The 57,253-nt window shown below is 45.7% G+C and overlaps 2 protein-coding genes across 2 annotated transcripts; both read right to left on the bottom strand.

Moving 5' to 3' along the window:
- Positions 1-9,992: 9,992 nt before the first annotated feature.
- On the bottom strand, positions 9,993-17,957 carry GPRC5D (G protein-coupled receptor class C group 5 member D). The gene is made up of 5 exons (XM_037033863.1): positions 17,817-17,957; positions 15,911-16,850; positions 11,288-11,413; positions 11,087-11,184; positions 9,993-10,243 (listed from the first exon to the last, which is right to left on the bottom strand). Exons 2-5 carry the CDS (start codon positions 16,806-16,808, stop codon positions 10,172-10,174), a joined length of 1,194 nt encoding a protein of 397 aa, XP_036889758.1. The 5' UTR covers positions 16,809-16,850; positions 17,817-17,957; the 3' UTR covers positions 9,993-10,171.
- An 18,294-nt stretch (positions 17,958-36,251) lies between these two features.
- Positions 36,252-55,314, bottom strand: HEBP1 (heme binding protein 1). Its single transcript, XM_037033883.1, has 4 exons — positions 55,110-55,314; positions 47,400-47,538; positions 45,443-45,623; positions 36,252-36,826 (listed from the first exon to the last, which is right to left on the bottom strand). Exons 1-4 carry the CDS (start codon positions 55,185-55,187, stop codon positions 36,655-36,657), a joined length of 570 nt encoding a protein of 189 aa, XP_036889778.1. The 5' UTR covers positions 55,188-55,314; the 3' UTR covers positions 36,252-36,654.
- Positions 55,315-57,253: the final 1,939 nt, after the last annotated feature.

Raw genomic sequence — 57,253 nt, 5'->3', positions numbered from 1 at the left:
TCTTAGTATGTTCTTTTGGTTCATTCATTCATGGCTTGAGTGTGGTTCTGCAAACAGTACTCAGGTTCCCTCTTTGGAGGGATCCTGGTGGAGACGCGACAGTATTAAAGGTAGATGGGGAGGCAAAGGTATCGGGGTGAATCCCTTCGAGGGGGAGAGCAGCCTCCACCACCACGCATGCTGGAGGCTTCTCTTTATGTTCCTGGTACATTCACATCTCCTTCCACAAGCTCCTCCTCCACCTCTAAGCTCACTCCTGAACCTCTCTGTCTCCTGGAACTTCGCAGCCTTCTCTTCATCTGTGCGTTTCCACTTCAAACTCAACTGCCCTGACACTGCGCTCATTTGCCGTCCTCCCCAACCCCTGCTGGGCTGCCTCTTCTACAGGTGGAATCACCAGCCCCGTAGTTATCCAGCCCAGGATCCTCCCATCTCTGTCTTCTTCATTTCTCACATCAAACCCTAACTATCAGCTTAGGGCAGTGGTTTGCAACCCAGGCTACAAAACAGAATCATCTGGGAAGGTTTTAAGATGCACTCGTGCCTGGGCTCCACTCCCAGACATTCAGCTTTAACTGGTCGGTGGTGAGGTCGGACCATGGGGAGCTTCCAGAACTTCTCAGGTGATTCTGCTGCACAGCCAGGCTGCCCTTCCTCCCACAGGAGCCAAGTCTTTGGCTCAGGGTCTGGGTGAGGGGCGAGGCGCTCACCTTGGGCACAACATTCAGGTGCGTGTCCAGACCTTCAGGGATCAAGATCAATAATGTTCTATACAAATTTTTAACAATATAATTACTGCCAAAGAGTCCAAAATAAACAGCACATCAAAATTTTATAGAAACAGGCTGTTTTGCCGTGTTTGCTTTACAACCCGGTGTGATTTCCCAGCAGAAGCCATTGTGTCCAATCAGGCTGTGGTTCCCAGGCAGGCGTGGCTGGCCCAGTCCTCCCATGGGTTTGTGGGGGCTGACAAAGGTGTGCAAACAGACCGGGCAATGAAGGGCTCGGGATTTTTCGAGAGTTTGTGTTAGCTTTTTCTACGTGGCTCAAAACATGGCATAGTATTGACATACGTGGACACAGGGCGCACATTTTGCCTTTTGCCTCCGGTTCCAGCACAGCTTGGCGCAGCAGTGATGAAGGGCCGCGGCTTTCAGGGTTCTTCACACCTACGCTTCGGTTCCTTCCTTCGGGATACAAGCCCTGTGTGAGCAACAAAGCCCAGATCTCCAGCCTCATCGCCCATCGTCCGCCCCTGCCGTTTGTCATTTATGCTGTAGCAGTAATAAACGCCTGGCAGTTCTTCCAGTGTGCCTTGGTTTTCCTTGCTTACAGCTACACCTTCACACAGGCATCTTTTTTGTGCTTTGCGGGTTGGGGTTATTGCAGTCAGCTGTATAGTTTTTGTTTGTTTGTTTGGGTTTTTATTTGCTGTCGTTGATTTTTGCATTGTACAAAGAGATCTGGTCAAGATGGTGAGTGGGGTTGGAGTTCAGCCTTGCTCCACTTACCAAACCCTGTACCAGGGGAAGGAGGCTGTGTCCTTGGGGCAGGGTTGGGGGCACATTTCTTAATTCATTTGCCCAGAGTGGGGCACATTTTTCCAACTTTCATGAAGACTCCCAGTTAGTGGCTGTTTTGAGTATCATTCCTTCCATCCTGTGCCCCATGGGTTCCTATCCACCTTATAAGACAGAACTCAAGTTTTTGACCTCCATTGTGAAGTCTGTCTTGACCTTGGTCTCCCAGACAGGGTGACTCTGTGTTCAAGGTCACTACCTCACCCTCTGCATGCTTTTATGATGGCAACCATCTCAGTGAGTTGTAGCCATGTAAACAACCGCAGAGCCACACAGCTGGCGTGTCAGTCTGGTGTGTGTCAGTTGAGAATGGGGTGGTTCTTCATTAAGCGTGTCTTTGAAGAACATCAGAACAACAAGTGGTGAAGTAAAACAGTCCAACAAGCAGCTCCTTGTTCTACTTGAGGCTATCAAACAACTCGTTCAGTACTACGTCAGTCAGGCTGGGCTATCACAGGCAACATATAACCTGAATCATGGTGACTTTAAATAACACAGTTTTCTTTCTTGCTCACGCTGCACGTTGATGGAACAGCCACTATTTGAACCACTGCTTGCCACTGTGGAGAAACCAAAGCCTCTTGAGGGTCTTGCACCAACAATTAATTGCTTGTGCCTGGAACTGACCTAATAAGGGCCATAACTTCTTTTGTCAATCATTTTTATTTTTCAGTTACAGTTGACATACATTATTATATTGGTTGCAGGTGTACACCCCAGTCATTAGACATTAAATAACTTACTAAGTGATCATTCCAATAGATCTCTTGCCCATCTGACACCATACATGGTTATAGAATATTATTGACCACATTCCCTATGCTGTATTTTACATCCCCATGACTACTCTGTAACTACCAACTTGTACTTCTCAATCCCTTCACCCAGTCCCCCATTCATCCGACAACTATGAAAATGTTCTTTGTATCTATGAGTCTGTTTCTCTTCTGCTTGTCCATTTATATTCTTTAGATTCAAGTATTGATAGCTATGTAGTATTTATTGTAATTTATTATTCATATTTTTATCTTTTTTTTTCTTCTCAAAAAGAACCCTTTAACATTTCATGTAATTCTGGTTTGGTAGTGATGAACTCATTTAGCTTTCTCTTGTCTGGGAAGGTCTTTATCTGCCCTTCAATTCTAAATGTTAGCTTTGCTGGATAGAGCGATCTAGGTCTTTGGTTTTCATCACTTTGAATGCTTCTTGGCACTATCTTGTGGTCTGCAAAACTTCTGTTGAGGAATCAGTTGATAGTCTTACGGGAGCTCCCTTGAGGGTGACTAACTGCTTTTCTTTTGCTGTTTTTAAGATTCTTTCTTTGTCTTTAAACTTTTGCATTTTAATTATGACGTGCCTTGGTAAGGGCCTCTTTGAGATGTTTGGTGCTCTCTGTGCTTCTTAGAATTGTGTGTCTCTTTCACCAGGTTATGAAAGTTTTTTGTCATTACTTTTTCAAATAGGTTTTCAATTTCCTAATCTTTCTCTTCTCCCTACAGCATCCCCATAATGTGAATGTAGGTACATTTGAAGTTGTCCCAGAGGCTCCTTACATTATCTTCATTTTTTAGATTCATTTTTATTTTTGCTGTTTTTATTGGGTGTTTTTTGCTTCCTATATTCCAAACTGTTCTTCATTCTTGGCTTCATCTACTCTACTATTGGTTCTCTATAAATTATTCTTCATTTTAGTTAGTGTATCTTCCATTTGTGACTGTTTTTTGTGTATGTGTGGTTTTCATATCCTTTTTAATGCTATTAAAGTTCTCCCTAAGTTTATTGAATATCCTTATAACCAGTGTTTTGAACTCTGGATCTAGTAAACAGCTTGTCTCCATTTTGTTTAGTTCTTTCTTTGGAGTTTTGTTCTATTCTTTCATTTGGGGCAGGTTTCTTTGCCTTCTCATTTTCTTAGTCTCCTTGTGTTTCTCCCTATGTACTAGAGAGAGCTGCTATGTACTAGATAGAGCTGCTATGTCTCCTGGACTTGGTAGAGTGGTTTGTGTGGTAGGTGTTCTTAGGTCCAGTTGCCCAGCCTCCCCAGTCACACAAACTGGGCACTCCAGCTGTGTCCCCCACAAGTGTGCTGTCTACACCTTCCTATTGTGGTTGAACCTTGATTGCTGTTGGCACATCAATGGGAGGTACTTACCTCCAGGCCAACTGGCTGCAAGGACTGGCTGCAACCACCAACCACTGTGGAGAATCAGCTAGCTGTGCAGGACCCATCCTACAGAGCAGGGCTTACTTTGGTGGGACTCTGGTGCCCACTGAGCCCACCCTTGAGTGTGTCATTTGTAGAGGTGGTTAGGTTGTGCTTCTATGTGGTCTGAAGCTGTGCACTAAGTGGACTGGCTCTGGGGACTTCCAGGAGGTACAGGCCAGGGTCAGTCACCTGTGTTCTGTCTGCAGCTACCTGGCACGAGCTACAAAGCAATCTGCAGATGGCTGCTACTTGTGCTGGGCTTGGAGGTGCCCAGGTGAGGGCAGGCTGCAAACTAAGACTGGCTGGCTGCTGCTAGTTCTGGGCCTGAGCCACTTAGCAAGAGGTATAGGGCACATTGCTTGTTTGAGAAATTTTAGGAAAGTTTGAAGCAAAAGCCAATATAGGCCATTCTATGGAAAAGGCCTTGAAAGCAAATTGGGTGGGACCAAAATTTGGGTGGGGTGGGTCCTCAAGGAATCTCAAGTACTGAGCACACATTTCAAGCCAGGTTGATGGAGACTCAGATATGGCACCCACCTGCTGGCTCTGTTGAGGAGAGGGTCTCAGAAAAGGAACAATGGCCTCTATCAGCACTTTTGTCTGGCAGAAAGCTGCCCCTCTGGCTCTCACCCTAATGCTAGACAATTCAGTTCTTCCCGGTATGTTCCTGGTGCCTTTCAAGCTGCTGCCCCAGTGCTGGAGCTCAGAGGGAGTGAGTCTGAGTAAGTCCAGGTGTGGCCCTTTAATAGGAACTTCCTGGGACTCTTGAAGCCCTCTTCCCCACTCAGCCACAATCTCTGCCAATTTTTAGAGCCAGAAGCTATGAGGACTATTCCTCTTGGCACTGGAAACTGTGGCTGGGGGGCCTAATGTGGAACTGGGACCCCTCATTTCTCAGGGGGACCTTTGCAGCTGAGATATCCCTCCTAATTTTTATCTGCCACACTTGGGTGTGGGACCAGCTCATTCTTTGTCTCCGTCACTCCCACCAGCCTCGATGTAGCTTCTTCTTTAAATCCCTAGTTGCAAAACTTCCATTCAGCTAGATTTCAGGCCGCTCTGAATGATGATTGCTTTGTAGTTTAGCTGTAATTTTGATGTGGTAGTGGGAGGATTTGAGTATCGCATTTACCTATGCCACCATCTTGACCGGAAGTCTCAGAAGTGTCATCATTTTTGCTCCAGCTTGTTAACCAGAGTTAGTGTCATTGGCCCATTCAGCCTCAAAAGGGATGAAAAGTGCAACCCTACCATGTGCTAGGAAGGCAGGAGAGTTTGCAAACATTTGGCAAACAGCCCTTAGGACTACCACCTGAGTTCTGTGATGCTTTCCCTAAAATGCACTGACTTTTAAAATTTCCTAAATTGCTACTTCAACGGGTTGTTTTGGCATTTAGGAAAAAATGAGTTATCAACAGCAGGACACGGCAATACAACTATAGCTAAAACCCCAAAGCACATTCTTTTGGGGAAAATTTTCAGCTGTATCTGAACCCATAAGAAAGGATTCTCAGGAGGTAAAATAAAGTATGAGTAAATCTCATGTGAAAAGTCAAACTTTTACATGTAAATGGTTTTCTCCAAGAATAGAAGTCAATAGCATTCTTTTAATTTTCACATTAAAAAAAAGTCTGCCTGGAGGATTCAACCACTGGCAGTCTGGTGCACAGTTTTCAAACACTGATTTGATTTAACCACATACTAAATATGGATCAAGGTCTGATAGTTCCACTATCTTTGGAAAAATCCAGAACAATGTCCAATGGCATTTCCAAAGTGCAGTTAGTGGTTCTCTGAGTGATGGATAAGATCAATATTAGAAATTCATCATTAAACTCACTTTTTCAATCTAACAATTTAATCCCCATAGTAATCCAACTCCACTGATTTTCTTGAGACTCCTTCCTTCTTTCCTTCTTCTTTCCTCCCTCCCTCCCTCCCTCCCTCCCTCCCTCCCTCCCTTCCTTCCTTCCTCTTTCTTTCTTTTCCACTTGAGGGTATTTTTTTCATTGCTTTTAGGGAGAGAGGAAAGGAGCCAGGAAGGGGGAGAGAGAAACATCAGTGTGAGAGAGAAGCATTGATTGGTTGCCTCCCATACATTCCCCAACTGGCGATCAAACCTGCAACCTTTTGGCTATGGGACAACACTCAGCCAACTGTGCTACACCTGCCAGAGTGAGACATTCTTGAAGGCTGTCCAGGAAAGGCGTTTTAATAATATTTTAAGCAATGGTACATCTCTGTGCCTCCTGAGGTAACCACTTTGAAGTTCTTCAAGTGAGTTATGCTATATGTTAAAATGCAAACTGAATCCTAACTAATCCGTCTTTGAAGAGCAGGAAACATGATCTCTCACAAGAGACCAATAGCTTAAGACTGGCCTGACCCATTAAGACATGTTTAATAATTCCAAGAAAAGTCTTTCTTTACTCATATGTCAAGTATTACTTCTCAAAAGTCAAAGTCATTGCGATCACTCCCATTTAATGTTAATTGAGAAGCACCTCCCTCAAGTACAAAACACAGGGGCTTCTGTACCAAGGAAACAAAAGAGATTTTCTCACTTATTTCTCATTAACTATGTGCTTCAAAAATTGATATGTAGGCTTATTCTTAGAAAGATGCTACAGAAATACTTGTTTACCATCTAAGTTTGAAGAAAAAAAGAACCTTGTTCTGCTGTAAGTTAGGTTGGTGTTGTTGTATGCAACCTTGGGTCCCCCCGTCACCAGAGGAAGTTTCTGAGAAAAGGTAGGTTTGGAACTGACTGTGGCATGATGAAAAGAAGGATGAAAAGGCATAAATCTGACCAATATGAAGTAGAAATAATCCTAGGAAAAGGGAGCATTTATTTAAAAGAAGAACAAAGAAATAATGAGGAAAAGTTAGCTTGACTACACCACAGGTTGAAATAAGGTCTGATAAGTAGAGGCCCTTTAAGTTTATGGGGTGATCATAAGATTTTATGTGGAAGGACATAAATGTTTGATGCTCTTTGAATCAGGAAAAAAAGTATCAAGATGAAAGACATAATAAAAACACCTACCAGGCAGTTATTTTATTAGCAATACGTTCTAACTGAGCTAACCAGCCATGTAAACACCAGACAGGTATTTTGTAGTGAAGTTTTTCATTGATACTTTTGGGTAAATATGTAAAATCAGTATATAAATGAAATCAGAAGAGGACTATCTAAAATACTTAGGAGAACCAGTGTCTTTCCAACTATGTAACCCATTGCATATAAGTCAGTGAGTTTAGGTCTTCAAGTAATACTTATTGAATTGAGGAATTGAGTACAATAGGCTAATCATAGTTTTATTTATTCTTTTAAGTGGTTTCTCATAATCTCAACTTAGAAGAGCATTGGAGTTTTTAGCTTTATCTGAATTGCTCCATAAACTCAAAAGAAATAAACTTGTATTTTCATTAAAATATTCTATGATTTCAAAAAATTTTACTTTTCTGATTAACCTCTCCTGATTTGGTCACTCACATTGCATGAGTGCTGCCAGAGCACACTTGTCACTGAGGGAGCAGACATCTGTGGCCGAGTCTGCACCACATGAACAAGCCAGCCACAGCTGAATGGGCCAAAGGTGGGTACCGGACCCACGGGCAGCCAGTCCTCAGGCCAATTGTAAATCAAGAGAAGGGTCGATGCAAGAAAGCTCCCAATTAGAGACAGTGACGAATAGCTGGACCAATTGGACCCCTTCTCAGGAATCTGAATTAGCATGTACAGGAAGAGTATCAATCAGCTGGTAGTGGGGAAAGTGTCAAAGTGGTGAAGGGGGACTGCTGCACCAGGGCAGGGGACAACAAGCTCCTCCAAAGCCAGACAGTATTCTACCTCCATAAAGCCGGACGAGTGACGGTACCGGGCTCCCAGAGAGACTGTGTCTCCCTGCTGCCAGGTGCAACCTTGTGGTACAGCTTCATTTCTGAGATGGCCCGAATGAAAGACTTGCAACTGTACAACCCCCAAACCTAACTAGTTTATAATATAGCCCCAAATTGGGTAAAACTGTGCTGTACACCTCTGAGGCAGTCTGGTACAAAGAGGTTCAATTTTACCTCTACTAATTTTAGGAAAAATTTCGGGAAACAACATCAGCCATTGTATATGGCTTCAGCATGTTTAAAGTTTGTCAGCTGACTCAATAGAGACATTTCCTGCCTGCAAAACAAAACAAAACAAAACAAAACAAAATTATGTTGAAGGTGTCATTGTCATCATTTTTAGGATTAAAAGCTAGGAGACTAAGTGATGATGGTTTTCTTCCAGAGATGTAAGTTGCAGGCCTTGCTGTTATTCCCTCTCAAATCAGGTTCTTTATGTGGGGGATTAAATACTATGCCTCCTAATCTACAGGTCTGTCTTTTAAAAAAAGATTTTATGTACTTATTTTTAGAGAGAGGGGAAGGCCGGGAGAAAGAGAGGGAGAGATACGTTGATGTGCAGAGAAGCATTGATTGGTTGCCTCTTGCACTCCCTCAACAGGGGATCTGGCCCACAGCCCAGGCACATGCCCCAATCAGGAATCTAACCAGCGACCTTTCGGTTTGCAGGACAACTCCCAACCCACTGAGCCACACCAGTCAGGGCGATAGATCCAAGTCTTAATGTTTAAACATTTTCTCTCAACTTTTTATTACCAGTAAAGGCAGAAGGTCAAACTCCGGTCATTTACTAGGTACTGGTTTGTGCTAAGAAAATTGCTTAGGCCCTGGCTGGTGTAGCTCAGTGGATTGAGCACAGGCCTGTGAACCAAAGGATTGCGGTTTGATTCCCAGTTAGGGCACACAGCAGGGGACCCACGAGAAGCAACCATACATTGATATTTCTCTCCCTCTCTCCTTCCCTTCCCCTCTAAAGCAAAATAAATAAATAAAAGAACATTGCTCAGGGCACAGATTTCAAAGAGGAGCAGTTAATTTGAATGTGGCAGAAAAATATATGAAAATGGAACATTGTTGAGAGGGTGAACACTTGAGCGGCCCCTGAATTCTAGCTGGTTGTCACTAACGAGCCATGTTATCCCAGGCAAGTCCCTTTCCTTTCTCTAAAGAAGGGAGCTGTATTCCTGAAGTTCTTTGCATTGTATTATCTCCCACACAAAAAAAATGTAAGATCTACCAAAGCAGCCTTGTCCGCCTTGTCTGCCTAGGCCAGAGTCTGAGAACAGTTCCTGGTACCTTGCCCGTTCTCAGGAGATACTCGTTGATATTCGAAAACCCATGCTGTCCACTGGTCATTAGAAAGGTTTTTTTTTCATGTGTGGAGTCTCAGCTATTTTTCAACGATCTTTCACACAGCAGGCCCTCAACACTCCATGGTTCGAAATGCACATTTGGTTCTCAGGGGAGGGGCACGCCTTACTTGATAACACAACAACACGGGCATGGAGAAGCCTCCCGGAGTGGGAGAAAGAGTCATCTCTGTGTTGGAAAACCTGGCCCACCTCTAACTGCTGTGTGGTTTGGGGCAAGTCATTCCATCCATTTCTTTAGGGCTCTGTTTCCTTCCCTAACAGGTCGGAGGGCTGAATTGAACCTTTGAACCCTTCTGGCAGCATACCTCTGACTCTGGTTTACATGTAACGAATGCGTCCTAAGGACAGATGAATCCATGTGGGGCTGCATGAGACGTGAAGGCAAAGTAATTAGTGCAGAAGCATCGGTTCATTAGAAACATCAAGACAGGCAGACTCTGCTTTTTATGTGCACCACCTAAATTCCTTTATGAGCATCAGCTGGGATGGCTCTTCCTTTGCTGTTATTGGTTCATCAAAGCAGGTCATTGACCCCAGCCACATCTGCCGTCATACTCGCTGTCTCGGGGTGCAGACACCATGGGAGGAAGCCTGCCGGCCTGCCAAGTCCATGGAATGTTTGTGTTATTTAAAATGCCCAATTGTGGGGATCCTGAGGATTCTGCTCTGACTTTTATTGCAAATACTGGGTCACTCATACCTAGGGATCTTTTATAAAAAATGACTAGAAGAGTATTTCTGTAATGAGTTGCTTTTAAACTTTATCATATTGGCATGACAACTTCTTGCCAGACCAAGATCTTCAGACCAAGGTCTTTTGGTTCCATTAGTAAAAGGAACTAATTTGTTGTAGCATTGCTAAAGAAGGGAATTTTTCAGTTATGTGAATGAAGAAAGAGACACATAGTCAGGTAGGGTGGCCAGCAAGATTGTAATTATGCTTGAAAAGGCAGTCTTCTGATGCAGGGTCCAGATGGAAGCAGGAGGCAGAGAAGGAAGGATGACTTGTTATTTTGATGGCAGCATGACTCTGTGGGCTCCCCAGTGGCCCAGCAGGGCTGCATTAGGATGGTCTTCTGGGTCTTCGCTACTCCTGTATCCTGTGGACTTTATAATGCAGCATCTTGCTGGAGGCCTAGTTTAGCCCGTGGGATGAAATACTCTTGTGTGGAGTCAACAGTCTAGAAAGAAAGAAAAGCCATCATGAACTTTCTGAGCCAGCATAGGGGATGGTATCTCTAGAACTGTTTGAAATATTATCATTTGAGCATCAGTTAATACTTTGTTCATTAAAAAAGGGAAAAAAATTGAGCCTACCCATATCAGAACTTCTTTACCATTGTCCCCCTTAGTCATTAACAAGAATCTCTCTGCAAGACTCTTGAATGGCTGATCACTGGAAATGGAAAGTAATCTAAAAAATTCTCTCAGGGGATAATAAAGATGTTCCTGTCATGTAAATGCCCTGCAGAGGGTAAATTATAGCAAATGATACTGCTATGTCCTGAACTGCGTGTCATTCCAAGAAAAGGCAAAGTCTCAGAGAACTGACCAGAGGGATCTGCCTAGAGCTGCCTAGTAGAGTTCATGACTTTCACTCTTGGATTTTAGTTCCTTCTGGTCCCCACAATACAAGAACTGTGTCCCAGTGCGGTCTTTTTGGTTGTCCAGACTGTGTGTCTTCAAACCATCGTGGCACAAATGCAAGTTACCTCCAGTTCTACTCTGTAGTGCTCTCTTGGTTTTTGACCAACATAATGAGCACATCCCTCTGGACATCCAGATGATGAGGACAGACCTAGCCCAGCTCCTGGGGCCGCCTGGGCAGCTAGAGCCAGGCAGTGACTCAGAGAGGCAGCCGGTGTGGCTCAGGGGATCCATTTCAATGACTGATACTAAGAACAGATCCGACAGTCAGCGTATTTTCGATTCCCCACTGTGCCCAGGGCAAACAGCAGTGAGCTTGCTTCTCTTTACCCTCAAACAAACCCTTCAAGCTGCCCTTTCTCTCTGGGGACACTCACCTGCATCAGAACACATATATTGTTGATGGCAGTGGCAATGGGGATAGGGAGGGGCTTTGGCAGAGGCAAAAGGCCTGCCTTGCCTTTACTGAGCCGGCCTGGTGTGGTTTAATCTAGACGGCTCCAGCTTCACATGCCTGTAGGGATGGCCCTGCCCTACCGCTCCTCTCTCAGGTCAATAAAAGCCATTGGAGCTGAAACCTGTCTGCTCTCCTAAGGCAGGAGAGCTTGCTCTGGCCCTCCGTGGTGTACGCAGACGAGCACATTTACCTGCAGCTGAATATGAAGTTAATGCTACATCCTCCTGAGCTCCATCACTGTCTCGGGCTGAAAGCCAAAGGAGGGAAGGGCTGTGTTAGTGTCAGAGGTTCACCCGGAAACAGCACCTGAAGACTAGGAGAGGACTGAATGGCTTGCAAAGGGGTTCGGGGCCCTTTAAAAAGAAATTCTCTGTTGTGGCTGTCCTAAGAACAGTCACAACAAAATAATTTTTTAAAAGTAAAACCTTCTGAGGAAGACTGGACATGAAGAAGAAGCTCATCTGTGTTTAGTAACTAAAAAGGCTGAAGATTCATCAACACTTTCTAGAGAAAGAACAGGGGCCTTGGGTCAGAGCCTTCTCTCCAGTGTTACCACATGACCACGGGCGTCTCGCTGTCTCCAAGAGCCAAATAAAAAGCTTTAACTAGATCATTTCTAAAGGCTCTATAAGCCCCATACTCTACAGAATTGATTCCATACAAAACATCATTAAAGATAATTTTGTATTGTGCCACAGTATCACGCACGTGGTTATTTGCTTCATGTCTGTCTCCTCAACAGGACTGCAGCTTTAGGAAGAGAGTAGCTGTGCTTGTGTCTAAGGCGAGGCCCCTGTGGGTGCATATTTGTTGTTCGGTGGTCACAGACATCGCTGGGCCACCAGTTATTCACACTTGCTGGCTGTAACATTGGAGCCGTGCGCTCTGCTCTCTCATTGGTTAGCTGTGTTACCTAGGGCTGATTGCTTGACCTTCTGTTGCCTTTGCTTCCTGATGGAAGTAAAAGAGGGATCATGATGGTCATAATAGTCAGTCTATTTCATAGGGTTGTTTTGAAGATTAAATCAACTAACATTCGGGTGGACGAGGCCCTTGGAGTCAGACATGATACACAGAACACATCACTGTGCTACCCTTTGTATATTGGTACTGGTGCTGGTGGTGTGATTACAGTAGATGCTCTGACGTCCTCCTCTTGCTGGGCGGCATGTTTTAGAGGGCCTGGACCTTGTGAAGTACAAAATGCTCTCTTTTCCTTCACAGTAGAATGTACTGAATTTTTGGTGTAACTTTGTTCCTTGTGGGAAAACAAGACTCCTTCCTGCTCAGTCTCATGGTAACCAGTGTTCATCCAACATTCTTATCAGACCAGATCATAAACTAGAGAAGCTTAATGCTTCAGCTCACTGTCTTCCTCCACATTTTTTGCCAGTTCTATCTTTGAGACCTGTAGCTCTTCAGGGCGAAAAAAGCATGGTTTTGCTACTTGTCCCCATGAAAGAACAAACAATAATCATACCTCCTGGGACCGTTCAAATTGGAATCTCATAGTAAGGTGGGGCCTTGAAGAACAAAATGTTGACAATTGTCAGAAAGGGCCATGTTCAGAAAAAGTTGGTATTTGCTATAAGGAAAACAACTCAAAGGGCTTATGTTTGCAAAAACTTCCTTCTCTTGGTTTATATCCTTGTATAGTCATGGGTCCATTTTTATATTACATAGACTCGTTGTTGTTTTTTTTTGGTCAAAATATACTAGGTTTGTACACATTCAAACACTGGGCAGAAAAATACCCACAATGATGTGATACTTTCAGATATATATGGGTCTTACTTTTAGCAACCTTGATACAATAATATTCTAATTAGTCTAAAAGAGATGAAGTCAGCAATTATTAGAACAGGAGATTTCCTAGCCTAAAAAAACATTCACGGCTGATATTCTACTATATTTATGGTATCCACAAATTTGCTTACATTAAAAATTCTCAGTTAAAAGAAAAACTAATTTTAAAAGGTCAATCAATATACTACTTTTTAGGAGCACAATTTATAATAGGGCAAAGACTAAGCCCGATTGTTCGGTGTCCTATAGTAACACGCCTGGTTGCATTTTCCTTCTCCATCCAAATGTTTGTGTATCTTGGAATTAAGCCCACAAGCCACTTCAGAGAGATAAAGCCTAATCTTCTTTTGAAAGACTCCCAGGGAAATGGAGTCTTTAATCCCTGTTACTGATCTGTTTTAGTGTTTACCAACTCTTATTTTCATATGTCATCAAAATCCCTTGTGCTTGGGTTTGAATCCATTTCTACCCACAGCCTTCAGCGGGAGACAGCAAACAGGACAACAGTCTCTTGGAGAGGTCGTTGTACCCATGCAATGCCCTGCTAATCCCCTCTCTTCCTACTCTTTTTTCAGGTGAATAATTTGGTTCCACAACCCAGAGGTAAATCAGATAATTATGTGACTGGAGTCACAGCTAGAAACGGTATTAATCAGAAGAGTCACAGGGCAAATGCATGCCTCATGGATTCAAACAAGATATCATGTTTTGTATAGAATTTAGAGAGAGAATTTAAATAGTTTATGACAAAGGCACTTGAAGAACTGCCATTGAAGTTCTTAACACTTCCACACAGGTCTGATGTTATAACCCTTTTAGTCATCTTTGTGGTTTCCCACGGAAAGCTCTCCAAGTTCCCCACACTTCTCGTGAGTGGATCCCAGAGCTGGAAGGGGAATTCTCGTAAGCAATCCACCTGTGCTCAGCACAATAGCCTGACTGTTCTTGCTGACCACATGTCTGTTTATATAGTACGCTGATTGTTTCTTGAGAAAACAAAAACAAAGACAGTGCTAAGCTGCTTTCCCATTGCAGCTCCTGACCTACGACACACTTAGATTTTTTCAAGTAATTGTTTTTACACTATACTTAGTAGACTATACTTGCCTACTTCTTATCTATTTTGTGTCTATTTGTATGTTTTCTCCAGCTAGGTGCAATCCTTTACTTTTTATTGAGATTTCATCATTCTTCAAATGTTTGGTTTTTGTGATTTTTCCAGGTGACCTAAATTCTGATTACATTCTCTAAAGCTTAAGTTTCTGGTTCTTCTGCCCAGTTTTGGAGTGAGGTCTCTGAGCTCTCTACCACTACTGATCTGCCCCCCTTCCCGCCCCCACCCCCAGTATTGAACTACATTGACAATGGCTACCACTGGCAGGCTGTTTCCTGCTCCGAAGTGGATTTTCTAGCCATGCTTGAGCAGTAAGTGTAGTACCAGGAACACCGCACGTTTGCCAGCCCTTTCTGTTCCACCAGGATGTTCCTTAAAACACTTTAAACGCTTGTCCCACATTTTTGGGGGGCATGGAATATTGGTGATTACAAATCCCAGTGTGTGTAAGGTTTTATGAAATTTAAAGAATTCTCTCTCTATCTCCCCCTCTCTCTGACTTTTGTTTCCTGGAGACATGAAACAACAATAAAACAAACACAGGAAGTTTTATCCTGTCTTCTGGTGAGAACTATGACGAGTAGTTTCCAGAAAGACTGACTCTGCAATTCTGCCCAAACCTCAGTGGTCTGATTGCACATCATCAACAAGCCAGGAAAAGCTGCTACAGCGAGGACACACACTGCCAGTTTCTGACCCTCGGTCAGCTGGGCTGAAAAGAATGAATGGATGCATCCCTCTGAACAGGATATAATTTGAATATGTAATTAGCAATAGATTACAGCTCAAAAAAGTGTATGCACTTAAAAGGAAAGCTTTTATTAATTTTTTGAGCCTAGTGAACATGATGTGTGCTATACAATGTATATAATAACATCATCTTTGCACATTAGAAATAAGTTGTGAGAAATCAGATGCCTATTAAGACACAAGAATTGATGTAAAAGTCTGATATTTGGTTATGAATAATGGGCCAGATGTGTTAGAAAGGAAATAATGAGTTTTGACTTATTTCCAGATGACTGAAATTAGTCACTATTTCCCCCAGGGTGTTGGTGTTCAAGCCTCCTCATTGTCATGGGTAATACATTTTATTCTTTAAGGAAGGAGTGTCAGATGGCTTGGTCTTACATTAGGAACCCAGAAATTAATAGGAACATGTCACATAAGCAAGTTGCTTTATTTTTATTAATAATTGTACATCTGCACTTTTACTCAGGATTCTGATTGAATGGCTCTTCCTGTCACTTTTTGTAAACCTTGAAGGGCTTTAAGCAGTGAATAGTTTGAAAAGTAGTGATCCAGAAGTTATTGGGCTTTGTAACTTTAACGAGGTAATGAGTCCTGCATATCAATTTATTACAATGTTTGGGCAAGTTAGTTTTGAGACTTGACTTTTAAAATATCAATCACTGTTGCCAGGATTGACTTCTCTACTTGACAGCCCAAACATCTGGGCTTAGCATTATATGTCACGCAATTGCATGCCCCAAGCCTAATTTGGGGCTGATTGACTCATTTTATATGAGTAGGTGTCTTTCTTTCCCCAGCATGAGCACCAAGCCACACCCTCTTTACCTAGGGCCTTTGGTTCATTCTGTCTTGGTCTCCTTCCCTTGGTCTCTGTATTTTGGAAGAGCTCATTTTTCATAAAAGTTTAACCCTGATTCTGGCGGTCTGCATCTCCACGCTTGAAGTATTTAGTTGTCCACTACATTTTTACCATTGCCTCTTTGTCCCCTCCTGATTCATTTGGTTGCACAATTTCTCTCCTGTTTCTCCCACAGAAGAACCACCCTGCTTCCCGAACCCCTGGGAAAGTACCTTTTGAGAGTTCCTGGTTCTCCGCTCTGAAGCCGCATTTGTAGGCTGGCGCCGAGCAGGTGTTGTTGCCTGGTACAGTGCAATCTTGTTTCCATGCTCTGTAGAGAATGCAGATCTCAGGGATGATGTACAGCAGCAGGAAAACCCAGGCATTGGTGACCAGGGCAATGCAGATGACAGGGTCATCCCACTGGGGCTGCCGCTGGAGCTGTGGGTTGCCCCTCATGAGCATGGAGATCCACACCACCCAGATGATGATGGAGATGAGCATAGTGACGAAGATGAACCTTCCATGCTGCTTCCAGTTCTCACAGGGGCCACATAAGGTGGCTTTGGAGATGAAGAACGTGAGGGCCATCAGGAGAAGGACGTAGACCAGGAGCACAACAAAGTCCACATTGAGCTGGCAGGGCGTCATATGCACAAACATCATACCTCTGGTCATTATGAGAGTCACATATTCAATGGCAATGATTGTCTGCAACAGGCTAAAACCAACAGCAATGCACAGAATTGTGGTCCAAGAGAAGGAGACGCCACCCCGGACCAACCTCACCAGGTTGGAGGCATGAGCCAAGAGGCATGCAAAACAGAGAGCAAAGAGAACCCCAAAGAAGAAGTAGCGTACAGGAGCAGTCTGCTGATTGAATTGCATGATGAAGGCAAAAGCAAGGCCAAAGAGCCCCAGCACACCCAGGAGGAAGAGAATCTGGGTGGGAAGGACATTCCACTGGCCGCAGTCCTGAACCTTACACACGAGGAAGAGAAGGGCCAAGAGCAGAATAACTGTAACCACAATGCCAATTATTGCCAGGCACTCCAGGACAATGCGCCATGGCCCCTCGGTGTCACAGAGGAAATAATAGTCCTCAGTGGACTTGATGAAGTCCTCACACATAGTGACGATAGGTGGACTTCACGAAAACGGACTTCTGTTTCCCTGCAGAAGAAAGAGGAGACAAACTTGTGACTTTCCATCTATCCACAAGGATGCCTGTTGGGTGTATGCAGGTCACTACGAGGTCTCTCAGTTCCAAATAAAGACACCTGGATGTACTGAGTGAAATAACCCCAAACTAGCAAACCCTCAAAACTATCCTATCTCGCCCTGGCTGGTGTAGCTCAGTGGATTGAGCGCGGGCCTGTGAACCACACGATCGCGGTTCGATTCCCAGTCAGGGCACATGCCTGGGTTGCAGGCCAGTTCCCAGCAGGGGACTCACGAGAGGCAACCATACATTGATATTTCTCTCCTTCTCTCCTTCCCTTCCCCTCTAAAGATAAATAAATAAAATATTTAAAAAAATAACAAACAAACAAAAAAACGATCCTATCTCTATCCTGCTGGAAAAAACAGAGCAATCTTTGCTTGGGAGCTCCAGATAATTCATCCACTTGCACATAACGATTTCCACCAACTGTCCGAAGTGGATGGAGAATCTTTTTCATAAAGAGGGGTATGTGACAAGGTTTGCCCGACTGATGGAATTCCAGCCATCTCAGACTCCAGGACCAGGGCTATTGGATCACTGGTTCACTCAAGACACTAATGCACTGGTTGAAGGAGACAGACAGGTGATTTTTCCTAGTAATATTAATTAATGACCGTTCCTTCTTTAAATTCAAGTCAATTCAGTGCAACATGTTCTTGTTCAATGCTTACTATTTGTTCATCAAAGAATTATACTAAATGGTTCCTGACTTCAAATAACTTTTTGGATAATTTAGTACCAAAATACATGTCTTAACAGAGGTTGCTTGGAAAAAAATTCCATATATTTATTTAGAAAAATGTACCTTGCCATCGAATACTCCTAGCTCTCCTCCTCTTCAGTTATTCCCAAGCCAGATGGCCGGAGTGACCCAGGTTTATAGCTGAGGGCATGGCCCCTTCCTTTCGACTTACCTTCTCTGTGTCCGCGCTGGAAGCTGAGGTTGTGGTGGCTGCCAGGCTGTAACTGCCAATGAGTAAGAGGGAGACAACCTCAGCTTCTTTATTCTCTCCCCAAATGGGCGGAAGGACTGGAGGCCCGCACTCAGATTCCTGCAGTGCCTATAAAAAGAACCAGAAGGTCAGAAAGACACACCTATTCCAGTTTCACAGCAACTTTTCCAGGAGATTTCTTTGGTGAGGACAATTATTTTCCATTCTGCTGCTCGCTAGAGGACCTTGGTCTTAGGGAGATCCTGCAGGGGTGTGCATTTAGGAAAGACTGCTTGCCCCCCACATACTGCACTGTGTTTGGGAAGCTGCGAGGGACCCCCAGTTGGCCCAAGAGAGGATCCTTCATTCTTCTTTTGACCTGCTCCCTGAAAAGCCGCCTTCAGGCTCTTTCCACGCCTTGATTTTGATCATAAGATTCAAAAGAGCATCCATTGCACAAAGGAATAAGAGTTTTACTGGGCCAAAAAGAAGGGTATGTGCATTTAGAGGGCCAGTGATTGGCGAAATTGTGAATTGGGGGAAATTTGTCTTCTCTGCTGTTCTCTTTTCCTCTCTCTCAGAAGTCCTCCCCCGGACCTTGGATGTCCATCAAGTGTGGGCTTTGGTGTCATTTCCCTCTATCCCTCCCCTCCTCACCCTGTGTCAGATATGTGTATACTGGTCTCATTCCACCTGGGCATTCTGAGGACCCAAGACAGAACTCAGAAAGGGAAGTTTACCCATGGATATTGGTACATGGTATTCCTTTCCTCCTGCGGTGACATGCAACAGGGCACACCGTGCCATGTCCTGCGGACACCGGCTGCAGGCCCCTCCCCATTCTCTGCCCCTGCTCGCAGTTTACTCCGTGGTTCTTTTCCTGGATATTTGCCTTTTGACACGGGACTTCTAAAGACCCCAAATTAGTGCTGTTACTGTGGTTTCAAGTCACTCTTTGACCTGGCCCTGCCTTTCTCATCCACTCATATTCCCTTCAGGTCTCCGGGCCCTGTGGTTTATCCAGGTTGGTTTTCCTACTGCCTCCCAAAGAAACAAGCTCCCATCTGCTTGCCTTCTCTTAGGTGTTGTCTCTGACCTGAACTGCCTTTGCTGTCCTCCTTTTTACCATCCGTGCTTTATTGCCATTGACCCCGTTTCCTCCCCAAATCCGTGTCCTACCTTTCAGATCTAGTGTAGGGTATCTCTTCTACAAATTCGCCCACCCTCCCTGATCACTGTAGCTCTCACTCACCTCCTCCCGCTGTGAGCGCAACGCCACGTAGGGTCCGGTCCATGCTCTTCAAACTGACAGAGGCCAGATTTTTCTCCCTATTTCATGTACATTGATTAATTGAAAACATAATGAATGCATCTTTAAAAATAAATACATTTCTTTGTTTTAGTTGTATGAGTCTCATCCTCTTGATTCGATTTATAGCTGGGGGGGGGTCAGGGGGGTCAAGTTCTACACTTTATGACCCCATGGCACCTGACCCAGAGCAGAGCGCCTCCTAGGTGGCGGATGGACTGTTTCGTTGAAGGACCCCAACGGTAGAATTCCAGGCCTTGTGAAGGTACTTTTGGGCAGTGTGTTTTCCAACAGGCGCTTTTTAGTGAAAGCCACCTGCAAATAAGTCGGGACCGTCGGGACCCAAGACAAAGTCATTCTGAAGTGGAGTTCTGTTTTAGAGATGGCTTAACTTTAAAAAGCCATTTTTTTGCCTTTGAGGGAAGAATATTCTAGGGAGGCAAGTCCTCCCCTTTACTTGCTTTAGGTGTAATTCTGGTCAGACCGAAGCTGTAAAGGCAATCTAAAGTAACCATGAAAGGATAAAGGGATTTTCTAGATGACGAACTTTGACATTCACAAGAATTTGCTCGAAAAGCCTAGTGAGTGGTTAAATCACTGTCAGTAGAACAACAGAGGATTTCCCATTTCATTCCTCCAAGAGAATTATTGGGGTGACCTCTTCTCTCCTCCCAGCCCCTTCCAGCCAGTTAGTCACAGTCATTCCTCACTGTTGTGGTGTTCTGGCCAGCTTGCCTTCTAAGGAGAGTCCTCCTGACCTGCTGGCTTGAGGCAGGTGAATTAATGGGTTAATTACCACATAAAAGAACTTGTCTTAGGTGCTAATTATTGTTATTTAAAAATCTGGAGTTATGGAATTAACCCACGTGCTGCTAGGCCTTAAGGAAACGAGGCCCCCTTCAGCTACATACCTCCACATCACTCACACCTCATTTCTTCTGGCTTTTGTGTGGCAACAGCATCACACCAAAGCGTTTGGCTATGGCTTTGATGACTCAAAGACTATTGATTGCCGCAAATCCATTAAAAATGAAGATAAAACAGTCCAGAGGCCAAATGCCTCTTGTCAAATCCCTGTTTGTGTCGTTTCCTTCTCCCAGAAACAGAGCTGGAGGAGACGTTAGAGTTCACCTGTTTTGATCCTGCCATGAATAATAATAAGGAAGCCACCTTGATTACAGGAGGAAATAAATAATAAGGAAGCAGAGGCCCAGAGAAATAAAGGAATGCCCCAAACATATGGGGTGGTAGAGGAGGCGGCCAGGGTTGCCTGACTCCTGCTCACATTCTTTTTTTCTTTTTTCTTTACATTTGTTTCCTGGTCACATTCTTGCTGCCCTACCAGGCTGCCTTTCCTGACCCTTCCTACCTCAGGGCAGGCCCTGAAATAGACAAGGCGTTAGACACGACATGTGGGTCACGATGAGAAAGAAAAAAAGAGAATAGATTATGACCCCTGTAGTATATATACACTTGAAACTAATACAAAATAATAGTGAATGCACACTTTAACAGAAAAAAAATTAAATAAAAATACTCATGAGATGTAAACTTCAAAATAAGGAATATAGTTAATAATATTTCAATAACTATGTACAGTGTCAGATGGGCACTAGACTTATCAGGGTCATCACGTTGTAAGTTATGTAAATGTGTAATCATTATGTCATGCACCTGAAACTAATATAATACATGAAAACTATAATAGGAAAGTAAAAAAGATGGAGTTCAATACCAAAAAAAGAGAGTATATTATGAGAGAGAGTGCATCAGACACTCTCCATCCCGCAACAAAGTCTGCAGCTGTCAGGACTGGCCGTGGGAGACAGGGTGCGCTGGCCAGGATGGGTCATTTGCTCTTTAGCTCGCTGTCACCTCCCAGGCTGGCTTTGTGGGGGTGCAATCAGCCCAGCTGTTCAGGACCCCCCAGTCAGAAGGGTCCCATGCTTGAATTTTAATGCTCTGTGGTCACCGTCTTGAAATTCTTAATAACTTTAGCTCTGAATTTGGGAGTTTGTAAGTGAAGTACAAAGAAGTACGTGGCGGGGCTTAGAGCCTTGGCTCATGTGCGCGCCTGCCTCTGTTGCCTCCCAGCCTTCCGAGACAGGCTCTCGGCTGTCTGCTCCACGCCCCTACCCTGGTTACCAGGCTTCCCCCTTTCTGCCCCGGCCTTATGACTGCTGCCACACTCCACCTGGGGTCACCTGTCCATCATGGGGTGGGCAGTCGGCCCTTGGAAAAATAAATTCACAGACCCATGTCCAGGCAGGGGGCCACATTTTCATTTGCACTGGGCCCTGAAAATTAGGTAGCTGGCCCCAGGCACTTCGTTTATTTTCCGGTATATTATGGTTAACTTGATCAGTATTTTATTAAGATGCAACCGTTGTGCAGTTGAATTGTATATTAATACAATGTGTAGTTAGTTGTGAATCAGTAAATTTTATGTGGATTAGTAAATTTTCAAGCCTGAGTTCATTTATAAATGTTCAGGGTATATTTTGGAAAGAAATATTTTTTTATATTTTTTCCAGCTTGTGAATAAGTTTTCATCCATTGTTAATAAAAAAATCTCATGATACTCTATTTAGAAGTATATTAGGTGGCAAAACAAGAAATGAGTCACATAGCCCTGGCTGCTGTGGTTCAGTGGATTAAGTGCTGGCCTGCAAACCAAGGGGTCACCAGTTTGATTCCCATTCAGGACACATGCCTGGGTTGCGAGCTGAGTGAGGGGCGCATGAAAGGCAACCACACATTAATGTTTCTCTCTTTTTCTCCCTCCATTCCCCTCTCTCTATAAATAAATAAAATCTTAAAAAAAAATAAATGAGTCACACAAATGTTAAAAATTATTCTTCCAGGATGTATGGGTAGTACATATGATTTTGATGATAAAATAATGAATCAGCTGACACACTTAAAATTACACCTCTTAATACATTCTAATATCTCATCAAATCTATACTGTTGCCGACCATAGAAAAGCAATTTTTTAAATTAATGTATGGTTGACAGGCAACATTACATAGTGACTGTACATTTATATTTCTTATGATGTGATCGCCACAAGAAGTCTAGTAACCATCTGCCACCACACAAATTTGTGACCCACCACACACCATTATTGTGATGTTATTGCCTGTGTGTCCTCTGCTTCACCTTGCATCCCTGCAATTTATTTGGGAAGAAGTGTTTTAACACCATGATAGTCTGACACAGATTTTATGATTCAACTTGACAAAAGCACTGGTATTGTAAGTTGTCAACACCTGTAGTTAGATCAGATATGATATAGTTTTTATAGATCAGATATGATATAGTTTTTATAGAAGATTGTTTTGTATTGTTTAAATTTAATTTTACTCACAACTGGATTAGATACAATTTCCAAGTTGGAAGAGTGTATTGTTGATTTAATATTCTTTAAACTGGGAAAATCATAAAGGGATTACAAGCTTAGGCAACAAATATGGCCAGAAAATATAGCAGTTATTGAAATTTGTTCAAAATGACTAACAGCCATGGCTTATTCGTCATGAAACTTTGGCAACTAAGCGAATTTTACTTGAATCTTATGGACTTATTGAAATCAAATGAGATGTCAATGAGCAAAACTTTTAGAAACATTTTGTTCAGAGGTGGGAGCTGACCATACCCATTTAGTGTACAAGGGGGAATTCCTGGTTGTGGAAGGTAAAATACTAAGTCAAGCACGATACATAAACTCAGAAATAAGTTTTAGATTTCTTGAATTGGAAGACTACCTCATTTGTCAAATCCTTTTGCACAGGGCATGTAGACAGTAAAAGTGCGTGTCTAGATATTTGGGGGCACTCTTAACTACAATTTTGGGAGAAAACTAATCTATTTTAGCATGTCAAACACACTCAAGGATTCCAAAAGACACGGCAGTTTTTAACAATGGCTGTAATTATCTGATATTCCTCCCCGCAGGAGATGGGGTTGAATCCTCTCCACTTGAATCTCGGCTGGCCTTAGTGACTCTCTGGGAACCCATAAAACATGGTGGAAGTGATGATGCATGAGTTCTGAGACCAGGTCCAACAGGCCTTGCAGCTTCTGCTTTGGTCTCTTGGAATACTTAGTCTCCAGAAGCTTTCGTCTGAGACACGGCTGCCATGCTCGGAGAGTCCCACGCTACGTAAGAGCCAACGTGCAGGTACTTCTGTCGACAGCAGCATCTGCGCCCAGACTTCAGCCATCCTCGCCGAAACACCTGTCATAGGAATGGAAAGCCCTCTGGGAAATGGACCCTCTTGTTCCAGCTGTTGGACTGAGTCTTCATGGAACAGAATTTATATACATGTTTACATGTAAGAATTATCTGCATCGCTGTGAGTTTTCTACAAGTTAACATTTATTGCTACCGGGTTCTAAAAAGCCTAGTCAAAGACAAAGCCATACATCCATATAGGATCAGATAATCCCAGAGGCACCAGCTTCCACTGGAAGGACTTTCATTCCCAAGTCTTTAAATCTTTCTCATAAATGTAATACTTTTTGCTCCCAATATCATTATAACACATAGAAGGGAACATTATAAAACCAGTGTGAATACAATAAAATTAGAGATATTGTTACACCTCACATTTTTCTCAAACTCACAATCATTACTCTTTAGAGGAAAATCTGAAGCTTGAAAGAAAAACATTTGAATAGAAGATCTATTTGCCTTTAAAAACTCTGAATCAAATATTGTTTTAAACTTGGTGAGCAAAGAAGGGACTAAATGCACTCAATGTTTGACCTGAAGAATGATCACAAGACTTTACAGTTATTATTTGGATTAAGAGTAGGAAGAATTCTTAGTGCTAGTAGAATTTCTGTATTACCAATCACAACAGCCTGTTTGGGCTAAGTTTTCAACTTTGATTGGATTCTAAAAGAATAAGAATGAGGCTCGACACGGCACCAGAGGCACAGATTGCCCTGTTCTCAGGTATTCTGCTGGAACGGCTTTATAAGCAGGCAAGCGCATCTGTTCACTAAATAAACACCATGTCTAAAAATGTTGTTTCTGTATTGTTTATTTTGGATTTTATATGCTATATAACTATTCATAAAACACTATGCCACGTTCACTCTGCTATGCTTTTATTGTATCATTGATAATAATGGGAAATATTCTTTCACAAAACATGATTCCTGTGTGTGTGTGTGTGTGTGCACGCTTGTACTGGGTTGAAAAGTAAAATGTATTTTTGATTGAAGGTTGGGGTTAAAAAAAGAAATTGAAAAAATACTAGTTCATGAAATGAGCTCAGGCCTGGACTCTGCCCTGGGGAGCTCTCTGATCTTGGACGAGTCTCTCCATCTGTCTGACCTCAGATGCCCCTGTCCCCAGGGGGTATACCTACACAAAGGACAGACATCATCAGTGACTTTTGTAGTAAGTTGGTCTGAGCTGAGTTACAGTTTTGAAATCAAAATGATTGCATGATCATACCGAAGCTTAAATAAGACTGTTCAACCTTAGGAACATTACTGATTTTAAAGGACTTTTAATTATCAAATTAAGTGAACTATTATGTTAAATTCACGTGTGAGGTCTATACACTAAAGTAGCCATTTATTTACTTCAAGGGCCTCTTTCTAGCAGTACAGTATCAGCATTAACTCATTTGTTTGCTCGTTTATTCTTTTAATGACTTTTCTGCGCGTGTATTTTTGTGCCAGCTGCTGTGCTCGTGCCGAGGAGCCACACTACTCAGACTCAGGGCCCATTATCCGCAGAGTCAGAGCTGCTTGCAGACGGGGGTGGTGCTGGGCTAGCGATTCTCACTGCCTCTCTGACCTCATTCTTTGCTCGCCCTGTGTCAGCCTCTCTGACCTGTTGTTCCTCAAGCCCACAGGCTCACCTCGTTTCGGGGCCTTTGCACGGACTATTTCCTCTGCCTGGAAGACACTCCCCCCCAGGTATCGACATGGTTAACTTGCTCACTGCCTTTGAATNAAATTCACGTGTGAGGTCTATACACTAAAGCAGCCATTTATTTACTTCAAGGGCCTCTTTCTAGCAGTACAGTATCAGCATTAACTCATTTGTTTGCTCGTTTATTCTTTTAATGACTTTTCTGCGGGTGTATTTTTGTGCCAGCTGCTGTGCTCGTGCCGAGGAGCCACACTACTCAGACTCAGGGCCCATTATCCGCAGAGTCAGAGCTGCTTGCAGACGGGGGTGGTGCTGGGCTAGCGATTCTCACTGCCTCTCTGACCTCATTCTTTGCTTGCCCTGTGTCAGCCTCTCTGACCTGTTGTTCCTCAAGCCCACAGGCTCACCTCGTTTCGGGGCCTTTGCACGGACTATTTCCTTTGCCTGGAAGACACTCCCCCCCAGGTATCGACATGGCTAGCTTGCTCACTGCCTTCGAATCTTTGTTCTCTATGAGGCCTTCCCTGACCTTACTAGTGAAGATTTCACACTAGCCTCTTTATCCCATGCTCTCTAGCACTGTCCATTTTCTTACCCTGCTCTACTTTTTAATTCTGCCATAACACTTTTTTACTCTCTAAAACATAATGCAACGAAGAATTTATTATGTCTATTGTTCACTATCTATACCCCCTGCTCTGCAAGGTCAGGGGCTTTGTTTTGTTCACTGGTAAATATAAATCCAAGAACAACACCTGGAATATAGTGTGGGCTCAGTAAATATTTGTGAAATGAATGAACGGTGAGAAGGAATCAAGACCGTGTTAAGCCAGAGAGTGGAGCCAAACACCATGAACAAGCACAGGTTAAAGCAGGGTTAACGGGGACAGCAGATAACAGAGGCTCAGCAGAACGCACGTGGTCGTCTTCCACACTCTCCTTCCCGGCTCCCCTCGGCTAGGCATGGATGGGGGCACTGCGGACTTGCGTTCCTGGAGGGTCCCACTCTGCCTCACCCTCCCCTCCCTTTTCAGTAAGAGAAATGGGGAGGAGACAGAAAACAACTGGCCAGCTAATCACATTAATACGAGGGCTGTTCAAGGTGGGGGGAATGACGTTGTTGGCAAGAAAAACTTTCTGAGCTCCAGTGATAGCTGCCCCGGGGGGTGGGGGGTGGGGAGAGGACCCCTGGCAAACAAGGAAACTCTTTGTTTCCGCTTAACGTGATTTCCAGTTTTTTGACTTGAGCAAGCAGGTGAATGGTGCTACTTAGAGAGACGAGGAAGACTGAGGGAGGAAAAGATGTGGGGGATGGGAGAGTCTGAACCGAGAGTTTAGTGTTGGACACGTCAAGTCTGAGATTTCTGTGAGTTACTGGTGGGCCTATGTCAAGTGGGTCGTAGGATGGATATATGCGCCTGGAGCCGATGGACTAATTTCTGCCTTTTTCTATTTATCTTTACCTTTTTTAATTTTTATTTTTAATTTCTTCATTTTTTTTATTGCTGAGAAAGGAAGGGAGAGAGAGAGAAACATCAGTGTGAGAGAAGCATTGACTGGTTGCCTCCTGTATGTGCCCTGACTGGAGACTGAACCTGCAACACAGGAATCGAACCTGCGACCCTTTGGGTTATGGGATGATGCTCCAATTGACTGAGTCACACCATCCAGGGCTTTTTCTACTTTCCTTCATATGCCAGGTTCCTGTTGGCATCCTAGACATGTACCAAAGTGGGCAGCATACAGGTGGACAGGCTAGCCCTCACCACCTCATTTCCCAATGTTCTTTGAGTAGTTGCCTAAATTGGGAAACATATTCATTCATTTATTCCTCCCACACTCATATGGTAAGCTTTTGTGCTGGTGTTCTGCTGGGAACTGAGAGTGGAAAAATAAATAATACCATCAGCACTTAAGAAAATCAAATCCCATCTAATGGGGGAGATGCTGACACATTGTTGAGATTTATGTACACTGACTCATATGTGAGTTGAATAATAAATGAATACTTCCATCTCCCTTCCTACACTCCCCTCAAAGAGAATGAATCTTATCAATTCCTTATAAGCCCTTACAGGTTACAATTTCAAAGCCGGGTTAAGTCTTTGTGTCAATAAGAGAGACTATTCAGTGTATGTCTCAGCAATGGATCCATTTCTTTTTTCCACATGCCCGAGGGTCACACTTTGAAAGGAGATAGGGTATAGAATAAAGTGAAGTCAGGAAGAGAAATGGGCTGGAAATGAATCCTTGGGAGGCACCAGAACTTGGATGTCACAGAACCTATGGGTGTGGGCTGCATCATCATTGATGGGCTCATCTCGGGAGGGTGACGGGATGTCGTAATGGAGGATAGTGTCGCCCAGAGAACACCAGCGCTGAAGGGCTGGGCAGGGGGAGAGAAGACCATGAAGAATGGAGGGGGGTGGTCTGAAGTAGGTGCACCCGGAGAATGACAGGTCACAGGTGCCAAACGAGGAACACAAGGGAGAAAGAAGAAGCGGTGTCAGTGTCCGGTGGTATGAAGGAGCCAGAGGAGCCACCTAACCTGGTAAGGACTAGCTTAGGTGCCTGCGAATTTTGTGAATGAGTCAGGGGACGTAAATGGGGATGAACAGAGTGAATGGAATAAAAGGGAAGAAAACACTTTGGTGTAATTTGTAAGGCACCTGGTGAAAGAAATGAGAGAACTGAGGTGGTACCTAGAGAGCAAGACAGGATTGAGGGAAGTATTTTTGGCTTTAACTGGAGAGCACAAGCATGACTAGACCAAGTATGTTGAGAGGAGAGAGCCAGGGAGGAGGGAGAGACTGAAATCACAAGGACAGAGATAGAATGGAATGCCTAAGGAAGGGAGAGAGCTGGCCCCCAGCACAGGTGACGAGACTAACCTCGAATGGAAGGTGGGACGCCTCCTCCTCCGAAAGAGGGAAAGAGTCAAGGATGGTGTTTGGCAAAGGCCACCGAGCCTCTTCTAGGCATGAAATGGACTCCTTTGACTCGACTTCCTTCATGAAGCCCTTAATGAGACATCCAAGAGCGGAAGGTTCCTCTGGATTCCCAGAATGGTTGAGCCCTCACTGGGCCCTTCTTCTAGGTCAGGGCCCCCCACTCATAATGCAAACACCCACAGCCCATAAGGAGGGACTCTAGAGTGAGAGCAGGGGCAACATGATTACAAACGTACATTTATATTTACAAGTTTTTCATAAACACTATTTCATTCAAGGGGGGAAATGGTCCTGTGTTTTTATTGGTGGCATAAGAACTTCTTTTTTTAAAAAAGATTTTATTTATTTATCTTTAGAGGGGAAGGGAAGGAGAGAGGGAGAGAAATATCAATGTATGGTTGCCTTTGGTGTGTCCCCTGCCGGGAACTGGCCTGCAACCCAGGCATGTGCCCTGACTCGGAATCGAACCGCGATCGTGTGGTTCGCAGGTCCGTGCTCAATCCACTGAGCTACACCAGACAGGGCCAGAACTTCTTTTAGCTGAATCTTAATTGATAGTGCAACAGGGAGGAAAGACACACAGGACTCTGATCTAACAGGTGGCAAATAGGTGGCCATTGGGTACCCGTGCTATTTCTGGAGTTTTAAGTTCGTGGAGTTTGTTCATCTAAATTCCAGGCAGTGGCACATACCCTAGGGACATACGGATTATATCACTGCTACTTTGGCTGAGCTTCAGAATAAATTATACAGGCGGGAGGGAGCATCCACCCAGTGTACTCACTTGGAGAGTCACATTGTTTCATCTCCTCTCTTGCCAGACAAGGAAACCAGACACTGAACTGAGTGTTAGGTCGTATTTTGTCCTGGAGTTAAACTGCCTGAGTTCAAAGCCTGGATTGGTCACTTGCTGCCTGTGTAGCCAGGAGCGTGTTGCTGAACCCGTGTGTGTGCTGCCCCCGTTCATCTGCAAATGGGGTACAGAGGACACTGCCTGTGGCCACCTCGTTGGCTTGTTGTGTCCAATAAACGAGGTAGTTCATGGGATGAGTTTGCCTAGTGCCTGGAACATGGTGAATGTTCAATAACATGAGCTATCAATATCTCTTATTTTTTTAAATTAATATGCTTTAAAACTAATCCATATCAGTAAGACTGAGCATCTATTGTGCACATAGCTTTAGCCTATGTGGCTGGTGGAGGAACTGTAAATCACAGAGGCCTATTACTCTAGGAATTTGGGGACAGATCCAAGCAATGTCCAAAACTGCAGAGTCAAGAATGAGCTCGTGTCAGATAGGAGTGCCAGAGTGGACTGAGGGGTGGCAGGCGTTGGTGCGGGCCGTGCAAAGCTACCTCTTAATCAGATTGGAGGTAGAACTTGAATTAAGTTTTCCCTGGCAATGGATTAATTAGACTGTCATCAAAAAGTCACTTTATGAGCAGGCTCAAACCCCAGCCTTTTCTCATATCATGCCTCATCCTCTCTCAGGGAAAAATTCAGACTCTTGGGTTGGGACTCGAGGGGTGGGTAGCGGATGGATAGGCAGGCTCGAGGGGGTTCTAGGTGTGGGAGCAGATTGAGCAAAGGCGTGGGGGGAAGGTGGGGAGTGCTGCAGGGAAACCAGCTTTATTCTCTTGTCCCTGGAGGGTAAGGAACCCTGGAGAGAGGATGAGGCATGATATGGAAAGAGCCTGGGGTTTGAGCCTGCTCATAAAATGACTTTTTGATGACAGTGTAATTAATCCATTGCCAGGGAAAACTTAATTCAAGTTCTACCTCCAGCCTGATTATGAGGTAGCTTTACATGGCCCGCACCAACGCCTGCCACCCCTCAGTCCACCCTGGCACTCCTGTCTGACATGAGTTGACTCTTGACTCTGCAGGTCTTTTTTTTTTTGGCATTTCTTTTTTTGAATATTTTATTTATTCTATTTATTTTTTTAATATATTTTATTGATTATACCATTACAGTTCTATTCCCCCCGCTTCATTCCCCTCCACCCACACACTCCCTCCCCCACCATTCTCCCCCCTTAGTTTATAACCACGTGTCTCAAGTTCTTTAGATTCTATATTTCCCCCACTATTCTTGCCCTCCCCCCTAACTATTTTCTACCTACCCTCTATGCTATTGTCTGTGCCTTCTCCCCCCCTTCTCCTCCTCCCACTCCCCTGTTGCTAACCCTCCATGTGTTCTTCATTTCTATGGTTCCACTCCTGATCTAGCTGTCCTCTTGGTTTGCTTTTGTTTTAGGTGTGGTTGTTAATAACTGTGAGTTTGCTGTCCTTTCACTGTTAATATTTTTCATCTTTTCTTATATAAGTCCCTTTAGCATTTCATATAATAAGGGCTTGGTGATGATGAACTCCTTGAACTTGACCTTATCTGAGAAGCACTTTATCTGTCCTTCCATTCTAAATGAAAGTTTTGCTGGATAAAGCAATCTTGGCTGTAGGTCTTTGGATTTCATGACTTGGAATACTTCTTTCCAGCCCCTTCTTGCCTGTAAGGTCTCTTTTGAGAAATCCGCTGACAGTCTGATGGGTACTCCTTTGTAGGTGACTGTCCCCTTATCCCTTGCTGCTTCTAGGATTCTCTCCTTCATTTTAGTCTTGGCTAGTGTAATTATGATGTGCCTTGGTGTGTTCCTTCTTGGGTCCAACTTCTTTGGGACTCTCTGAGCTTCCTGGATTTCCTGGAAGTCTATGTCCTTTGCCAGACTGGGGAAGTTCTCCTTTATTATTTGTTCAAATAAGTTTTCCACTCGTGGCTGTTTCTTTCCCCCTTCTGGTACCCCTATAATCCGGATGTTGGAACGTTTAAAGATATCCTGGAGGTTCCTAAGCCTCTCCTCATTTTTTTGAATTCTCATGTCTTCATCCCTTTCTGGTTGGATGTTTCATTCTTCCTTCTGGTCCATTCCACTGATTTGAGTCCCAGTTTCCTTTCCATCGCTATTGGTTTCCTGGACATCTCCCTTCATTTCAATTAGTTTAGCCTTCATATGTTTCTCTAATTTGTGACTATAATGAACCAGTTCTGTGAGCATCCTGATAAACAGTGTCTTGAATTGTGCTTCTGAGAGGCTGGCAATTTCTCGGTCACTGAGAGTTATCGGCTCTGGGACTTTGGGTTCTTCTTGCGCCATCTTTTGGGCTGTTTGTGCCTGTTCCATAGCAGGATTGGATCCCTAGGCATTCACCAGAGCAGGGCAACTCAGTCGCTGGGTTGTGACGTTGTATGTGGGGGTGGGGTCAATGAGGAACTATGGCGTCCCGTCTGCCGCTTCCCGCTGCGGCCCCCACAGGTGCTGCAGCTGCCACTGTTACCGGGCCCACGCGTTTCGTCCCACTGCATGTGAGTGTACCACCACCGTCAGCCCTCCACCAGTGGGTTCGCCCTCTGGGGCCTGCACGGTCCATCTCACTGTGTGCGAATGTGCGACCACGGTCAGTCTGCCCCGCACCCCAGCTGGTTCTGGGCTGCCTGTGCGCCTAGGTCAGGTGATCTTTCCTGCCCGACCCTGCTCTGCTGCTGGCTCCGCCCCTCTTACTGTTCCCGTTGAACGGTTAGTGGTTGTCGGACTTCCGTATAATTCAATTTTCTGTTTTTTGGCTGTGTCTTTGTTCTCCAAACCTTTGTTGTATTCAAACTTGGTTGTGGGAGAAGGCACAGTGTTTCCACCTATGCCTCCATCTTGGCGGAAGTCCCCTTGACTCTGCAGTTTTGGACATTGCTTGGGTCTGTCCCTAAATTCTTAGAGTGATGGTTGCTATAGTAACAAAATATTTCTAAAGAAAAAACAAACTAGAGCTAGTCAAGAACATAGATTCAAAGGCAAAACCCATGGCATTCAACCAAATAAATACCCATCAATGGGGCATGCGGTGAAGCTTTAATTATTGGGCTTGGAGATCAAAGGCACATTACTCACCAATGGAGAAGCCAAATGTAAATGAGGGACATCTTTCTTAAACAAGTGGTGACAACTCCCTGAGCTCAGTGAAGTGTGCCAACGTGTTTACACACACAGTCACCTGATGGCCCTTAAACACTCACGAGAGCAGGGGAGTGAGTGTGGTATTGTGTTGTGCTACATTCAGGACAAAGTTTCCTGGGCACTGCTCACACAATGCACAAGGATATTAACATCACAGGGAGATGGCTTGGGGCACGAGGCAGAGGATTCCTAGGTGCGCACTTCCAGGGCGGTTGCAGCCAGAGCCTGTCCTCCTGAGCACTCAGCCCAGAGCATAGTCTGGATATTTGTTAATGTCTGTACTGTTCCATTCATTGTTTTCCAACTTAATCATACAACAATCTGAAAAGCTGGCCATATGCTCTACTGCAGACCCCAAGGAAAGGAGGAGAGAGATGAGGCCAGAAAGTCTTTTCATCAGTGTCTATTTTGGAAAAGATATTGACAAAAGAGTGGGTTGGAGTAAGGGAAAGAGACTGCTTTTTGAGTTTGGAGATTGGCAATTAGCAACCCTGGTCTCTGTGGTTAGGTTTTTCACTATTGAATCCAGAATGAGAATAAACAATTTATTTCCTTAGCTCCTGTCCCTCTTTGCTGCTTTTTTTAAAGCATCTTTTTTAAAAAAGATTTATTTATTTATCTTTAGAGGGGAAAGGAAGGAGAGAAGGAGAGAAATATCAATGTATGGTTGCCTCTCATGAGTCCCTCGCTGGGAACTTGCCTGCAACCCAGGCATGTGCCCTGACTGGGAATCGAACCGCGATCGTGTGGTTCGCAGGCCCGCGCTCAATCCATTGAGGTACACCAGCCAGGGCTTCTCTTTGCTGTTAATCACTATAGCCACACAGTCCAATCACCCTTATGTCCTCACTGTAGGGGAGGGGACTGACAACCAGTTTCTTCACTTTGAGGATGCTTCACTGTTTTGGATTTTCAAAGGAGAGAGGGGGGATGAGGGAAGCAGGAGACAGTGAGGAGAGAGCTTGCACCATCCTCCTGATCCATTTGCAAGTGGCTCAGAAGTGAGAATGTGGAATTAAACCCTTTGCAATCCGGCCTCAGTCAGTCTCTCCAGTTGTTTCCCACTTCTCTCAGCTCCCCAAACTCTTGACTCCAGGTGTACCTACTTATTTTCCCACTGCAGAAATCACTGTGGATTAACTGCCCTAAAGCCATTTGAATACCATTTGCCTTTGCTGCTCCCCACTACAGAGGCTGGAAAGCTAAACACAGACACTTTCCCATCTCCACCACAGGTATGCGTGGCCCACCTGTCAGTTCTGGTGCATTGGATGTAAGTGGACAGCTGCTGGGGAACCTCTGGGAAATGCTTTCTTAAAATTTGTTCCTTCAAAATATGAGACATGAAACTGATGATACAGCTTTTCTTCCTGTTTCGTGTTTTCTGCCTTGAACATAGATAAGATGGCAGGAAGGACAGCAGCCATCTTGCAGTCAGGAGGGAAAGAGTGAGGCCAGCACAGAGATGTAACCATTGAGCCACTAAAGCTATCTCTACATTTCTTACTATGCAAGAAAACAATACCTTATCAGTTTAAGCTACTGTTGGTTCAGTTTTCTGTTATAGCCTCCTGCATCCCTAAATGATATGTGACCCTGAACTCGGGGCTGGGATATAATGAAGAACAGAGCAGGTATAGGCTCCTTCTTAGCTAACATTATCAAGTGTGAGAGACAGAAAAAATGGAAATGAGTAAGTCCAAAAATAACAAATCGTGGCTTATATTATAAAGGAAAGAAAAAAGACAATGCTGTGATGGAGAACTCTGAGGGGGGTGCCTATTTTATATAGATAGAGGGGTCGTGGGAGGTCTCTTTGAGGAGAAGGGGGTTAAGTTAGGATCTGTAGGATGAGAAGACCCAGCCATTTGAAAAGGAGGTAGAAAGGGTTTTAGACCGAACAGCTAGTGCAAAGGCCCCGGGCAAAAAGAGCTTAGAGTGGCCAAGGAAGTGAAAGCTCACGGTGGCTAAGGGAGCAGGGAGAGACAGAAAGACAGGAGTGAGGGAAGTGGGCAGGGGCCTGCCTGGCCTGGCAGGTCCTAAAATGGAGTTTGCCTTTTAGTCTAAGGGCAAAGTGAGTTTTTAAGCAAAGATCCCTGTGAATGTTGGGTAGAAAATGGACCAAAGGGGGGGTGAGAGTAGAGATGAGGAGATCAGATCAGAGGCCACTGCAGGAGGCCAGGGAAGAAAGGTGGTGACATGTCCTCGGATGGTACCAGCAGGGATGGGGACACAGGGTCATTAGGACTTGCTTCTCACTTCTTTTTTTTGTTTTCTGACTTTCCTCCTATACCACTGGCAGTTTCTTTTAGATCTTTGTCCGGCTCCTTTGCTCAGTTCTCCTCTAAATATTGGGTTTCCTCCAGATTCTTACCTAGGCTCTCTTCTCTCTTTACCCGACAGCCATTTCCTGGCAGGGTCCATAATTCACCCACTCCATCTGTATATGGATGGCATCACCCAGATATCTTTAGGTTGGGTTTCTCTTTTTAGCAAGAGACATGCTTCCAACTGCCCATGAGATAGCCTCACTCGGATGAACCACTGGCCTAAACACTCTCTTCTGGACACTGTTCCCAGGCAGCTTGCATGGAGGGAGCTTCCTGCCTGAGCTCCCTCCCTACTCAGAGAGTGGACGCCTCTCCCTTGTCTCACTCGCCTGTTGCTCACCAAGTCCTGTCGATCTGTTTCTCCCTCCAAACTGCCCACTTCTCCCCACCCCCACACCATGATCCTCACTTAGGCCTCCATCATCTTCTATGTGGAGTCTCCTGATTGGTCTTCCTGCCTCCTGGCGCATCCACTTCCAAACCCTTTTCTGTAACGAAGACAGAACTTTCCCTCTCAAACACGATGGTATCGTGTTCCCGCTCAAAGCCATCGACCAAATTGTCAGTTTTCTTAGGATAAAATTCAAATCCTTGACATGACTAAGGCCCCTGTGGCTGCATTTTTCTCTTGGCCCTGAGTCTGGTGTCTGAGCCCGTGGGACCCTCAGCCCCCTGCGTCTGTGTGTGGGGGTCATGACAGTACTGGCCTCCCAGCCCGTGGCTGTGGACTAGACTGGGAAGGTGTAAGGCACCCAGCATGGGAACGTCAGGTGGTCAAGGCTCGGAGTGCTTTCCCACTGGCCTTCAGAGTCCGGCAAGGCCCATCTCCCAGAAGAGGGCCCGTCTTCGGAACAGCACGAGGACCGGCGAGGGTGTAGTTCCCAGTCCCAAGCCTCTCTTTAGCCAAGCCCGCTGTGTCCAGTGACAACCTTTCGTGCCGAGAATTAAAGCCTACTTTTATTTCTCCCCTCGTGGGTACCCGGTGGAGCCCTCACTGCTCAGGCAGTAATCTGCAGTGGGTGCTGAGCTGGGCGCTCTGGAAAACCACTCCCACTTTCCCAGGGAGCTCTGTGGACAGGGCTGGCCCCGGTGGCCCCTGAAAGGTCTGTGCACCCTCCCTGTGCCCTGTGACCTGCCCTGTCACCCTCGGGCACTTCTGTCCTCACTGGCTTCCCCTGCTTTTCAGGCTGCCTTTCATTCTCTGCAGGCAAACTACACATTGCTTCTTTCATTTCTGTCCTCATCAGTGAATGTCACTGGGCCCCCAGCTTTTTCTAATCTCATCTCCTTCCCCCAAACAGCTCCTTGGGGCGAATTCCCTGCCTTTAAGGTTGTGTGTTAGAGTCCAATAATTTTTCTCCTCCAGCTCCTTTTTTTTTTCCGGCTCCTGGATGCTTCGTGGACCACAGCTGCAAATAGGACCCTCCACTGATGATCGTGGAATCACTGCCACACAGCCGTGGCAAGTATCTGTGATTCAGAGTCGGCCAGGCATGCGGTGCACGTCCTCCGACTCCGGGGTCTTTGGGTTTACATCCTGCCGCAGTAAACACCATCAGTAACGCTTATGGATAATTATATTATCTATAAGATGGTAGAATCTTTAAAAATATTCTTTTATGTTTCAATGACAGTTTACTTTCAATATTATTTTTATATCGATTTCAGGGGTACAGTGTCGTGGTTAGACAATCATACTTTACAAAGTGTTCCCCCCGATATTTCCAGTACCCACCAGGCACCATATATAATTATGACAATATTATTGCCTATATTCCCTGTGCTGTCCTTCGAATCCCCACCACTATTTTGTAACTACCAATCTGTACGTGGTCCCTCTATCTTTCACCCAGTTCCCCAACCCCCTCCACTCTGGCATCCAAAGGTGGTAGAATCTTGAAATAACTATACTTAGGATTTATCTCGGCTGTTTAAGTCAAAGAACTTTATTTTCAGTTTCTTTTTAGACAAAGCTCTTATAAGAATAACAGATAAAAGATCACATACTTACATTTTCCCCTCAATTACAAAAATGCAGATTCAAGAATTTTAAAGTATCAAGTTTCTTGAGACCCAGATAGCTGGGAAAATGCAGCTGGGGGTTTCCTGGTCTGCCACAGACCAGATTCTAGGTCAATTAGAGGGATGTGGCCTATCTCAGCTGTGTTTCCCACCACGAGAAAAAGAGCCCCAGCATACTGAAGAGGCTTATCTCAGAAATTTGGCAGTAACTGGCTTGGAAGGAATGTTGGTCGAGATGAAGTTGCAGCTCAAAGCCCCTCCTGCCCGCCCAGTGCGGGGGTACAAGCCCAGATCCCGCAGCACTGGCTCATGTCTTCACCAGCCAGACCTCGTTGCGACGTCCGTAGGGCTTCATGGGAGGGTCATACCCAGTGCAGAAGTAGATGTCACTCCGGTAGGTGGCTGAGCCCTCCAGGGCGGTGCGCAGCTGGGCGGCTTGGGCTACGTAGTCGGCTTCCTTGGCATAACCCCCAAACTGCCTGAGGGTACAAGGGCAAGGGGCTGGTTAAGAAAGGACACGGTCTCCGGTCTCTGAGACGGGCGGTGGGGGGGGGGGGCGGGTTGTGGGGGGTGTGTTTCCAAAATGGTCGCTCCCGGCGCTTATTCTGACAGTCAGGCTACTGCGATAAGACTGTGAGTCCGTTACTTCCTAGATGGGTAAATTGGACCTCTCTGAGCTGTGGACCCTCATTTGTACAATTGGGGTATGTTTTCTTTTCCCTCCAAGGTTGTTATGAACATTAAGGCAATTATGGTTGTGAAAACCTCTGATGCAGAGCCTGAAACACAATATTCCACACTAAATGTGAGCTCCCCTTTTCCCGTGATTTGTCCCACAGATGGCAGCTGACCTTTACCCTTTTCTCTAGCTCTCTCTACTGCTGCCCCTCTTCGCTGCCTCAGTTTCCAGTTGGGAGACCTGCAGCCAGGAGGCAGGATAAAGGGGAGTCCAGGTGTAGCTGCAAGTGACTGGTTCCTCCCCCAGCAGAGCTGCTTACTGATCAGCGAGGCCCTCACAGCAGTGAGAAGCAGCAGCTTTGTTCAGAAACAGAGCTACCAAAGGCGGGGAAACTGAGGAAGCTTTGGGAGCCCCTGGGCAAGCTTTAAGCATCCCCCCAATAAAGAAACTACCAATAAATCCCTTCCCCAATCAAATCACGAAAGCCTTCTTTTTCTAGTAAAGAGACTTATTTTAAAATCAGGCTTTTCTCCTGATGACAGAAGGTGGTGACAGGAAAGCAGTAAAGCCTGTGTTTTCACGATTATTCTTCTCTCCTTATGTCACCTGCCTAGGCTCCAAAATTCATCCTGTGGCCTGCCCTAAATGCCCCACTCTGAATCTGTGTCGCCCTACAATCTTTATTAGAGTCAAATACATGCCCGTTTCTAATGAGCTTGATGACTCAAAACTCTGAATCTGCATCAGGCCAAGATTAGGCCAAATGCATTATTTTTGGTGGGGTTCTCTGACTCACGCTTTGCTCTTTCCCCAGTGGTTGGTCACGCTCAGCAAGCATTCAGCACGTTGATTACAGGGTTATTGATGTGAAAACACCCAGGACTTCATCTTTAAGAGATTGGTTATTATAATGTCTAGACAACAGCTACAGAACAGGGACAGGGCTGAGGCTAATTTGGAATAGAGGAGAATAGGCTCTTCAAATACATGGGAGAAAAATTATAAGGCAGATGAAGAAAGTTGCGCTCTAGCTTCGCTGAGGCTCGAATGACAAGAAACTGGATTAGTAGACGGAGGATGTCTTTTTTCTGGCAAGAAAAGCCTGCCAGACACTGGAATTATTTTCAACGTGTGTCTACAGATTGAGAACCTCCTGCCTGAAAGTAATCAGATGCTGGGTGAGGGTACAGGCGTTGAGTGCTCTCTGTAGCCCCTCTCCTGCTGTGACACTAACTTGTTCTTTTGTGAAAATGGGTGATGTTGGCTGGTGAAGCTACTGGTTTTGGGAAACATCCAAAGGAGTGGTTCACAACTGCCTTCACTCATCATTTGGAGGAAAAAATGGCTAGCCGTGTGCTCAACTCCCGCCTCTGCCACTTTCCAGCTCACGGGCTTGGGCAAACTCTTTAATTTCTCTAATCTCTCCCGCATCTGTTGAATGGGGATGCAAGCATCAGTCTCAGAAGGCTGCTGTAAACCTTAAAGGAGAAAAGGTTGTGTAAACCGCTCAGTCCAGTGCCCATCACACGGTAAGCTCACAACAAAACGGCAGCCATTGTTGTTACTTCACAGTTCGCTCAGAACAGCCATTCGATTCCCTGACTCCGGAGGTGAGGGGTAGGATGGCGATCTAAAATAGTGTCAGGAATGCAGGGAGAGGGCCTACGGGTAAAGATGGCTCCATCAGCAATCTCGCCTTCTCAAGTAGGTCTGATGGCAAAGTCCTATGTAATCGTACAAACCCCCTCCCCTTCGCCTTTCTTCTTCCTTCTCTCTACTTTATCTTTACTTCCTGTCCTCACTGCTCATGACCTGAGTTCCCTGGTAGAATATAGGCTCCAGGAAGCAAGGATCTTTGTCACTGTCTTGCCCACTGGTATGAACATCTACCACAGTGCCTGGCTAGACTCCTTGGCTAGATGAACGATTCTGGGATAAACAATGGAAGTCACTGTCTTCAGGCGGACAGACCTGCAGATGAGAGTGCTTCAGTCTGTTTGCCTCCACGTTCCCGTAGGCACATAACAAACACCCTAAGGACATACTAAGGGGACAGTAGTGGGAATTCAAACAGGAAAAGTGGAGTGGCTGGAGGCACATTGTAAAGGGACTTTGATCCTGACCCCAGATGCAGAGGTTGGTTTATGAAGGGGTTTTAAAGTAAGAGGTTGATACGATCAGATTGTGTTTTGGAGAGATGCCTCTGGGGGCAGTGGAGGGGCAGGAGAAACGGAGTCGCTGGGGGCCAGGAACAGCTCAGGGTGAGGTGACGAGGACAAAGGAAATTTGAGAGGTGCCTGGATGTGGAGTGGAGGTTGGGAAGAGGGGAGTCGGGGATGCTCCGGGGCTTCCAGCTAAGCCTCGGGATGGACTGATGCCACGAGTCAGAGCAGGGGTTCTAGGCTGAAGCATCACTTTGGGAGGAGGGTTGGGAGGGTCAGCAATTTGGTTTGGGGCATGCTGATGTACTTAAGTTGTCTCTGTGAAATACACTCATGCAACAATGACTGTGTACCTAAGTGTGTGGTAGGCACTGTGAAACTCTCCTTAGAAATGGGAAAGGACTGGCGTCAGAGCTATTGATTTGAGAGACAGATGAGTCTAAGAGATGAGAGAAATATGGGAGTTACCAAAGAGTAGGTGCAGGTTAGAATCGTGGTAAGGAGGGAGACCAGGCATAGATGGAGAGAAACAGAGAACCAGTAAAGTGCTTTGGGGACTCCTAGTCTCCAGGTGGTGGGAAGGACGAGGACTTGGCGAAGGACTCTGAGAAGGAGTTGTCTGAGAAGCACAAGAAGACTGGCAGAGAGGGTACAGAGGATATCGTCACTGGGGGATTTCTAAGTTCATTATCAGGGGAAAAAAACCCCAACTATTTATATTTATCCCCATGTGAACAGACATACTGGTGCATAAAAATTTTGCTATTGCTTCATCCTGGGATCCTTCTACTAGAAATAAGCAAAGCTGGGTGGTCTATGGAATATATGTTCTCCTTCCTGCCAATCTAACCAAGGCACAGAACAGCATGAACAAACCAGAACACCAAACCCTACTAGGCACACAGCCCTGCTAAATGAAGGAAGCCCAGCCCTGGCTGCCTCGCTTGTGTTCCGGCACAAGCTGCCTCACTCTTCTCCGCCTCAGCTTCCAAGCTGTATTCGCAGGGTAACAACGCACTGCCCGTAGCTCTCCGGATTCATGAGCGTGTGTGAGTATGAGTTGAGGCTTGCTCATAAAGCGCCTGGAGCTCCTCAAAGGAAATAAACGCGAAGTCTATATATTATTTTTGTAAGCCTGTTAACAAGTCTCAAAGTCCCCATCTTCAAAGAAGCTCTCCTGGGGGCGCTGTATTTTATCTCACCCAACATCAGAGCTCTGCATTCCTAATGAAGATTTTTTTTGGTTACCATGGCAACCAAGGACATAACACATGTCTTAGATTCCAGAAATACAAAAGGCACTAACTAAAAGGGGCTGGAAGAGTTAGAGCTGGAATCGGGGGAGGAAATGATGCAGGTTCAAGGACACAAAGAACCCTAACATGTTGCCTCCTGGGGAGTGTCTGATAAAGACAGGCAGTGAGGAAGAAAGAGCAATGGAGTGTTTCTGAGCCTGACCGTACAACTTGGTCTGACGCTTTAGCAATCAACACGTCAACACAGATTTGTGGAGTCTGCACTACGTGTAGCTCTGTGCCAGGCCAGAGAAATGCAAGACTGGCAGCTGACAATCTCATGTCAACGGGAAAGAGGCTTAACACTAGAAGGTGTTTCTTGGTATCGGTCGGGCCAAACCTACTGAGCTGAGCACCGCTGAGCACAAAACCCAAGCTAGACACTACAGAGTTGTAGAGATGATACAGATGTCTCTGCCCTTGAGAGGGCAACTGTAGTGGTCGGGGCAGAAAGACACAGAGACAATGTAAAGGGCAGAAGGTTCTAGAATTGAGGTGAAAGGCACAAACAGAATGATCTGAGGGTGGGTGATGGGGAACGATCTGACTTAGAACACAAAGGGAGGGCATTATGGAAGATGTGATATTAAGCAACTATTTACTGAGTATCTCTTCTTAATGCCAGCTATGAACCATATGACAAAAATTCCTGTCCCCCCAGAGCTTGCAGTAAGCGGAGAGACTGGGGGGGACATTTGAGAAGAGCTGGGTGAGTGGTGGTACGGACGTGGATGTTGCATGTGTGTTCAGGGAGCCACTGGGAGGTGGGGGTGGGGTGCTCTGAGAGATCAGGTGGACAGTGCAGTGGGGCTATGCGTGGAGGGTAGTACATGCCATGTCAAGGCGTTTTTACAAGGCTCCCCTCCTTGGTTAAACATTTGGGGATCCAACCCAAAGATCACCCCATCCTCCTACTCAGGGGGAAGGAGCATTTCATTGCTCACTTAGGCTTTTGTCCCAGTCCTAACGTGTGCCTAGGTCAGAGGCGGGCAGCTGCCCACGGCTGGTGCTGAACAGCAGGGGGAGTAGTGTGATCGGTCCGGTGTGCTTTCGGGTTGCCCGTGATCTGAGGGCACCTCGGGAGGGCAGAGGGGGAAGAGCTAGAAATAACCAGGAGGCCCTGGCAATTGTGTAGGCAAGAGGTGATGGAGACCCGTGGCAGTGTGGATGGAAGGGAAGGGGCAGCTAGGAGGTGACCGGAGCTTGGCCAATAGTTAGGTGCGGCAAGTGAAGGAGTTAGGATGCCATTTGAATAGGATGGGTAGGAGAATGGAGGGGACCTTCAGTAAGACAGAGAACACGGGGTCAGATCTGGGGAGGAAAGTTGAGTTCGGTCTCGGACACGTTGATTTGGAAGATAGCTGAGGAGGTTTAGGTGGCGATACCCCCCGGTGAGCAGGACATGTACGTGAGGCTGGTGTTGGGAGAAAAGGCAGTGCTAGCCCTGTGGATTCGGGCTCCTCCACCCAGAAACGGTGACCAAAGCCCCTTCCAAGCACCAGTTTGTAAAAGACTGGTGGGACAACTGACCAGTTCGTGGGGGAATGAATGGTTTAGATTTTAGGTGATTAATTTAGATGATTGGGTTTTATTGCAGAATCTTATCATTGGCAGGACTTTAAGAGGTGAGGTGGCTTACATATCAGAAGTACTCAATTGTCAAATTGGATCAAATTTCCCACTTAGTACAAACGTTACATAGCATAATTGTCCTATGTCTGTCCAGATGGTATGTGAATCCCTCCAGGGCAAGGACTGCATTACCTTGTCATCTGTCTGTTTTACTCATAGACATCTTATGCCAGAATGGTGCCTACTCCCCAGAAAACTAGGTGGACCTACCCCCAACCCATGTCTCTGGCCACCCAGGGGAGCGAGCCCAAAGAGGACAGCACATAACTGGGGCGGAGGCATCTCCCAGAAATGCATGCGAGAGTGGTTTATTTTTAGGTTTTATCTATTTATTTTTAGAGGCGGGGAAGGGAGGGAGAAAGAGAGGGAGAGAAACATCACTGTGAGAGAGAAACATCGATTGTTGTCTCTCAAAGGCACCCCGACCGGAACCGAGCCTCCAGCCCAGGCATGCGCCCTGACTGGGAATTGAACTGGTGGCTCTCCGCTCTGTGCAACAATGCCCACCCGGGTCAGGGCAGAATGTTTTTATTTTTGAGCAGAAATATACTCCCCTATATTTTCAATCCACAGATACCAGTTCTTATCTCTGAAACAACTCACTGAATTATCTTGAGACATTTGGTTTTTTGTGTGTTTTCTCTACTCAAATGTTTCGCCCACTTCAAGGAGCAATCACTTTGCTGGGTCCCTGCTATGTTTTGGTCCCTACCAGAACAATTCCTGGTATAGAGTCGGTAAAAAATGAATGTGATTTTTTTATCGAAAGGATGAATGTGTAAATGCCCTCGCCTTGGCCTTGGAGATGAGTCAGATGGTGATGAGTCTGATGAATGATAAGACATCCAAGGGCTGGACAGAGGTCAGTTTGGAGAGTTACTGATGAAAGGGTGACAAGCGCTGCTATGGGAGGGGACTAAGGTCTTTGGGGAAGAAGACAAAATAGAGAAATGCAGGCCAAGCAAGGACCAAGACCCTGGACCCTCCCAGTAATGCACCATATGTTCTATGTTATAGATGAGAAAACTGAAGCTCAGAAGGCCCAGAGTTGTAAAAATCAACTCTTAGAGCTGAGGTTTGAACTCGAGTACCTTGGTAGTAATGTGCCCTTTTTGTTGTTAATTCTAAGAAAACTTTAATTCCCAGAGGGAGGTGAAGCTATGAAGTAGAGAACATTCACTGGGCGCTGACCTCACATCTGGCATCGCATAGGCATTACGGATGCCACATTCCATCCTCACAGCAACCCCCTGGGCTTGGTACTCTACCCTCATCTTACAGATGGGAAACTGGGGCACAGAGGACTCAGTAACAAGCTAAAGTCCTAGTCATTAAGCAGGAGAGCTAGGAATGCAGCCAGGTCTCCCTGACAATGAACTCTGTGTTTTCAATCATTTCCTTTATACCCAGACATTTCATTAAAACCATGAAACTTTTATCAAGACCACTGAGCCTCTGCTGCTGCTCTTGGTCTCTGTGAGAAGCCAGTGCTGAAAGGCACAGAGGAGGCTGCGCTCTAACCTACGTGGTGTTTCGGGACAGCAGAGGGAGGGCAGGGCGGTGGACCGGGGCTGCTCATTAGGTGTAAAAATAATCCTACTGCCTCTTGTGCAAACAAACCATATTCTGGTAGTGTTATTTTTTTTTCATAGCCTTCTATTCATTTTAAAAGCATGTGAATTAATACTGTGAGTAAATGTATAATTCCTTTGCAGACATCCTTCACAAGGTTAGAGAAAAGGATGGCTGAATTCAGGATGCAAGGCTTTCCTTTTAGAATTTACTCTGCCATTGACTGCGTTCCTTTGAAATAGCGCTTTTGCCTTCTGCAACCCCATTGCCTCTGCCTTCCACGGTAAGGCAGAACGAACATTGGAACGAACATTTGACTGTGCAGTGACACCAAGTGGCTAGGTGAGGAATGATCGTATGCTAATTTAGGATGGCAGGTCAGGTTAGAAGAAAATTCACTGAGCCAGGCTGCACACCAGATGTTACTTTGACCTGTTTAGATTTCAGAGAATTAAAACGAAGCTTCCACAGACCAGGCTTTAATAGTACCTTTTAAACAGATACCCTTTCCCACCATAAGGAACCAGGGTTCCTTAGAGAAATGACTAATTCCAGCTGTAGAACAAGGACTGTTAAGGTTGAAATAAACCAGAAAGCAAGGAAACTACCGTAACTGTTATTCTCAGAACCACAGGAGCCCTAGCTGGTATGGACCCTAGTCCATACCTAGCTCCCTAGTGGACTGAGTGCGGCTGGTTTGATTCCCAGTCAAGGCACATGCCTGGGTTGTGGGCCAGGTCCCCAGTAGGGGGTGTGTGAGAGGCAACGGATAGATGTATCTGTTGCTTATCAGTGTTTCTTTCTCTTTCTCCCTCCCTTCCCCTCTCTGACAACAACAACGATGACAACAACAAACCCACAGGAAATAACAAGTGTTGAGGATATGAAGAAAAGGGAACCCTTGTGCACTGTGGGTGGCTATATAAATTGGTACAGCCACTATAAAAACGGCATGGAGAGTCTTCAAAAAATGAAAACTAGAACTCCCACGTGATCGGGCAGTTGCACTTCGGAGTGTATATGTCAAGGAAATAAAATTATTACCTTAGGACATATCTGAATCCCCATGTTCAGTGCAACGTTATTCATAATAGCCAAGACCTGGAAACAACTTACCATATTTTGTCGTGTTTAATGTGCTCCTGTGTATAATGTGCACTCATGTTTTGGTGCACATGATACATGGGATTATTATACCCATTATCATACCCATGGTATGTCATCATTACACCCATGTACAATGTGCATCCTTATTTTATCCTCAAAGATTTGGGCAAAAAAGGGAGCATCATCCATGGCAAAACACGTCACTGGCCGTCCACCGATACATGGAGAAAGAAGATGTGATACACAAAGGCCTGCCACTTGTGACAACGTGGGTGGGCCTTGAGGGCATTATGCTAAATGAAGTAAGTCAGACAGAAAAGCAAATACTCTGACCTCACTTACACGTGGACTTAAAAAAAATGAACTCAGAGATACAGAGACCAGATTGACAGTTGGCAGAGGTCGGGGGTGAGAGAAATGAGGAAAGGTGGTTAAAAGGTACAAACTCCCAGCTCTCAGAGAAATTAGTTCCGGTGATGACATGTACAGTAAGGTGACTGCAGCCAGCAATACTGTGTTGTACATGTGAAAGTTCCTAAGAAAGTTCTCGTCTCAAGAAAAAGAATTGGTAAGCACGTTGGGTGGCGGATGGAAACCCAACTTCATGCGGTGACCGTTTATGGAAGCGCGATGGAACTGTCCCCATACCTGGAGTAGACAGTGATGCTCTCCCTGTCCTCGATCTTCACGCTGTCGTCGCTGGGAACCGGCGGGTCGCTCTGGAACTGGTTTGGGATCCGGAACCAGACTTTGATCTTCTTCTCTAGGGCGCCGCCTTCACTGGGGAACACGGCAAAGGAAATGGGGACGGTCATCCCCATCCCGATTCCTGAAAAGAGGAAAACCCGAGGAGTGAGGTGGGAATGAAGGCAGAACCTGCTCAGAAGGCCTGCTGCTCTCGTTCTCCTTCCACCGCAATCCTTCCTGTGCACGAAGCCAACAATAAACACGCGCGACATTAACAACACGTAGCCAGACAGACCCAACAGACCTCCGCTTTGCATGTATTGGAAGTTGGAGTGTAGTGAGTGATTCCACTCTTTTGGAAAAACAAACTATTTAGTAATACATATCAAGACCGCGAATATATCAGCATCTAATCACTTTCTATCTCAATAATTAATTTAAAGGAAATACCCAAAATACAGACAAGGCTATGGGTAATAGGATATTCACGGCAGCAGAATTAATGATTATGAGAAACTGGGAGCCATATAAGTGGCCTCGAAATTAGAATATATCTAAGTAACCTATAGGCACTGAAGCAATTTAATGTAGCTAGAATAATTATGCTGGATAAGACTATTTCGCAACAGTGGGGAAAAGTGATGAAATAAGTAGCAGGAGCAGGGTGTGCAATTACACAAACACTATGATTATATTTTAAAAGAGCCCTAAAGAAATACCCCCCAAAAGACAATGATTGTACTAGAAAAGATGGATGAGGGGTGCTGTTTTGTTATTTTCAAGACTTTCTTTAAGGAGTTTTATAACTTCATACATATTTCTTTACCAAAAAATGTTATGATAGTGTTAAGAAGAAAAGGATTCCTTCCTGACCTCCCATAGGTCAACTTATCACCTGCAGCCTGGTTACTGTGGTCCTAGTAAATGCTAGTGAGGTTAACACCAGTTTTTGTAACCTAAGTTATCAGCTTGAGAACTATCCTAAAAATTCTCGTGATGTCTCTGTTTTCACCTGGCATTCTGACCCATGTTTTTTCAGTAATTCCAAAGTACAGTCCAAACTGGAGAGTGTAAGAGTTAACTTAAGTTCATATGATTTAATGCTAATTGGTACATGGAACTTCAGGCCTATCATTTTAAAATAGGGAGGCAGCCAGCACCGAATGTTGTCTTTTTTTTTTAAATGCTCATCATGACTATTTCCTTTATTTCTTCTTTTTAAAATTTATTTTAGAGACAGAGAGGAAGAGCGGGGAGAAAGAGAGAGAGAGAAAAAGAAATATTGATTTGTTGTTCCACTTATTTATGCATGATTGGTTGATTCCTATATGCACCCTGACTGGGGATCGAACCTACAACCCTGGTGCATCAGGGTGACACTTCAACCAACTAAGCCACCTGCCCAGGGCTCTGGCTGTTATTTTGCTGGAACAGAGCAAGGGACCTGAGGGGTACTTATCACTCGCTATCCCTCAGTACCCCATGGAGTCCAAGCTACCAGGGGGCTGACGATGGAGATTTCCTGCCTGGGGGTAGAAGCCTGGAGTCAGAGGGTGGCCCTCTCTTCGTGGCTTGGCTTACTGTGGGCACACTTCCCCCCGTCTAGCAATCCAAAGACATAAGCACCATAGGGTTTAACCCCCCTCCTCCCACACCACCACCACCAAAAAAGGCCTTATCTAACAGAAAAGCTGGAACTCGGTGACATCAGGCAGGGATACGACAAAGCCAGGGGTGGCCTGGGCCGAGTCAGTGTGGTCTCCCGGAGCTTCCCTTGTCAGGCAGCACAGCACGTTCACGTGTCATTAAAACGGGTCATGACAGGTGCCTCGTGGCCTCTCCCTTGTGTTTTCACTGATAAAGTGAGACCACGCCAGGCTCCCCTGAGACCAGAGCCACGTCCTTCAGGGACACTCACCCTTGTCATTGGTGCCTCCCACATACTTCATGACTCTGGGCATGGCTTCCCGCAGAGCCTCATCCACTGGCTTACCCGTCACCTCCACTGTGGCAAATCTCCCGCCTTCACAGGCCCTTTCCTCATAGGACACTTCTCCCTAGAGACACAGAATACACAGTGCTTAAAAGATGTCCAGTGGCAACCTGCGAGGACTCGGGAAGCAGTAACAATCCAGCTACAGGAGGGAGAACTTCCCGTAACAGCCTGAGTATGGCCACAGGGTGGAAGAAACAGCCCTGAGTATAAAGGGCCATGAGAAACAGGTTCTGGGATTTCGTACCAATGTAGAGACAGCAGAAAAAACTTCAAGCAATCAATATTCTCAGAGAGGGAAGGGAAGATATTGCCTCCAACAGCACCTAGAATGCTATAAAAATAGAATGTTCAGAGATCAAGGAGCTCTTGGAAATTAAAAATACAACAGAAATAAAATATTCAGTAGCAAGGTTGGACAATGAAGTCAAAGGAAATCTTTCGGAAAGTCAAGTAAAGAAGGCAAAGAAGTAGAGAATAGGAAAGAAAATCAGAGGATCAAGCCAGCAGATCCAATATCTGAAGAACAGAAGATCCAGAAAAAGAGAAGAGAAAACTGGAAAGGAGGAAATGCAGAAATAGCACAACAATCCCACAAAACTGTAAGGCCCCAAGATGAGCCTCATTCCAGGAACAGTGCTGCCAAGTTCCAGAAGAACCAGGGTAGTCCTCTTCACACTCTGCTCCCAGATGCGGTCCCTCTCCCCACACATCGCACTGAATCGTACCCGCCACTCCCCTGAACGCTCAGCTCCACGGCCACTTCCCCACAACCTCCCTCCCTAGCAGCCTCGCCTCATCACCATCCTGCCCTGAGTCCTGGGCCAAAGGTCATCACTCTTTCCCGTAGAGACCCCTGCAGCTCTCTGTCATCTCCTCCTCTTTGCCATCTGATAGCTCAGTAACATAATTTGTATTTCTGAACATATGGTAAGCAGGTATTCTCAAACTTTTTAAAAATTTCAGTCCATAACAAGAAATACATATTTACATACCCTGTCATGAACACACAGGTGATTAAAACCGTTTCACGAAATAATACTTTACCCTTGTGGACAGGATGCATCCTGATACACTTGTCTTTTTTTCCTGTTTATTCCCATTTACTTCTATTGTACTCTAGTTGGGTGGATTTTATTATTTCCACTCAGAGAAGAGAAACTTGCGCCATATTGATGTTACCATCTGGTGACGGAACACTGGAGAAACCTGCAGAGTCTCCATGGGTAGGAGCCACGCCACAGAGCGTCACACGTGAGGTGTTCCATGGGAATTTACTGACTAAGGAGCTGCCGCTCTTACTGGTGATTATGAAAAATAAACACGGTAAAGGACCTGGCCACCCCAGGCCAGTCAACAGGCTTTCCTATCAGGTCCTGGACTGTGGACGCCCAGCTCCCGGGGGGACAGAGTGGGTCTCTGCAGAAGGGCAGGACTGTAGGGCTACGCGGGGCCTGCGTAGTGTGAAAAAGCGCCATGCATGTACTATTATAATTTTATATTTAGAATGTAAAAAATACCTGATGTTTTTATAATACAAAATTAAAGGAGAGTAGTGAGAAAGGGTCCAGGAAACTCTGAAAGCGAACCCTACGTGCCAATTGTGTAAACGTCCCTGCCCTGCTTGACAGTCACTGCTCCAGCCACCATGAGCCACTTGTATTTGACACCATCATCACACTGTTCTTTGACTCTTCTCTTTCACCCTGTGGGTGACATTATACCAGACCAAGAGTCAAGAGGCCACAGACTGACCTGGACTTTGGGGCATCATGCCTACTAATTCTGTGGCTTGCTGTGAGGCCCTCCCTTGGGTGAGTCTGACATTCCCAGCACCTTCAATAGCAAATTGCTACATAAACTTGAGGTGTTTTGCTCTTCCTGGCTTTGTCTGTTACAGCAGAGACCAGACTCAGCCTTCACTCGAAGTCCACTGAGTCTCATCCCTTATAATGTCTTAAATTCCAGAAATGCCACTCTGAATCACAGAGTTGCCGCATGAAAGAGGTTTAAAGTTCACCCAATCCAACTAATTTTACCAAAGAGGCAATGAAGGACCAGAGAGACTGAGTTGCCTAAGACCACGCAGCTCCTAAATGTGAAACTGGAACCAGAATTTAAGCTCCTGAATGTTATTTTACTGTTTTAGTTTCAAACACTACAGTTCGTTACACAGAAAGTAATGATTCTCTGCATGGAACGGAGGTCACTGAGGCCACCCCCCGCGGCAGTACTTCATCTCCGGAGGAAAAGAGCTTTGAAGGATGTCTCTGGAGAATTTCTAGCAGAAAGGTTTAAACGGGACCACGTTCTGCAATGCCGTCGGTCCTCAGTGACTGGCAGTCCCAGTCATTCCAAGGGGAGGCGATAAACGAATGAAATAAAGTTCCAAACCGCTTCCTGTGAAGAGCATATGGCTCATTCCAATTGCCAAGCGGGCACATTTAAATGTACATAAAATAAGTAAAAAGCAGTGTACCTTGTGTGAATAAAGAAATTACAAAGGGTGTTAATTTTTCAGGGTATCACATTAAGAAAACATGATGGAATTAGATCATTGAAAATGACTTATTAATTGTCAGTGTCTTCATCCCCAATAAGTCCTCAAATTTTACATCTTAGTCTAATGCTGTCAACCAACAACTATGGGATGTCTATGGTATAACACTTGCCAGGGGCTGCAAAACAGAGACAAAAGATACAATGTCTGGCCTCATGAGAGGCACGGTCTGCTAGAAGTAGCCAGGAAACAGGTCATAAAATAATGGCATGTTTAGGAGGAGAGGAGTGTAAAGGCAGCGTGGGACCACAGAAGAGAGTTACTTAGGTTAGTTTGGGGGGCATGGGTGTGTGTGTTTATGTGTTTGGGCAGGTTATGCTAACTCTGAGGGGTTTATAGATCATCCAACTGGACATCCGGTCACTGATGCACGGATTCATTCAACAAACATGTATTGAAAACCTCTGCCAGGTGCTACAGATTTCGAGCTCAATGTGGCACAGGCAGTCTAGCTGGGTGGTGAGAATGATATACATTATTACACAATGTCGTACATGCTCTGGCAGTTTAGGGAGGGCAATTCCAGATAGGGGGCACCACAGGGGCGGAAGAGAAGAGTTAGGGAACAGCGTGATGATGGTGACGGATACAAATGGTTCGTGGTGGCTGGAGCAGTGACCGTCAAGCAGGGCTGAGCAAGAGAGGGGCCAGAGGATCTGGCGGGGCCCAGATCCTGAAGAACTCACAGGCTGTCACAGGCAGTTGGGTTTGTAACCATCAAGCCAATGCTGGTGATCTGACAGCAAGTCAGTCTCGTTCAACCCCCAAATGAGTTCAAGTGATTTTTGTGTGTGTGTGTGTTATGTAAATATAGGATTTTACAAGTGTGTCTGAGGAATGTTATAGGTGGTCTGTGCTCTCAGCCTGTTCTCCAGGAAGACTGCTAATTAAGCAATCTAGTTTGGTGCAGAAAGCCAAGACCCCCATGAATAGTCTACTATCCTTTGAGGTTTAATTCAGCCCCATTTCCTCTTCCTCAGTGACCTTCCTATGAACTCCAAGGGCAGACAGCTCTAGAGTGGAAGGGCCCTCACCTATCTGTCAGTCCACCTGCCTCCTGCTATTGCTGAGCCAGCTTCCATTGTGCCCAACAGGTCTGGAGACCAGCAGAGACCGGCATTGGGATATAAATCTGGGAGTCGTCAGCACAAAGGGTGACTATAGCTGTGAATGAGGTTGAGATTGCCCGGGGAACATTTACAGAACATTCTATATAAATCAAATTGTGTTAATTAATCCCCTGCCTAACAGCCTTCTCTGACCAAGTTCTTAACCTATCCCAGACGGTCCAGGGACCACTTATAAGTCTCATCCCTTATAATGTCTTAAATTCCAGAAATGCCACTCTGAATCACAGAGTTGCCACATGAAAGAGGTTTAAAGTTCACCCAATCCAACCAATTTTACCAAAGAGGCAATGAAGGACCAGAGAGACTGAGTTGCCTAAGACCATGCAGCTCCTAAATGTGAAACTGGAACCAGATCCTAGCTTCTACCAGGGACCTAGCTTCTACCTACCTGGCCAGCTACACCCAGAAGACCTGGTCACTGGCCCTCTGCTGTTTCCTTAAATGCCAAGGTCATTCCTGCCTCAGGGCCTCTGTACCTGCTGCTTCCTCTCCTGTCTCTGCCTGAGGGACCCCTACTCCCCCAACAGATCCCAACCTGAACATCTTTTCCTCAGAGAGCATCCTAATGAAAAACAAGCTCCCGATGGTATTTTGTGTAGGTGCTTGCTTGTCCTTTCACAACACGGTACTTATTGTAATTAAAATGGAATGGTAATGTTTTTAACCTCCACCTGCAGCCCTAAGCCCCTTGGGGTCCGCGATAGTCTGTACTGTTTACCACTGTGTCTCTACATCTTGCATACGGTAGGCACTCTATTTGTGAGAAAGGAGGCATTGGGGCGAAGCCTGGTTTTTACTCTAATGACAAGGAATGCAACAGCGGGACCAGGTGGAGAGATGAGAGCCCGGTCTGGTTGTATTTATCCTGGAGAACAGGGGTCACAGTGCCTTAAGGTGGTTCTGTGGCAGAACCAGCAGTTCAGAGCCGGAGCTTCTCTACTGCTGGGTTTCACAGCCTCTGTGTCTGAAATCTCTTGCTAAACCCTCAGGATCTCTGAGAAACTTAGGTTTGAGGAATGGACATTAAAAAACTGTTTTTAAGGAGCTGAATTTGAGTAGAGTTCTCCCTCTTTCTGCAGAAAATAAAGCAGCCAAGTTAATACAACTAACACATTTGATTTTTCAAGTGTGATTTCTTTAAGTGAGGTTCCTTGTTCCATAACAGTCCTCCTCCGCTCACATTCAGCTAGTTCATGCTCCCCACTGGTTACTAGAAGATGATGTTGGCCTGCGGTAACCAATTTTCAATATTTAGTGGGAACCCTGGGCATGTTCAAGTCCCAGACAGAGATCTTACAAGAATGCTGCTTGGTGTGGGATTTACAAGTCCCTCGGTAAGGTCATGTTTTCCCCCTTGCCACTTGGGTGGGTATACATTGCTAATTTTGAAAGCCAATGTTCTCATTAGAAGAAACTATTAATAATAACAACCATTATCACCATCAACCCCACTTAGTACTTTCTATGTGTAAGGTTATTATTTTAAACATTTTGCATGGATTCATTCATTCAATCCCTCCAGCAATCCTGTGAAGAAGTTAGTGTTTTTATCTTTATTTTCAGATGAAGCTGGAAGGAGCACGTGAGGTTGTGGGCTCCTTGGGCACTTAAGTAATTCATGGGCCCAACTTACAGTTGGGCAAGCGGTGGAGCCAGGATTCAAACCCAGGGAGTCAGGTCCCAACCACTGTGAACGGGCTGGACACAAACCCCCAAGGATGTCGGTTATTGATGTCAGTGCTGCTCTGAGTACCCCCAAGATCCACCCAGCTCAACAAAGCGACTACGTGTCCTCCTCCCTCCCCAAGCAATGCAGAAGGCATATGATAAGGTCTGCAGTCTCCTGGGCCTCCCTCCTGGTACCTGGAATCAGTCTCGAACATCTGGTGAGCCCAAACCCGAGTCCCACGGGGCACCGCCTGTGCCACCCCTGTGCCCAGGAGAGCAGACAACACTTTCTCACTTACACTCTTTCCAGGGTAAGGGAGAATTTCAGGGAGGGGCTCTCTTCAGAATAAGAACACCCTGAATTTTCATATATATACACACATATATGAAAGCTTTGCAAGTATCTGAATGCTTTACAAGTATCTTAATTAATTGTTACATAGAAGGCACTGTTATTCTCATAGCTGAGGAATTTCGGGGTTCAGAGTGGTTCAGAGGTTAGTAAGCACCTAGTAGAGGTAGAGGGAGGGTTATCTATTATCTGAGTTCAGGTACCTGGGTTACTTGGTTCCTGAGCTAGAACCATGGTGGATTCTCTAGCAAGAGCCACAGGGAAGCCCTTGTACCAGAAACATGACAGGGTGGAGAAGGAGAGGGAGAATAACCTGGCTTCTCCCACCTCCAGCCCTCTCATCTCCCACTAGCGCCTCCCACTGGGCAAACCTCTCAGGGAGCCGGCTGACTCTGGAGCCTGGGAAACAGCCCAGGGGGGTCAGCCCCCACTCCAGGTGGAGACACGTAGAGCCAAGCAGGAAGTGGATGAGGAAGGGATCTGAGAGCAACAGGCAGCAGACCAGCCCAGACCACCAGCCTGCATTGCATTTTCTGTTAACCCAAAAAGACCAAGAGAGCCAGATTCTACTCCAGAGAGAAAAGCTCTGTGGGAGTTGTTGGTAACCTGTGGATCCTTCTAGTGTTGGGGCCAAGAGGGACCCCAGAGATCACTAGGCTGAGTCCATAGACTGGCATGTGCACAGGCAGATCCCGCCCTAGACGGATCCTTCAGCTTGCAGCGTTTACGAGCATTTGCCCTTAGTCGCCAACAGGTAAAACTAACACAGTTGCCTTATTTAAAACCACAGCCTCAGTCTGAACGCTCCCTGTTCCTTCCTCCACCAATCACCATCTGATACAAATGACTTACTTGTTCATTAGCCACTAAAGTGTAAGTTCCAAGAGGATAGGAATTATGTCAGTTTTGTTTCACCCTCATTGCCTATAAGAGTGCCTGGCACACAGCTGGCACTCAACGAATAGATATTTGTTGAACTAGTTGATTTCAAAATGAGATTTCACACGAAGAATCTGGATCGCTGATTTTCCTTAAACAAATCTGGCCACTCTGGTTCACATCACTGCATAGCAACAATGCCTGGAGCCACCCTGAGGGTGAAGACCCGCCTTCTCTCTTTGGTTTGCTGAGGTCCCCCCTTTGCCTTGTAGTCTAAAAGGGCCCACTTCACTCATTCCCATTAGCTGCCTGGCTGCTTGTAGGCATTTGAATGGCACCCTTGATCAGGGCTAAAGGGCTCACCCTATAGCTGAGGACACGGAAACCCCCACAGATGAAGTGCAGGCCTCTCCCTACAGTTGCTTGAGGAATGCAGAGTCCCGTTGAGGGCTTCTGTGTGGTGATTTCTGTACTAGGTACCAGAACGTGGTCCCCACACAACACAGTCCTTTAGCAAATGAGGCCCTGGGTGGGAAGCTGAGCATGCGCAGCCACTACGTGCACAGAGTACGCGTCACCCAGAAGATTGTAATCTAGTGGCCAACTCCTCGTTCTGAAGGGGCAGGCCAATTTGCCTGTATTGTCAGTGATGTCAGTCTCCGTGGAACACAGCAATTATCAAGGACAGCACTTTTTCCATTTTTTTCTGCAACCCAGAGTTTCTCAGAAAGCAATGTTCAGAATGTTTAAATGAACGAATGCATTCAACAGGCGCTGTCCATCTCGCCAAACAGGGCTCCTCCCAGCCAATCAGCCTGGCTGGTACGAGTCCCCTCCTCCCAGCAGATCCCTTCGCCCTGTGGCACCGGACCTATTCCGTCCCTCCTTCCTAGTCCAGTGCGGGGCAGCGCCCACGGCAGAAATCTCAACGCACAACCCGGGGCACCTTCCCGTCCCACTGGCCCTTCCGAACCCTCTCCAGCCCCGAGCAGGACGCGTTGGGAGCGCAGCGCCTTTCGGGGTCCTCGGCAGCCCTGCGGGCCTACCTTGTCCCCTTTGCTCAGGACCTGCCAAGGCCACGTCTCTACGCTGCCGAACAGCGAGTTCCTGATCATGCCCAACATGGTGTCGTCGCGGGGCTCCGGACCCACCACCGCACGCGGGGTGGCGGAGGCGGCTGGGCCAACGGGGGGCAACCGCGGGTCACGCGGCGAACCACCGCCGGTAGCGCGAAAGGGCAGGGAGGGCGGGGCGCCTCGGACTCCGCCCCACGGAACCGTGCTCCGTGGGGAGGGCCGGGGGGTGGGGCGCCCGGAGCGGTGGGAGAGGCGGGAAGAGCGGCGCTCCGCCTCCGCGGGGCTGCATTTGGTCCTGGGGACGGAGCTGACACTTCGGATCCTGGCTGGTCGCTCTCAGACCCTCCTCCTATTCCAAGACTGACTGGCTTGAGAAGTGCCTGCAAACTGCTTGTCCCCCGTAAAGAATTTGGGCAGCGGTCGTGGAGAACTTTCTACCTCCTCTCACATTTCTGTCCAGCGCCCAGGCCAGACTTGGAGCCCCTGATTCCTCCCGGGCTTTCCCAGGCCTCCCCTAAGGCTCTGTCCCCGCAGGTACTGCGGTCCAAGTTCACAGTCTCCGTAGTCCCTCCCCCCACCTCCGCGCCCTGCCGCTAGAGCACCTGACTGGGCATCTCCACCCAGAGGTTCCCCGAGTTTGCCCTCCCCACTCCCACCTCTCAACTGAAAAAGCATCTTCACTAGCTTTCCATTGTACTTACCAGTTTCTTTCCTCCAATCTGTTTTCAAAACAGGTTCCCCATTAATTTTCCAAAGCAGGGCTTTCCTCATTCACTCCTTCTTTCTATTCAAAACCTTCTAAACAAGTGCCATTTACTGAGTGCCTGCTCTCCCTGAAAGTGTTTCGCAAATACTATCTCCATTCCTCACACAACTAAAAATAACTATTTTACTGGGGAGGAACTCGAGGCTCAAAATAATTCCGTGACTTTCCCAAGGTCAAAAACCGGTGTGTGGCTTGTCCAGGATTGGAATTGTGACTGTGGTGTCAATGTTCACCACGCTTTTATTGCACTCTGTCACCCGACTTTTACCATCTACATACACCCTCTGTATGTCCCTGGCTCGGTGCCACACAGATGCCTCCATCAAGACATCTTCCCCGTCTAGCTCACCTCTGGAAATCTGACTTCTCTGAAAGTTCAACTTTCACTGTGTCTCCAGAAACACTGGGTGGTCCTTCTGTCTGAAATTGTGCTATTTTGTTGCTATTTTGTTTATTCTTTGTGCAGGCAGCTCTGAACCAATGCAGAGGGCTGATGGATTTCCTGCTGAGCCTGCATTTTTGAGTCCAGGCACATTGAACCTTGAGCCAGGCAGTGGGAATCGATAAGGGTGATATGGATGACTTCCAGCTTTGTGGTAATAGATGTTAACTTTATTAACTATGTATAAAAAAGGTATACTTTTTAACAAATAAATATTTGTCGATAACTCTAACATAAATGACCATTTAATTATTTTATATTTTCTTGACTCTAAAAGGCCATTGATTATAAGAGGCACTGTTATTTCATATGCCACCCAGGAAGAAAACAAATGCTACTGAGTAAACCATAACATTCAGTTGATTTGAAAGCATCCAGAGACTGTTAAGTGTGAAATGACATGCAGCTCACAATTCATAGGAGATTATAGGTTGCTTTGTAAGAGCTCCTGAATATTTTTCCTGCTCATAGCCATGTCTCCTCTGCAGACTAAATCTAACCTTAAAGGACAAAGATGTATTAAGCTTTTTCTCATTTGCCATACTTAGGGGCTGCTTAATAACTATTGAATGATTAACAAAACTGTCCGTGAAATTAGACTTAATCACCCATTTTAGATACTGAACTAGGTGCAATGAAGTGGGCCTATCACTTAGCACAGTCAAGCAGCGAATCCAGAGACATTGGCTCAGACGATCTGGGTTCCAACGCGACTCTGTCCAACTGGTGTGACTAATGTCTCTCCTGCAAATTGCCTAACCTCTGCAGGCCTCAGTTTCTACACCTGCAATGTTGGGGTCATAAGGTTACCCCTAGTGTTGTTGGGAGCTCAGCCACTTCAAGGCACTGTGCATACTATCAGAGACTGCACCCACGTGACCCAGCCAGTTCTGCTATCCGGAACTG

This window comes from Sturnira hondurensis, unplaced genomic scaffold (assembly GCF_014824575.4).
Source record: "Sturnira hondurensis isolate 20B ecotype Veracruz unplaced genomic scaffold, ASM1482457v3 Scaffold0021795, whole genome shotgun sequence".
Classification (NCBI taxonomy): Eukaryota; Metazoa; Chordata; class Mammalia; order Chiroptera; family Phyllostomidae; genus Sturnira; species Sturnira hondurensis.
The sequence above is the reverse complement of the archived record's forward strand: the minus strand, read 5'-3'. Positions and strand labels throughout refer to the sequence as shown.

Bases quoted from the DNA above. Each gene is read 5' to 3' on its own strand.
- GPRC5D (XM_037033863.1), bottom strand. From the start codon at position 16,808: ATGTGTGAGGACTTCATCAAGTCCACTGAGGACTATTATTTCCTCTGT. The intron at 11,414-15,910 runs GTACTTTCCCAG...TTTGGCTTTCAG, and splicing joins GAACCAGGAACTCTCAAAAG to CCCGAGACAGTGATGGAGCT. The intron at 10,244-11,086 runs GTGAGTGTCCCC...CTTTCTTTCTAG, and splicing joins ATATATGTGTTCTGATGCAG to ACTGTTGACTCCACACAAGA.
- HEBP1 (XM_037033883.1), bottom strand. From the start codon at position 55,187: ATGTTGGGCATGATCAGGAACTCGCTGTTCGGCAGCGTAGAGACGTGG. The intron at 47,539-55,109 runs GTAGGCCCGCAG...CTGTGTCTCTAG, and splicing joins TCCTGAGCAAAGGGGACAAG to GGAGAAGTGTCCTATGAGGA. The intron at 36,827-45,442 runs GTATGGGGACAG...TTGTACCCTCAG, and splicing joins AGCATCACTGTCTACTCCAG to GCAGTTTGGGGGTTATGCCA.